Source organism: Mesoplodon mirus (genome assembly GCF_964341445.2).
Source record: "Mesoplodon mirus genome assembly, chromosome: 2".
In the NCBI taxonomy this organism is placed as follows: Eukaryota; Metazoa; Chordata; class Mammalia; order Artiodactyla; family Ziphiidae; genus Mesoplodon; species Mesoplodon mirus.
The window spans coordinates 158,108,699-158,180,787 of record NC_138977.1 but is presented as its reverse complement, the minus strand read 5'-3'; positions in this window follow the sequence as shown (position 1 = coordinate 158,180,787).

The following is a 72,089-nucleotide window of genomic DNA, read 5'->3' as shown; positions in this document are numbered from 1 at the left end:
GAAACCTGAATTAAGTGTGAAGTTTAGTTAATAGTAATGTACCAGTGTTGGTTTCTTGGTTGTGACAACTGTACTGTAGAAATGTAAGATTTAACAATGAGGTAAACTGGGTGTGGAAATTTCCATACTATCTTTGCAATTTTCTGTAAATCTAAAAGTATTTAAAGATTTTAAAATGTTTAAATTAACCTATAATATCCCAGTTACATGAAGGAATACATTAGGAATACTTACAACTAAAATATTTCTATCCCTTGGGGACCAAGAGTAATATTAATGATAGGAATGATAATAACTATCATTTATTGAGCACTTACAGAATTCCAGCACCATGCTAAGGAAAACACATATTATTAACTCATTTTAATCCATGCATCAAGCCCATGAGCTAGATACTCATACCACTACCCCTCTTTTACATATGAGGAAACAGGCAAAGGGAGGTATACCAGGGATGGATGGCTAAGGTGCTGAGTGTTGCTAAGCAGGAAGAGGGCTGCTCAAACAATAAAAGTGGCACATATGACATATCTCAGATTAGACATCCATACTGAAATATTAAAGGGATTATTTCACACAGAGGGTGCTGATTAGAAAATTAGAATAGGATGAATTATTCCTGACAGGGAAAAATGAATATAATCAGAGTTCTTACCCTAAGCTTTGGGTAGACTGCAACTGTAGAACAGAAGAATAGTATACAATTCTGGAATGGGCATATGGTGATATACTCAATCCTAGGGATCTAAGGAGTCAGTACTTACAGATGAACCAGGATTCATATAAGCCAGCTTTTACTTATGAATGTCGATTATATGCCAAAGATATGGAAATAGATGCAACAAGAGGGCTAGCCAGCCAAGAGCTGTACTCCTTTCTGGAATAGTGGTTCGAAAACCCAGATTTCTCTAAAACCTTATGAAAAAGACTGAAAATTAGGAGAATTACCAGTCACTTTAGATCATGTTTTTTCAAGGACTTTCCTGTTGGGGAAGAAAAGGGAATCTAACAGAGCTAAGAGCCAGAAGAAACAGGGAAGAGAGAAGAGGACACCCAGCCCTGCAAGCGATCCATGGTCAGTAAGCTGAACGGGGAAGTTCAGATGAAACCAACCACAAGGTCAACAGCACTCATTCTGGGGACAAACAACGTGGGACCTGGCAGGGAACAGTGGACTTGGGTTGTTCCCTTATTCACTCTGGTGAAAGGTTGTCCCTGAAGGTGTAGTGAGAAGGAAACAAAGCAGTACCAGGCTTCTGTTGTTTACTTAACTATAGATTAAAATAACCGTGCCTGGTTCCGATTGTGGAGAATGCCACATTGTTAATTCCAGCACCTAAAAGGTGGTCCCACACATACTACTCCCTCCATAAATATTTGTTTACTGAATAATTCCCAACAAATTCGTTTTTGTTCATTAAATTCCAAGTTCATTAACACCATCTAATTATATACTGAGTGCATTCTATCCAAGAAATAAGCTCAAGATCCTAATTCACAGAGCAGGGAAAAAGAAAATGAAAAGAGGTAAACTGCAAATTTTCAAATCTATTCACAAGTCATTTCTAGATTAGTGTCTATCCATTAATTAGGTCCTGACATTCTGAGAATAACTAATACATATTCATTGTTCAAAAAAATATTATTGATCACTTGTGTCAAATTTGTATCTGGCTCTGGGGATACAGAGTTGAATGGCCAACAGTACTTTCCTATAAAAAGCTCAGCATCTAGAAGAAGAATAGTAATAATAATAACTAACATTTATCAGACATTTATCAGTGTATTCAGCAATGTTTGAAGCAGGTTACACATATTAATTTAATCTTCCCAGTAAATTTATAAAATGAGAATATTAATATGTTTGACATGGTCAAAAATAACAACAATAACAAAATTATCAAAAAAAAGAAAAAAAGAAACAGGGTACAGAAACTGGAGGTACACACACTAGCTAGGAATCTACTGAAATAGTGAAGCCTTCCAAGAAAAATGAGTGTTAATTTTTCGTGTGACAAAACACAAGTGACAGTGAGTATGAATAAAACAGAATGGATATGTGAAACATGTTATCAAGGTCAAATTCACAGTCTTCAGTGACAAATTAGATTTTTATTCATTCATTTATCCAAGGAATATCTATTGAGCACCTACTATGTTTTTGGCATGGCTCTAGACACGACAATGGACAAGACAAAGTCTTTGCCTTATAATGCTTTATGATGCATTCCAGTGGAGGAAACAGAAAGTAAACAAGTAAATTTACAACATGTTAGGTAATTATAAATATAATGAAGAAACAGAGAGCAGGATAAGGTATGCTTATGGGGTGAGTAGGTGAGTTAATGAGAGAGAAGGGGAGGGTGGTAAACAGAATAATGGTCCCCCATAATGTCCTAGTTTTAAACCCCAGAACCTGTGAATGTGTCATGTCATAAAACAAAGGAGAATTAAGTTTGTACATGGAATTAAGGGGCCAATGAATGAACAGTAAAATAAGGAGATTACCCTAGATTATCTGGGCAAATCCCCTAGATTATCTGGGCAAGTCTGATGTAATCACAAGGGTCCTTAAAAGTGCAACAGGAAATCAGAAAGAAAAAAAAAGAGAGAGAGAGACAGAGAGGTGGCAGTCTAAGAGGGACTTGGCTTGATGTGGCTGACTCTGAAAGTGGAGGAAAGGCCACGAACTAAGGAATGCGGGTGTCCTCCAGCTCTAGGTGGCAAGGACACTGATTCTTCCCTAGAGCCTTCAGAAAGGAACACAGCCCTGCCGACACCTTAGTTTTAGCCAAGTAAGATCTGCAGCAGACTTCTGACCTCCAGAACTGTAGGATAATAAAATGGTATTGTTTAAGCCACTAAGTTTATGGTGATGTGTTACAGTATCAACAGGAAACATACATGGAAAGGGAGCTCCATCACTGGATGATCACTTGAGTGACAAGTGGTAGCGCCAGTGACAGGTGAAAGAAACAAAAAAAAGCAGAGTTTTCTTTTTTGTCATTCAGAGTAGGTATTTGAGAAAAAACGATGAATTCAATATTGAAATTCTTAAAAGTGAAGACACCAGTAAGGACAACCAGATGGAAATGTTAAGAATATAGTTGAATAGAAACGTCAAGAAAAAACTTATGAAAGTAGATTAGGGAGTTTTGCTTTGTTTTTAGTCAATTTGCAAGTGGTAGTAGAATTCATAAACAGGGATGAGATTGTCCAGGGAGTGTTTGTAGCAGCATGAGAAGTAAGGATTTCCTAGCACAGAGACCTTGAGAATGCTCACTTAGAAAGAAGTTGGGGAAAGAGTGATTGCAGAGGAGACTCTATCTCTAGATGTATCTAACTCCACCTCTGATCTCATTCTTGAGTCCAGACCCACATTTACAACAGCTTATGGGACACCTCCAGTTGAATGTTGCATAAGTCCATCAAATTTGTTGTGTCCGAAATGAATCTTCCTCGCATACCTGACCTTCCTGCTGTGTCCTTACTTTCAGCAAAGGATACCTTCAGGAACTTAGTTATCCAAGGTAGAAATCCAAAGATTGAACAGTGACTATCTCTTTCTTTCACTAGTCTCTTCATAAAATCCTTTATCAAGTTCTATTGATTCAACCTCCTCATGCCTCTCAAATTCCTCTATTTCTCCCCATCCCCACTGCTATTTTCTAGGTCACTAACATCTGTCAGCAAGACTACAACATTAGCCTTTCACAGGCTTTCCTGCCCCTCCCCACTCCATTCCCGCACTACTTCCAGCATGCCATTCAAAATGCAATAGTGGGGCTTCCCTGGTTGCACAGTGGTTGAGAGTCCGCCTGCCAATGCAGGTGACACGGGTTCGTGGTCCAGGAAGATCCCACATGCCGTGGAGCGGCTGGGCCCGTGAGCCATGGCCACTGGACCTGCGCGTCTGGAGCCTATGCTCCGCAACGGAAGAGGCCACAACAGTGAGAGGCCTGCGTACCGCAAAAAAAAAAAAAAAAGCAATAGTGCTCATGTATTGCCCTGCCCAAAACCCTTCAACGGTTTTCTGTATTCTCAAGATAAAATATAACGCCCTTAGCATGGCAAAAATTCCCTGAATGACCTCACTCTTGACCATGCTCCCAATCTCAATATCTCTCCTAAGTCACGTGAAAAATTTGCCTTTTCCTAAATATGCCATCTGTTTTCTCATGTGTCACATTCTTTGCACATACTGCTCCCACTACCTTTAAAATAAACCCACCCTTCTCCACGTGAATAACTTATCCTGGCCCTTTAGGACTTGGCTCATATAGCACCTCTTTCAGAAATCTTTCCCAGACATCTCCAAAGTTTACTGAGGAGCTCCTTCAATGTGAACCCTTTTGCAGAAAGGAGATTTATTAAGTTTATGGGGTAGGTCACAGAAATGATTAAAGACTGAGAAAGCGAGCTTATGAAAAAAAGACAGAAGACAGGGGCGCTCTAGGGTGTAGTAGCAGAAACTCCCAACACTACTGTCAGGATGCCACCACTGGACCACATTTACACAAAGCTTGCGTTTCATGCTTGTGTCATTCACTCATGAATCAAAGTCCCAAGAGGCTGTCTGATAGGCCTGACTTGAGTCTCATGATGAGCCCTTAGCTGGGAAGGCATACTGATATACATTTTTACCATCACACATGGGGAAAAAGTAATTCGCCACATTGACATCAAGGTGCTGCTACCAAAGAAGGAGAATCCAAAACAACAATAAACGTCCACTACAGCATTAAACCAAGTATGAGAGTCACTGGATTTGTAGAGTCAGAAATATACTTTTTCTCTAAAATGTGGTGACACATTGGAGAAAATCAGGATGGACTTTGAGCTGTCTTGTTTTCAAAGAAAGTTGGTATTTCATTGTAAGAATGTCCTAATAAGTCAGCTATTCATTAAAATGTGCTGCAGGCTAAAATCAGGGCCAATTCTTTTGTTATCTAAAAGAGACAGGAAACTCAAAAAAGACATCTTGTACTAAAGAAATGTGGTATTCCTTTTGAGTTATATCATGGGTAAGGAAATTTCTAGGATAGACTAATATCTTATGTGTAGTCCTAGGTCTCATGAGAGTAAGCAAATGGCTACCCTGCTTTTCCTGAGAAGTAATAAGCATCTTTCTGTTACTTCTTGTTATTCTTAGGAGCCTCATGAAGTCACATGGCATAGACCACTGTAGCACAGATACACTCTCGATTGCAGCAGACATTTGCCAGGCATGCCTAAGAATTCCCCTTCAGTTCCTGTCCCTGGCATCCCCTATATGTCACAGGCATTTAGTTATATTTCTTTTTCAATCAGGACATGATCTTCACATTTGCAAAAAGGATGGAGCATGCAAAAACACACCTTGATGCAGAAGCAGACCTTGGGGTAGGCCCATCCTACAGTAGACAGGCCTCCTCTCTGGAATCTCTTGGAAAGATCACTTGAAAGAAGCTTCAGTGAGAGGCACACTCAGTGCAGCTCCAAAGTCTTAAACCTAAACCTTGGGATGCAGAACATCTATGTTTTCTCTAAGTAGGATACTGGGTGTCTAGACAGCACATGTGACTTCTTCAAAGTTTCCATTTTTCTGCCACCAAGTTCACTGGCATTCATTTTTTACTCTCATCTACTGGTGGATATTAACAAAAGCAGAATGGCATACAGTTGGATATTCCATTAACAGAAAGAAGTGCTTTAAAAAAAAAAGAAAAAATTGGCATCAACTTCCAGAGGAAAAAACTATTAGAGAAAGACAGTGTTCTTATCCCAATTTCTCTGCTAACTGGCAATGTTACCTAGTGCAAACTAACTTTTCTGTGTTTCTAGTTTATCTTTTGTTCACAGTAATATTTGATGTGAGAGCTCAGTAATATAATTTATGTAAAAGTAGTTTAGAAAAGAAAAAAGCAAACTATTATAACCAAAATCAGAACAGACCAGTGCTGTGACAAATTCACTATTTTACTCCAAAATTCTAATTCCCATATGATAATAATGCTACTTTCAGATTCAGAAACTAAAGAACTCCATTTCTTCCCACTATTATATGATGCAGTTACTTCCCAGTTGTTCCAAACAAGTTATTCTCTCTAATTTTGCAGATTACCTATTTGCTGGTAACTAATAAACGGCTTTTTGGCCAATGAATGTTTTGGTGATTGTTTTCCCCCAAAAGAGGAAAAGTAAAATTGGAAAAATTCACTGAATTACATTACAATTTCTGGCAGATTTTATTTCTTTTATTGTTTAGCTATCAAAACACCAACTCTTTAAAGAAAATTGGACATGATATGAACCAAGTTAATATAAATGTTGACCGTTCATGGGTACATACATGTTGAATCTACAAATTATTTTTAATTGATTCTGGAAGCACTTTTTGAAGTTCAATAAATGCCTCAGAAATCAGTTGGAAGGCCACAAATGGTAATAGAATTTAGCTCATTTCAATGCAAGTAGTTTCATTAATATGTCAGCTGCTAAAAATGTATGAGCCCAGCCATGTCCTCTGCCTGCCTCAAGGTAAGAAACCTTACTTGCACAGTTTTGCTTTAAAAAATCACCCTTGTTTAAATTGTTAATGGTTGCTCTAGTGGTAGCCCATGGCAAGAAATTCAACCCTCTCTCCCTCCTTCCTATATGAACATTTCCAAACCCTTCAGCTAACTTTTATATTGCCAAAGCAAAACAACTTTTCTGATTGCCTTTGAAACTGCTTTAACCAGCTTGAGAGATAGACAGCCTCCTCAGTGCAGAAAATGCAAAACTTAAATCTAAATTTAAGAATGCAGAATATACATGACTTCTGCAAAATGATCTCAAAAGTCCCACAAGTAATGAGCAATATTTGTAATAACATCAGAACAAATATTCAGTAAAACAATCACATGGCATTAACTAAGCAACTCTTTTAGATTATCTGCTGTATAAGAATTACATTAACTAAATAGAAACTTTTCAAATAATTCTTGTTCTCACAGTATGAGGATTGCTTTAAAAAAAGTGGCTTCAAGGAGGGGGTTCATTTCCATATTAGTCACTTAAAACACTAGGATGTTTAGGAAAACATCATATAAAGTCTGCCTTGAATTAAAGCAATTTCAGTAAATAGAGCTCATACCAGAATTAAAATTCACAGGAAGTATTTTCAAAAATTGTGACCAAATGGAACCCAGAAACATGTGCTGTTATCACGTTAACTTTAAGTCTTTAGAACAGTTCATTCAGCACGACATTGATTGTTTATTTTGAGCCACTAGCTAAGCTCACATTCCAGAAATACTCAATCCAAATTAGGGAGAACAGCACAAATTGAAAGAAATAATATCTTAATTATATTGAATATTTTAAGATTAAAATGCCAAGAAGGGTCTTCCCATTTCCCAGTTTTACTAGATAATAAATGCCACTGGTTAACATTTCAAAATACTATAAAAAACTGCTTTTGCTTTTTCTTGGAAACACCAACTGAGTACCTCTGAAACCTTCTTGATAAGTTCTTTAAAAGCAATTAGTGAATTTTTTCTTTGTTGGAATGCAAGGTTTCACAGAAAGTTTTCAAGGCTCCTGCGCCCACCGACTTTCTAATGTTTCAAATCCAAATGGCAAGTAGCCAGATGGCACAGAGCTGCTCAGTGCAAAAAACAGGAATCTCTTAACATCTAGAAACCAGCTCTACCACTTCTGCTCCTGGCACCAAAGAATGAAAAGGAAGAGAAAGAGGAAACACACAGGAGAAAATCTCTGTGACCTTGAGTTAGGCAAAGATTTCTTAGGTATTACACCAAAAGCAAGATCCATAAAATAACAAATTGATAAATTGGACGTCATTGAAATTTAAAACACACTCTTTTAAAAACAATACTAAGAGAGTAAGAAAGTATTTGCAAAATATATGCAAAAATATATGTTTGATGAAGAAGTTGTTTAAAGAATACATAAAGATCTTTAAAAACTCAAGGAAAAAATTTTAATGGCAAAAAATTTGGACACCTTCCCAGAGAAGTCATGCAGATTGCAATAAACAGATGAAAAGATATTCAACATCATTTATCAATAAAGGAATGCAAGTTAAAGCCAAAATGAGATACCACTGCACATCCACTGGAATGAATAAAATTTTAAAACTTATCATATCAAATATCTATAACAATGTGGAAGAACTGGAACCCTCATGCACTGCTGATGGAAATGTAAAATGGTACAACCACTTCGGAAAACAATGTGGCAGTTTCTTAAATTAATATACACCTATGATATGATTCAGCCATTCCACTTCTAGACTTTTACCTAAGAGAAATGAAAGCTTCTGTCTACATAGAGACTTATATGTGAATGTTCATACAACTCTATTTGTAATAGCCAAAAAACTAGAAACAATCCAAACGCTATCAACACGTGAATGGATAAACAAGTGGTTCTTTAACCATTATGATAGAATACCACTCTGCAATACAAAAGAATGAGCTACTGACATATGGCAATGTAGATGAATCTCAAAATAAGTATAATGAGTGAAAGAAATTAACAAAAACAAAAAAGTACATATTGTATGATTCTATTTATATGAAATTCTAGAATATTTAAAGTAATCTGTGGGTAACAAAAAGCAGATCAGTGGTTGCCCTGGCAAGAGGGAAAGCAATGGGGAGGAACAAGAGGGAAGGAATTACAAAGGAACACAAAGAAATCTCTTGGAGGTTATGAATACATTAATTATCTTAACTGTAGTGATAATTTTATGGATATAAACATATATACAAACATCAATTGTATGCTTTAAGTATGTGCAGTTTAATGTGTGTAACTTATACCTCAATAAAGCTGTATTTACAGGAAGGAAGGGAGGGAGGGAGGAAGGGAGAGAGGGAATGAAGGAGGAAGAGAGGGAGGGAGGGAGGGAAGAAGGGAAGGAAGGAAGGAAAGGAGGAAGGAAGGGAAGGAGGGAAGTGAGGGAGAAGAGAGGAAGGAAGGGAGGAAGAAAGGAAGGGAGGGAGGGAGGGAAGAAGGGAAGAAGGGAAGGAAGGAAGGGAGGGAGGGAGGAAGGGAGGAAAGAAGGGAGGGAGGAAGGGAGAGAGGGAATGAAGGAGGAGGAGAGGGAGGGAGGGAGGGAGGGAATGAAGGAGGAAGAGAGGGAGAGCGAGGGAGGGAGGGAGGGAATGAATGAGGAAGGGAGGAAGGGAGGGAGGAAGGGAGGGGAGGGAGGGAGGAAGGGAGGAAGAAAGGAAAGGAAGGAGGGAGTGAAGAAGGGAAGGAAGGAAGGGAGGGAGGAAGGGAAGGAGGGACGGAGGAAGGGAGGAAGAAAAGCACCCTCCAGAGACAACGTTAGGATACCATACAGTTGGAAATAAACCAAGCTGTCTGCTCTTGGCACACACTGAACTTCCTCTCCCCCCTTGTAGTATCTGTAAATTTATGAACTATCAATAAAATATGTATATGTATAACTGATTCACTTTGTTATAAAGCAAAAACTGACACACCATTGTAAGGCAATTATACTCCAATAAAGATGTTTAAAAAAAAAAACTTCACCAATAAAGTATGCAATCTTCATGGATAATATACACACAAAAGGCATCCAAACAATTAGCCACTTTCTCCACTTGCCCAGGAGAATAATAATCAATGTCTGATGAGCAGCAAAGCGTAGTGATTTGATTTACAATGTTTCCCTCCTCTGTGATGGTGGGTGGGTAAAGCATGCTTAAACATTGGGAAATGCTTATTTACCAGGCTTCACTAACTGGCTGGATGCAAGTCTTTTCTTTCTACCCCAGACTTTCACCAGTAGTGATCTGCTGTCTTACAGCCGGGATGGCTCTGTCCACGGAGCAGATGGCACCGTTCTTTCCTATTTCTAGTCAGATTTGATACTCACTGATAAACACTTCCTCCTTGCTGAGTATTCTTGTTCACATGTGTTCATTTGGCATTGTACCTGCTCATAAGATGTTCTAGCAACACGGGTGCCAAGTCATAATGGTTCTGCTCTGGGAGCCTAGGAGTCTTTTGGGCACTATTTAATTTTGTCCTCTGTACCTCCCTGATGATGATGATAAAGGTTTAGACTTTTTTTGTTTTGTTTTGCAATACATTGTTGATATTCTTAGATACTTTCAGCTTAAGAAATTTTTATAAAGATATCAGTCTGACATCCTCAGTGCACAGTGAAGACTAGCTCTTTCCCATTTCTGTTTCTTCCCTAAGGAAGATGCCAATTGATTTATTAAAAGGAAGTGCTGTTTGCCAATTGGAACTGCCTCATGTGCCCTGTGAAACTGCCCAACACAGCTGGTGGCCAAAGAACTCAGTCTCCATCCTGGGGTTTGGCTCCTACCAGAGTTCACACAACCCAAGAGGCTGCAGAAAAAAGCCAACATGTCTATAGTGTGTGAAGCTATTTTCTTGGCACAAGTGCAGTTCAGTTTATACCAGCCAGTGCTGTCCATGTAGAGTATTTACCACATATACAAACAGGTAGCTCACATGACGCTTGATAGACGTAGTAATAGTTGTACTGACAAATGACCCAGAGCTGAATTCTGCCAGTGATATTGTGATTAACTCACTGCACTGGCAGAGAAAAAGCAGCTGTGGCTGAACCCTTAGGTTCAGGTTGAGAACCAGCCTACCAAGAGCTCTACTATTACAGTCCAGTCAATGGGCAGTGAACCCAGAGGTTTTGAATACCTTTAAACCATTTCCAACATACATGAAGTGGGAAGACAGCATCGGAACGAGCACTGGCTCCTCCTGAAATGTCATCCTCTGTGGAGTTGGGTTTGTTCTTTTGTGGTCTAAAGCCACTTGAGGTTTAAAATACATAACCAACCCAGCCTTCCAGCATCCTTTGGGTTTTCAGTGGAGAAACATAATCCAAGGAACACAAGGCTACAATAAGCAAACTCCCCATGATTCCTACCAGCCAAGGGATTTGGACAGAACTGACTTGTCTTCAGACATGCCGTGAGTATACTTCTACTCAGTAAATGGGCTTTGCCTTCCTGTATTTCTTCCCATTCCAGTGCTGACAGTATGAGTTTGTTAAAAATCTCTCTTCAGCCTGAGGGTGAAAGGACTCTTAGAAACTTCCCACATCAACTTAACGTGTCTCCAACTTAAACTTTAAACACAACTCTACATCTTAATATTTTATAAAGCTGTCCAGTTCACATTTACTTAAATTACTGCTGAACTTGAAACTAAATTGAAATGTTGGATATTTCGTTACTCTTTGTCTCCTGTAATTTTTTAAATTAAATATTTGCCAAAGTAAACGTTGTCAAGTATCTTTAAAAATATTTGCTGCATATGCTTAAAAAGCTCCAATTACTATGTGAACACTCTTGGAGGTGCTAGATTAAAATTTCACTTATTCTGTTTGTTAAGGGTTTGGGCATTTTTTCATGTTGACAGGGAAAGGAAAGCAATATTTGAAAGTAAAAACCAAGAAAAGCAACTAAGCCCATGTACCACAACTACTGAGCCTGCTCTCTAGGGCCTGTGAGCCACAACTACTGAGCCCACATACCACAACTACTGAAACACGTGTGCCTAGAACCCATGCTCTGCAATAAGAGAAGCCACCGCAATGAGAAGCCCGCACACTGCAACAGAGTAGCCCCCACTCGCCTCAATGAGAGAAAACAGTGTGAAGCAAAGACCCAGCACAGCCAAAACGAAATAAAATAAATTAAAAAAAAAACCCAAGGCAGCCAATAAATAAATAAATAAATTTAAAAAAAAACAAGCAAAATTGTATCCATTTCAGAGTATACTTCTCCAAGCAGCTCACATTGAGTAGTGAAGTCACACAGAGTCACTTTCCTTCTTATTCATGCATTTCCTGTTATATAAAAACATCTGTTTAGTTAGAAAGTACACATTGACACAGTCTAAGTCAATTGTGACTGTTCATGACAGGAAGTGGGGCTCATATGGGCTATCAGTTGGAGTGTGGGACACAGGTGTGCCCGCTACTTGGTTATTAAATATTTTTAACATCACCCCAAATTATAAGCTGCAATTGGAAGTTAGTAGTAATTTTTTTAACATAGTGCTGTATTATAAATAGCCAATTTAGTGAATGCATTGGCTTGGCCTAGAAAGCATGCAAGGAGAAAGGGGCAGGAATCTTCCCTTGAAAACGGGGAACCAGAACTTGATGAGGACATAATTTGATTCTCTATTGTCTTAGTGCCTGTGGGCTGCTATAACCAAATACCATAGACTGGGTAACTTGTAAACAACAGAAATTTATTTCTCACAGTTCTGGAGGCTGAAACATCCAAGATCAAGGTACCAGCTGAGCTGATGTCTGGTAAGATGTCTGTCCTACTTCCTGGTTCATAAATGACCATCTTTTCACTGTGTCCTCACATGGTGGAAGGGACAAGGGAGCTATGTGGTGTCTGTTTTATAAGAGCACGAATCATGACCACGAATCAAGAGCTCCACCCTCGTGACCTAAGCACCTCTCAAAGGCCCTACCAACACATTGGGCATTAGGTTTTCAACATATGAACTTTGAGGGGACACAAACATTCAGACCATAGCACCTGTGGTAATAACTTTTCCCTGTTTCATAATTTTTTGTTTCTGTCATCTTTTGAGACCTGTAGGCCCTCACTGTGTGTCTTCATCACAACATGAGAGAGTCACAATCTAGGCTGGTAATAATAACAACCATAAATTGAACACCTATTATGGGCCAAACACTGTATTATTATTTTCCCGTAAGTCCATACAACCCATAATCCTCACAATAACCCTCCAAGATAAGTGTTATCATCCCCATTTCACATGCAAGGAATCTAAGATTCAGAGAGGGCAAATTATTGACTGGCAGACATACAGTATTAAGTAGCAGAGCTTCAAACACAAGGCTGTCTCCTTCCAAAGTCATTGTTTATTCTACTATGTTTAATATCATTCCTCCTAGCAAACTTATAACAACTTGTCAAAACTTCCCTGAGAGTGTGTTTCCTTCATCGCTGCTACTTCTTGCTTTCATAAAACAAGCAGCCCTTCCCTATCATTGACTCTGAATCCTAGTTATTTTCATATGATTATGTTTGATAATAATAAGGACAACAACAACACCCATATATGACCAATCAAGCTGTGTTTTTGTTTCTTACTAGAGAAATGGTTCTGGAATTGAGGACAACATAGACTGTAAGAGCCCACATACAGTTGGAAAAGGACATTTAGATGAAGATAAAGGGGATAATTTCAAAAGTTATTAGTTCTAGGAAGGAAACATTTCTCAGGTCTTCCAAGAGTTAGTTTGCCTAAAGTGATAATACAGATTTCTTAGAAAATGAGACAAAAGAAACCATGGTTTTGGAGCAGGAAGTGATGTACAGAGTTTTAAATACCTACAAAAGTCAGTAAAGACTCTTGTAGCTGGGTTCTGCATCTATTCTCTCCACCTATTACTATAGCTAATATAGTAATATAATTGCTGCTATACTCAAAAGTGTTACTTTTCAAATCGGAGTAATTTATTCTTCCCTTTTAAAGGAAAACAAAAATTATGGAGCCTCTTTTTTCATACTATTTAAATATCACCTTCTTATGCTTGAAAAAAATAAATAACAAAATTAACCTATGCATGAGATACAGTCAAAACTATGAATATAATCAAATTAAGTTATCAAGTTAATTTAATATGATAGATGATGCCATTTTACTGAAACAAAAGTGCTGGTGTCATAAATGGTATATGATATACCCTCAGGTCTGGTTCTATATTTTAACTATTTATGTATGTTGAATTTAGTAATATTAATGCAGATAAATGCCTTTTTAACTGAAGCATGCAGCATATAATGAAATTAATCACTTCAAGACTTTTTTTCTACTTCGGGATAATCAGATCTTACATTTAATCAAAGCCACAACAATCTATTTTCACATGCGACTGTAAATAACTCTATAAAAATGACTGCAGAGATTGGTTCAAGATGGCGGTGTAGAAGGACATGCTCTCACTCCCTCTTGCGAGAACACCAGAATCACAAATAGCTGCTGGACAACCATCAAGAGGAAGACAATGTAACTCATCAAAAAAGATATCCCACATCCAAAGACAAAGGAGAAGCCACAATGAGACAGTAGAAGGGGCGTAATCACAATAAAATTCAATCCTGTAACTGCTAGGTGGATGACCCAAATTGGAGAGCACTTATACCACAGAAGTCCACCAAATGGAGTGAAGGTTCTGAGCCGCATGTCAGGCTTCCCCACCTGGGGGTCTGGCAACAGGAGGAGGAATTCCTACAGAATCAGACTTTGAAGGCTAGCAGGATTTGATTGCAGGACTTGGACAGAACTGGGGGAAACAGAGACTCCACTCCTGGAGGGCACACACAAGGTAGTGTGCACATCGGGACCCAGGGGAAGGAGCAGTGACCCCAGGGGAGACTGAACCAGACCTACCTGCTAGTGTTGGAGGGTCTCCTGCAGAGGTGGTCAGTACGTGTGGCTCACCGTGGGGACAAGGACACTGGCAACAGAAGTTCTGGGAAGTTCTCCTTGACGTGAGCCCTCACAGAGTCCACTACTAACCCCAACAAAGAGCCCAGGTAGGCTCCAGTGTTGGGTTGCCTCAGGCCAAATAACAAACAGGGAGAGAAGCCAACCCCACCCATCAGCAGTCAAGTGAATTAAAGTTTTACTGAGCTCTGCCCACCAGAGCAACAGCCAGGTCTACTCACCACCAGTCCCTCCCAACAGGAAACTTGCACAAGCCTCTTAGGTAGCCTCATCCACCAGAGGGCAGACAGCAGAAGCAAGAAAAACTACAATCCTGCAGCCTGTGGAACAAAAAACTCATTCACAGACTGACAGATAAGATAAAAAGGCAGAGGGCTATGAACCAGATGAAGGAACAAGATAAAACCCCAGAAAATCAACTAAATGAAGTGGAGATAGGCAACATTTCAGGAAAAGAATTCAGAATAATGTTAGTAAAGATGATCCAGGACCCTGGAAAAAGAATGGAGGCAAAGATCGAGAAGATGCAAGAAATGTTTAACAAAGACATAGAAGAATTAAAGAACAAACAAACAGAGATGAACAATATAATAACTGAAATGAAAACTACACTAGAAGGAATCAATAGCAGAATAACTGAGGCAGAAGAATGGATAAGTGACCTGAGATAGAATGGTGGAATTCACTGCTGCGGAACAGAATCAAGAAAAAAGAATGAAAAGAAATGAAGACACCCTAAGAGATCTCTGGGACAACATTAAATGCAACAACATTCACATTATAGGGGTCTCAGAAGGAGAAGAGAGGGAGAAAGTATCCAAGAAAATATTTGAAGAGATTATAGTCGAAATTTCCCTAACATGGGAAAGGAAATAGCCACCCAAGTCGAAGACGCACAGAAGTCCCATACAAGATAAATCCAAGGAGAAACACGCTGAGACACATAGTAATCAAATTGGCAAAATTTAAGACAAAGAAAATTACTGAAACCAACAAGGGAAAAAAGACAAATGACATACAAGAGAACTCCCACAAGGTTAACAGCTGATTTCTCAGCAGAAACTTCATAGGCCAGAAGGGAGTGGCAGGATATATTTAAGCTGATGAAAGGGAAGAACCTATGACCAAGATTACTTAACCCGGAAACGATCTCACTCAGATTCGATGGAGAAAACAAAAGCTTTACAGACAAGCAAAAGCTAAGATAATTCAGCACCAAAAACCAGCTCTACAACAAATGCTAAAGGAACTCCCTAAGTGGGAAGCAAAAGAGAACAGAAGGACATACAAAAGCAAACCCAAAACAATTAAGAAAATGGTCATAGGAACATACATATTGATAATTACCTAAAACATGAATGGATTAAATGCTCCAACCAAAAGATACAGGTTCACAGAATGGATAAAAAAACAAGACCCATATATATGCTGTTTACAAGAGACACACATCATACCTATGGACACATACATACTGAAAGTGAGGGGATGGAAAAAGATATTCCATGTAAATGGAAATCAAAAGAAAGCTGGAGTAAAAATAGTCATATCAGATAAAATAGACTTTAAAATAAAGAATGTTACAAGAGACAAGGAAGGACACTGCATAATGATCAAGGGATCAATCCAAGAAGAAGACATAACAATTATAAATATATATAATAGTGGGGGACATTAACACCTCACTTAAACCAATGGACAGATCATCCAAACAGAAAACTAATAAGGAAACACAAGCTTAAAATGACAAAGTAGATGAGATAGACTTATTTGATATTTACAGGACATTCCATCCAAAACATCAGATTACACTTTCTTCTCAAGTACACATGGAGCATTCTCCAGGATAGATCACATCTTGAGTCACAAATCAAACCTCAGTAAATTTAAGAATATTGAAATCATATCAAGCATCTTTTCTGACCACAATGCTATGAGATTAGAAATCACTTTCAGGGAAAAAAACATAAAAAACACAAACACATGGAGGCTAAACAATATGTTACTAAATAACCAAGAGATCACTGAAGAAATCAAAGAGGAAAACAAAAAATACCTAGAGACAAATGACAATGAAAACACAATGATACAAAACCTATGGGATGCAGCAAAAGCAGTTCTTAGAGGGAAGTTTATACCAAGACAAGCCTACCTCAAGAAACAACAAACATCTCAAATAAACAATCTAGTATTACACCTAAAGGAACTAGAGAAAGAAAAACAAACAAAACCCAAAGTTAGCAGAAGGAAAGAAATCATAAAGATCAGAGGAGAAATAAATGAAATAGAAACAAAGAAAACAACAGCAAAGATCAATAAAACTAAAAGGTGGTTCTTTGAGAAGATAAACAAAATTGATAAAGCATTAGCCAGACTCATCAAGAAAAAGAGGGAGAGGACTCAAGTCAATAAAATTAGAAATGAAAAAGGAGATGTTACAACAGACAACGCAGAAGTACAGAGCATCCTAAGAGACTACTACAAGCAACTCTATGCCAATAAAATGGACAACCTGGAAGAAATGGAAAAATTCTTAGAAAGGTATAACCTTCCATGACTGAACCAGGAAGAAATAGGAAATATAAACAGACAAATCACAAGTAATAAAATTGAAACTGTGATTAAAAATCTTCCAACAAACAAAAGTATAACCTTCCAAGACGGAACCAGGAAGAAATAGGAAATATAAACAGACAAATCACAAGTAATAATATTGAAACTGTGATTAAAAATCTTCCAACAAACAGAAGTCCAGACCCAGATGGCTTCACAGGCGAATTCTATCAAACATTTAGAGAAGAGCTAACACCCATCCTTCTGAAACTCTTCCCAAAAATTGCAGAGGAAGGAACACTCCCAAACTCATTCTATGAGGGCACCATCACCCTGACACCAAAACCAGAAATAGATACTACAAAAAAAGAAAATTACAGACCAATGTCACTGATGAATATAGATGCAAAAATCCTTAAAAAAATACTAGCAAACAGAGTCCAACAGCACATTAAAAGGATCATACACCATGATCAAGTGGGATTTATCCCAGGGAGGCAAGGATTCTTCAGTATACATAAATCAATCAATGTGATAAACTATATTAACAAATTGAAGAATAAAACCATATGATCATCTCAATAGATGCAGAAAATGCTTCTGACAAAATTCAACACCCATTTATGATAAAAACTCTCCAGAAAGTGGGCATAGAGGGAAAATACCTCAATATAATAAAGGGCATATACGACAAACCCACAGCAAACATCATTCTCAATGGTGAAAAACTGAAAGCATTTCCTCTAAGATCAGGAACAAGACAAGGATGTCCACTCTCACCACTATTATTCAACATAGTTTTTGCAAGTCCTAGACATGGAAATCAGAGAAGAAAAAGAAATAAAAGGAATCCAAATTGGAAATGAGGAAGTAAAACTGTCACTGTTTGCAGATGACATGATACTATACATAGAGAATCCTAAAGATGCCACCAGAAATCTATTAGAGCCAATCAATGAATTTCGTAAAGTTGCAGAATATAAAATTAATGCACAGAAATCTCTTGCATTTCTATACACTGATGATGAAAAATCTGAAAGGAAACACTCCCATTACCACTGCAACAAAAAGATTAAAATACCTAGGAATAAACCTACCTAGGGAGACAAAAGACCTATATGCAGGAAACTATAAGACAGTGATGAAAGAAATTAAATATGATACAAACATATGGAGAGATATACCATGTTCTTGGATTGGAAGAATCAATATTGTGAAAATGACTAAACTACCTACAGCAATCTAGAGAGTCAATGCAATCCCTATCAAATTACCAATGGCATTTTTTTACAGAACTAGAACAAAAAAATTCACAATTTGTATGGAGACACAAAGACCCCGAATAGCCAAAGCAGTCTTGAGGGAAAAAATGGAGCTGGAGGAATCATACTTTCTGACTTCAGACTATACTACAAAGCTACAGTAATCAAGACAATATGGTCCTTGCACAAAAACAGAAATATAGATCAATGGAACAAGATAGAAAGCCCAGAGATAAACCCACACACCTATGGTCAACTAATCTATGACAAAGGAGGCAGGGATATACGATGGAGAAAAGACAGTCTCTTGAATAAGTGGTGCTGGGAAAATTGGACAGCTACATGTAAAAGAATGAAATTAGAACACTCCCTAACACCATACACAAAAATAAACTCAAAATGGATTAGAGACCTAAATGTAAGACTGGACACTATAAAACACTTTGAGGAAAACATAGGAAGCACCTTCTTTGACATAAATCATAGCAAGATCTTTTTTGATCCACCTCCCAGAGTAATGGAAATAAAAACAAAAATAAACAAATGGGACCTAATGAAACTTAAAAGCTTTTACAAAGCAAAGGAAACTACAAATAAGACTCCAAGACAACCCACAGAATGGGAGAAAATATTTGCAAATGAATCAATAGACAAAGGATTAATCTCCAATATATATAAATAGCTCATGCGGCTCAATATTAAAAAAAAAAAAAAACCCATCCAAAAATGGGCAGAAGACCTAAATAGGCATTTCTCCAAAGAAGACATACAGATGGCCAAGAAGCACATGAAAAGCTGCTCAACATCACTAATTATTAGAGAAATGCAAATCAAAACTACAATGAGGTATCACCTCACACTAGTTAGAATTGGCATCATCAGAAAATCTACAAACAACAAATGCTGGAGAGAGTGTGGAGAAAAGGGAACCCTCTTGCACTTGGTGGGAATATAAATTGATACAGCCACTATGGAGAACAGTATGGAGGTTCCTTAAAAAACTAAAAATAGAATTACCATATGAACCAGCAATCCCACTACTGGGCATATACCCGGAGAAAACCATAATTCAAAAAGACACATGCACCCCAATGTTCACTGCAGCACTATTTACAATAGTGAGGTCACGGAAGCAACCTAAATGCCCATCGACAGACGAATGAATAAAGAAGATGTGGTACATATATACAATGGAATATTACTCAGCCATAACAGGAACAAAATTGGGTCATTTGTAGAGATGTGGATGAATCTAGAGACTGTCACACAGAGTGAAGTAAGTCAGAAACAGAAAAACAAATATCGTATATTAACGCATATATGTGGAACCTAGAAAAATGGTACAGATGAACTGGTTTGCAGGGCATAAATTGAGACACAGATGTAGAGAACAAATGTATGGACACCAAGGGGGAAAAGTGGTGTTGGTGGGGGTGGTGTGATGAATTGGGAGGTTGGGATTGATATATACACACTAATATGTATAAAATGGATAACTAATAAGAACCTGCTGTGTAAAAAAATAAAAATAAAATTCAAAAACAAATGACTGTAGAGCTTCCTCAACTTACAATGCAAGTTGAAAATATCATAAATCAAAAATGCATTAAGTACACCTGATGTACACAACATCATAGCTTAGCCTAACCTAACTTAAACGTGCAGAAAACTTATTTTAGCTTACAGTTAGGCAAAATCATCTAACACAAAGCCTATTTTATAATAAAGTGTTGAATATCCCATGTAATTTATTGAATACTGTACTGAAAATGAACAATAAAATGGTTGTGTGTGTACAGAATGGTTTTAAGTGTATCGGTTGTTTACTCTCCTAATCTCATAGCTGACTCAGAGGTTCGGCTCACTGCCCTGCCCAGCACCAAGAGAGAGAATATTAGCAAACATCACCAGCCAAAGGAGGGGGTCATGGGAACCCCAATTTAGAGTTGTTTGGTCAGAAATACCAAGGACAACCTGGGACTTGTGATTGGTGTCTGAAGTGGGCACAGTCTTGTGAGACTGAGCCCTTCATGCGTGGGATCTGATGCCAGCTCCAGGTGGAGAGTTAAGGGGCTGAATCTAACTGTATGTCACCCAGTTGGCATCACAGAATTACTTGGTGTGGGGAAAAAAATCACACATCTGGTGTCAGAAGTGGTGTGTGGGTGAATAGAGGAGTTACATGGAAGTGTTTTTCCTACACATTGTATGTCTACTCACAATATGAAAGTGGCAGCACCACAAGGGTGCAGGTGCTTTGTGTTCTGTATGCTGAAACTCTTACGTGCCAAGTAGCACCTTAGTTCCACCAGCATTTTTCTCTTCTAAAGCTCTAGCAAAATCTCTGTTCATACAACACAATGACAGTTTTCAATTTCTAAATATAGCCTCCAGCAAACTAAGGGATTCAAATTTTCTTTCTTTTATAGAGGATGCATCTGAGGTTTAGAGAGATTAGACAGCATGCTTGAGGTCACAGGACTAAAGCCAGGGCTGGCCCCCACTGCGGGTGCTGTGCCTCCTCATGTCCCCTCCTGACGATCCAGACATCTGTGCCAAGCTCCCTTGGTAAAGAGTCCCTTCTTCAGACCTAGGCATCTATTTCACACCCTGCATGGCCATGCAATCTTACTGACTTAAAAGAATGAACATTTTTCTTGGCACTTCAGTTTCAAGGCATCTCATGGCACCAGATAGAGCAAGTGTTGCTCTACCAAGTACAGTGATGGAAGTGTATTGTTTTACACTGTTGATGGTAAATACACAACAAGTTTTAGCAATTATTATAGAAAAATGACATTATTATTGTAGTTAAGAACATCATTACTAGATCCACATCACTTGGCTTTGAATCCTATTTCCAAACTTACTGGCTATGTGATGGCCATCAGGTGAACCGACCTGTGCGTCAGTTTCCTCATCTGTAAAGTGTTCTACAAGATTGTTAGAAAATAAATGGTTAGTATGTAGCACTTGAAATAATTCCTAACACATAGCAAAACTATAGTGTTTGCTATCATTGTTATTAGTAGTTGTCTTACTAGTATCAATATTATTATTATAGTCATTCTATAGAGGCAGAAGGAAACAAAATTCCATAAATGGGAATAATCTAATGTGAGGGTCATAAACAATGTAAGTAATTTAGAGAATCATAGAAAATGGAAATGTGCTTAAGAATCACGTAGACCTGAAATCAAATAAGATCTCAGATCCATCAGTTATTTTGGATAGAGATTTGTCCTTAGCTGGCCACTGAGAAAAGGAAATCGTTTTTTTGTGTTTTTTTTTTTAATTCAAAAATGGTACAGCTTAGCAAAATAATTGATTTTTTTTTAAGTCAAACTGCCAGGCTCACATTAGAAATAATGACACTGGTTGCAAGAGGAAAAGAGGGAATAAACCTTCATTTTGGGTGGGGGAGGGGAGAAGCACCCACACATTTGGGAAAGGCAGAAACTATTAACGTAGAGCAACACTGGTAAGAAAGATAAACAGGGATTGAACTATGCATCAGAGACAGGCCTGACCTTAGCTGACCTTAGATTGGATTTTCCTGAGCATTTTCCTACTTGTGATTGACCTGTTATCCTCCTGCAGTTGAATTTCCCATACCTCCGGATTCACTTGAAATCTCTTTTTTTCAATTTGATATGTACCATGGTCCTATGTACCATGTTTATAATATTCCATAAAGAAATAATAAATTAAACAAATGAGTTTAGAGTACATCCCCCTTCTCTGCCTGACAGACACTAAAGGATGGCTCCAGCCTTCACTGTATAAAACAAAGTACAATATTCATGCAAAAATAATTTCTAAAAGAAAACATATATTTCTTAGTGGTATTATAAAACATGTCTTCTTTCCTCTATTTTCACAGATGAACTCAGGCATAAGGCCTCTGGGGAGGGGCCCTCAGAATTCACTTCCTCCACCTTCCCAAAGAAAAAAGCGAAATAAAGAGTATCTTTGGAACTAAAAGCAAGAAATTATAGAGAAAATAAAAGCAGTTATGCATGAGCAACCTTAGCATAGTTTGATTCATTTGATAAAATTTTAAGATTGGCATATAGAGATGACTGACACCTGCCAAAGTTGCTTTAACACTCCTTCTTTATGTAGTTAAACTGATATTTCCCACTAAGTTCATAAGGAAGCTGCAACTTTTTTCCCTCCTCAAACCCAGCACATCAATCATGAAAACAGGTGGATGTGACTCTTTGTGCAACGTAATTGATACGGGTAAACAAAGGAGTCTGCTTTTCCTGTAAAGTGTATGAATTACTAAAAGGAGTCATGAGCTATCAGGCAGGATAACACCAGATGGTAAAGCTTGGAAAGAGAAAGAAATGTAGGACAAGGCAACATAAATGCTGTAGGTCCCAGACCCTTGCTCTGTCTAAGCCTGCACAAGAGACTTTGCGCCCCTCCCTCCCTGAGAAACCCTGACAGCCTCTGGACCCTGGCACATGCGTGGACACCAGAGACCACGTTTGGTGTGACTAATGCAATTATCCAAACTGTTCATCTCCCGGTCCCTTTCTTGTTTCTGTCTGACTATTTCGTAGCACAATACCACCCCCACTAGAGGGCAGGAAAGGGCACAAAGGACCAATAGAACTCTATTAACTGAGTTCATAACGTTCTGATAGTGAAGAATTAAATTCTTTGATCCCCAGAGTCAGTGGTCCTAATTAACATACATAATGGAGAATGGGCCCCACTTGAGTTTCAGAGTTATTTAAAAGAATTCAAAATGCCAATTTTGTGACTAGGTCAAGCTTTTCTCAGCAGTTCTTTTATTTGGTAAAATCATTCTTTCTCCTGGATTTGTAATACCTTTGAGCAGGCTCTCCTATGCAGGTACGCAAGACCATTCATACTGTGTGACAAAATGCTGATTGGATTTACTATAACTCCCACATACTCAAAGAAAAGGCAGACAGTAAAGCAATCGTTATCGTGAAGTAAGTCAGAAAGAGAAAGACAAATACCGTATGCTAACACATATATATGGAATCTAAGAAAAAAAAATGTCATGAAGAACCTAGGGGTAAGATGGGAATAAAGACACAGACCTACTAGAGAATGGACTTGAGGATATGGGGAGGGGGAAGGGTAAGCTGTGACAAAGTGAGAGAGTGGCATGGACATATATACACTACCAAATGTAAAATAGATAGCTAGTGGGAAGCAGCCGCATAGCACAGGGAGATCAGCTTGGTGCTTTGTGACCACCTGGATGGGTGGGATAGAGAAGGTGGGAGGGAGGGAGACGCAAGAGGGAAGAGATATGGGAACATATGTATATGTATAACTGATTCACTTTGTTATAAAGCAGAAACTAACACACCATTGTAAAGCAATTATACTCCAATAAAGATGTTTAAAAAAAAGGAAATTGGGATCTGCAATTTTATAATACTTTTTCATAAATAAGTCCTAAGATTTAAAAGAGTGCATAAGGTTATGCTGCAAATAATATGCTCACCTAAGCTCAGCATAGTATGGAACCTACTAGGATCCAGGTATGACTGGAATAAAATTTAAAAAGCTAAAGTTGCATATTTTAGAATTGACTTGAAGTTAACCTAAGTATGAAATATTTGTGCAGCTTTGCTAGGTTGAAAACAAATGATGTCCTTAATTCAGGGGTTGCATTTTTTTTTTAATCTACAGTATGAGCTCTTAGATAATATAGATTATCTGCCCTTTCTTTATAATATGCAACTTCTATTTCTATTCTGGGGATTTCTCATGAGTTAACAGCCATACTGTCACATATGGTTGCCTTTCCACCTAGTACTGCTGAGGGTTAAGTTCCTATTGATTTCTGTGACTGGGGCTTGGGGTTTTGTGTTGTCTCTCTCTCTCTCTCTCTCTCTCTCTCTTTTTAAGGTCAAATGTGTTTCATCTGAGAGGTCCAAGTGTGGCAGTAGTGCAGCTGTGGTCTGGACATTCCCAGCAGGAGGAAGGTAACAACACACACTGTCTACAGAGCCGTGCATGAAGAACAACTACAATTAGCTTTTGCTGCTTTTCTGCAGAATCTGTATTTGCATTTTAAATTACATTTTGGCGTACTCATTTTCATCTTTCTTTTGGCTTTTAAATCTGGAACAGGGTCTCCTGACAAAAACACTGCCTGCGATTGGCATTTATTAGGGGGGAAAACACATCCACATGATACTTTTTTTTTCTAAAATATTCCTTTGAGATTAGTTATTTCAGAAAGTCGTGCTGACAGGCAGATGGAGAGAAAGATGCAAGATGGTTTCAGAGATTCTAGGAATCTCAAAGCCTGGATTTCCATTTCAACATTTCAATTCCTTGCTAGTCAGTGAGTTTCTTTACCTTGCTATATTAAAATGTGTACTAGGGTAATACGTATTAAACTTGCTCTCCTGATACATGCTGACAATTACATAACTTATCACGCCAATAAGTTTATTGAAATCAAATCAAATCACACTTGTCTCTTAAATCCCTATAGAGATGCTCTTTCCACAGATTTGTGAAGCTATGTTCTCTCTCCCCTTGGTTAGCGTAAATACTATCAATTAGCAACAACCTTCTCCCTAAGTAATCACTGGGTGTTAAATGTAAAACAAAACAAATTCCCATGAATTGGATTGTGAGCTGATTCTCACTTTCTTGAAGGGTGTCAGTGCCTCCGCATTAAATGATCAACACACCTGACATTCTCATAGACTATTTGGTCAATGACTTTATGGACAGTTAAGCCAAAAAGAATACCTTCTTTTTCATTTTATTACTGAAGGATAGATGCTGAAAAACTGAAGATTGAGCCAGGTGCCAAGGTGGGGATAGAAAAATAATACAACTGAACTGTCAGTTTCCTAAAGAAGATATTAACATGGAAATGTGCAACTATGATTGACTCAAGTGGACTTAAAGGTATTGATATTGGGGGATGTTTCTAATTCTCTACAATTCTAGTAAATTCTAATTTTCTATATCTTATCGCTTTATGTCCGAGTACATCCTAGTCTGTACTTTTGTAGCACTCAGTAGTTTCTTGCAATAGTTTCTTGTGGTGCAATAATAATGAAACCCTTTAGGTTTGAAGCACTTTTACATGCATTCATGAAGAAAAAAAAATTTTGAATATATTGTAAAAGGCACTAGGGACACATTTGTGAAAAACACAGATAAAACCCCTGGTCTCAAAAGTTTACATTCTAGTTAGCAAAAGAATCAGTAAGTAGGAAATAAATAAGTGAACAAAACCATTTCAGGTAGTTACAAGTGTTATGACAAATAAAGAACAGTGATAAAACAGAATGACGTAGGGGAGGTAAGGCGGATGTAAACCGAGTGATCTGGAGGACGTAACAGAAACTGTGTCACTTGAGCTCCATGACAAGAAGGAGATAAAGATGAAAAGATCTGGGGTAAGAGTTCGAGCAGAGGATACAGCAAGTGCACAGGTGCTGGCACAGGAACAAGCTTAACATTCAGAGAAGCTAATGTGGCTGCTAGACGGTTAAACAAGAGGAAGAATGGAAAGGGATGAACTCAGAGACAGAGGTTGGAGCCATATTTTTAGGTCATTAGAAGCTACTGGGCTACCTATTTCTGTGAAATCACCCCGAAAACACAGTGGGTTAAAACAAAGGTTATGTTTGGCTCACCATTTGGAGACTAGGAATATGGGAAGTTTCTTCCAGGCAGTTTCTCTCTGATCCATGTGGTACTAGGTGGGGCAGCTGACACTGTAGAACCCACTTCCAAGGGGATTTCTTCATTCAATGTCTGGTGCCTCAGTGCTCCCTGGCCTCTCTCTACATGGCAACTCACATTAGAGGCCTCACCAAATGGCTTTCTATTCTCCCAAGTGGCATTATGGCTGTCTCATGGTGGGTAAACGTCTTACATGAAGACTGGTTTCTCCCAGAGCAAGCCTTGACCCAAGCTTCAAGACTCCTGATGACCTCTCTTGAAGTCACAGAACATTACTTCTACCAATTTATGTGAATCAGACAAAGCTCTGAGACTAGCCCGGATACAAAGAGAGGAGAATCAGACACCTCTCTAAGGGAGGAGTGGCAAAGAATCTGTGCCATCTTGAATCTGCCACAGAGGCCATGGTAAGTATTCTGCATTTTATTCTGAATGTAATGGGAAGCCATTGGAGGCTTTAAATAAGGAAATAGCAGGATTTTATTTTTGTTTCTAAAAGATCATTTTGGCTGCTAGATAAAGAATACATTGAATGAGGACAAGAGAGAAAGCAGGGAGACCAGTTAGAAGCTATTACAGTTGTCTGGATGGCCTATAACAGGATGGCAGACAACCATCTGTGAAGGACCTGCAGTTGGATAGGTCTGGGGGAGAAGAAAAAAGACAGGAATACTGAAGATTTTACTGAGAAACTGACTTGATGGTGGTCCTATCTAGTAAGACAGGAGGAAAGGGGTAAAACTACTTATATGTCTCATATAATTGTCCCCAATAGCTCTTTGAGGTAGCTACGTAGTAGGCCTTGTTATCTAGAATCTTTTGTCAGATGAGAACAGTGGGATTCATAGAGGAAAGAAAGGAAGGAGAGGGAGGAGGAGGGAAGAAAGGAGGGAGAGGATGAAAGGAAACAAAGGAAGAGAGAGACTTTCCTAAAACAATTAACTACATAATGAGAGAATGTGTCTAGAATTAGTTCTGATATCTAGTCAACACATCTTCCCATTATACAGCATTGTTAACTGTCAATCATTAGTATAATAAGTTGAGTTTTAAATTATTTATTGATTGATTCTCATTTTTTTAACATCTTTATTGGAATATAATTGGTTTACAATGGTGTGTTAGTTTCTGCTTTATAACAAAGTGAATCAGCTATACATATACATATATCCCCATATCTCCTCCCTCTTGTGCCTCCCTCCCACCCTCTCTATCCCACCCCTCTAGATGGTCACAAAGCACCAAGCTGATCTCCCTGTGCTATGCAACTTCTTCTCACTAGCTATCTATTTTACGCTTGGTAGTGTATATATGTCCATGCCACTCTCACTTTGTCCCAGCTTACCCTTCCCCCTCCCCATGTCCTCAAGTACATTCTCTATGTCTGTGTCTTTATTTCTGCCCTACCCCTAAGTTCTTCAGGGCTTTTTTTTTTTTCAGATTCCATATATACATGTTAGCATATGGTATTTGTTTTTCTCTTCCTGACTTACTTCACTCTGTATGACAGTCTCTAGGTCCATCCACCTCACTACAGATAACTCAATTTCATTTCTTTTTACGGCTGAGTAATAGTCCATTGTATACATGTGCCACATCTTCTTTATCCATTCATCTGTTGATGGACACTTAGGTTGCTTCCATGTCCTGGCTATTGTAAACAGAGCTGCAATGAACATTGTGGTACATGACTCTTTGAATTACGGTTTCTCAGGGGATGATACAAACAAATGGAGAGATATACCATGTTCTTGGATTGGAAGAATCAACATTGTGAAAATGACTATACTACCCAAGGCAATCTACAGATTCAGTGAAATCCCTATCAAACTACCAATGGCATTTTTCACAGAACTAGAACAAAAATTTCACAATTTGTATGGAAACACAAAAGACCCCAAATAGACAAAGTAATATTGAGAAAGAAAAACAGAGCTGGAGGAATCAGACTCCCTGACTTCAAACTATACTACAAAGCTACAATAATCAAGACAGTATGGTACTGGCACAAAAACAGAAATATAGATCAATGGAACAGGATAGAAAGCCCAGAGATAAACCCACGCACATATGGTCACCTTATTTTTGATAAAGGAGGCAAGAATATACAATGGAGAAAAGACAGCCTCTTCAATAAGTGGTGCTGCGAAAACTGGACAGCTTCATGTAAAAGAATGAAATTAGAACACTCTGTAACACCATACACAAAAATAAACTCAAAATGGATTAAAGACCTAAATGTAAGGCCAGACACTATCAAACTCTTAGAGGAAAACATAGGCAGAACACTCTATGACATAAATCACAGCAAGATCCTTTTTGACCCATCTCCTAGAGAAATGGAAATAAGAACAAAAATAAAGAAATGGGACCTAATTAAACTTAAAATCTTTTGCACAGCAAAGGAAACCATAAACAAAACCAAAAGACAACCCTCAGAATGGGAGAAAATATTTGCAAACAGAGCAACTGACAAAGGATTAATCTCCAAAATATACAAGCAGCTCATGCAGCTCAATATCAAAAAGACAAACAACCCAATCCAAAAATGGGCAGAAGACCTAAACAGACATTTCTCCCAATAAGACATACAGATGGCCAACAAACACATGAAAGTCTGCTCACCATCACTAATCATTAGAGAAATGCAAACCAAAACTACAATGAGGTATCACCTCACACCAGTCAGAATGGCCATCATCAAAAAATCTACAAACAATAAATGCTGGAGAGGGTATGGAGAAAAGGGAACCCTCTTGCACTGATGGTGGGAATGTAAATTGATACAGCCACTATGGAGAACACTATGGAGGTTCCTTAAAAAACTAAAAATGGAACTACCATACAACCCAGCAATCCCACTACTGGACATACCCTGAGAAAACCAAACCTAATCAAAAAATGTTTCTCTCTGGATAAAAGAGAAACAGTGAGGATAAACACAAGCAAGTTTTTTTCTTAGTAATTACAGAATTTAAAGAGTGAAACTATATTCAATATCATATGATAAACCATAATGGAAAAGAATATTTTAAAAAAGAATGTACATATGTATAACTGAATCACTTTGCTGTACAGCAGTAATTAAGACAACATTGTAAATCAGCTATACTTCAGTAAAAAAATAAACAGTGGGATGACAGTCTTTTTGAGGGTCCCTACATTTAGGTTAATTGATTCTGATTTTATATCTGTTATATCTGTATATCACCTACTACATAAATATTTTTGTAAATTGAGTTGAGAATCAAAGTGAATAGAGAAAAAGTGTGATCTAATAGAAAGGTCCTGGAGATTCTACTCTTTATTTCTGCCTTCGAGACTAAACAACTATATGAAAACTTCTTAAATTATGTGCTTCAATTTCCTCTTTACCAAAGCATTATACCTTTTAATAGCAATGTCATGGACATGCAATGAGGAAAATTTTGGGAAGAAAAGGTTTTAGGTACTTAAAAATTATTATTATTGTGAGTTCTTCCCAAAACAACATTAATTTCTAATTTTAATACTCCACTCTATTACTAAATTTTAAAATATCTCATATATTATGACTCTTTGTAAGTAGAGTCCTTTTACTGCTACTTCTCTAAGCCACATTAATCAGCGTGCAGTACTTAGAATTTTGCTGAATCAGTCATCAGGTATGAAAACCCACAACATGGTTAAGAAAACAAGCACTCTGTGAGAATTTTAGTCGCTGAGACTGTCTGGGACCTTTGTTCCAACAGCATAACTATTACTCAAATTTTGATAACCACTGATAATTATTTTTATCTCCCATATGCCCTTGCTTTGTATTGGATTGTGTGCCACAGTGAGCACCTGCCATTTGGTTAGAGCCTGGGGCACTGTGCTCACACAGACACAAAGCCCAAGATGTGTTTCTTTCATTCTTTGCAATGTTCCTTTACTCACATGTGAATACTGATTGAATAATCACTTGGTGATGTGGTCTGAATTTTATATTCAGAATTTTATATTCCTCAGCAAAAACTAGTCAGAAACATCAAAACTGCCTGTTTTTTGTTTTGTTTTGTTTTTTTAACCAATAGTCTCCAGTCAGATCTCAAAATTGTGCTCTATATAGATGAGGATGAAAGTATCTCTAAATACAGAAAATCCAGACCATTTCTCTCCTACTTGTTCTGGGAAACTGATCTAACTGATTTGGAAATGCGTAGGTAACGGCAGGTTTAGAGAACTCTGCTGAATGTCTAAATATGCTTTCTGATTATTCAAAGATTTAATGAATGTTTCTGAGAAATTGCAGCCAAAAGACCTTTGGATTTCAGTGCAAGCAAAATCAGTTAGATATTCCACTAGTGTCATCCTTCTTAAAATTCAAATTAAATAACCAATGTTCCAAAGCATAAAATTCCAAATGCATTTTCTTTCCCCTCAAAAAACATCTTTCTTCTTCAGATGTCACTAATTCTGTTAAAGACATTCTCATTTCCCTCTTATGTTTGAAACCTCAGTCCCTCCACTTGCACTGTCAGTCAGTCCTCATATGGACAACTGCATTGGTCTCCCAGCCTTCCTGGGCCTATGTTGTTCCTTTCACACCCACTAAGTCATCTTACAAGGTCTCTTTGCATATTACAATTCCAAAATAAAATTTGGTTGTTACATTTTTCTAAATATCTTTTTAGTGTTTACCTACTGACTACCAAATAAATACAGTTCAGAGTCAGTCTGGGTCTCCACGTCAGGGCAATCTCTCAGGTATGTGGGGTGCTGGACAATTTTTTTTTTTTCTAGAGCCCCTGTCTATATAAACAGTTTGATTAAAAATGTACTAGGAATCCATAGGTTCATGTGAGGTATAGTGATTCATGGACGAAAATTTAAAATTGTAGGTAGAGAAGATGGGCTTACGTATTTGTTTATTATCCACTCGGGGCAGGGAAATGTTCTTCATAGAGTCCAGGCTCCATCTCTTCTTGTTCAGACTCTGGTAACCATCTTACCGTTATCTTTTGGTGGTGACAACTCTTCATTCGTGCTCACAGGATTAATTCTCCATTTCTTATTTTTACTCATGACATTCCAGAAATTGTTTCCAGTTCCAGACCTAATTTGAGTTTAAGAATAATTATGTTTTTCATATTTTTCCCACTGAGAGAAAAAAGCAGATAAGACTCACAATGCCAAGGCTCTCAGAGATCTGTTTGTATTGATACAACATAGATCATCTCACCTCTGCAGTTTCCTAAAATCATTTATACAATGCCAGTTACATCAGTAAAAATGCTTCCTCAGCCACTGAGCTGCCCATGAAGACTGGTTTCCAATGACTGTCTCAAAGGCGGTTGCTGGGCTTCATGATGATGGCTACAGTGCAAGTCTTACCCAGAGTTTGCAGGAAAATATGAATGACAATTCATTTTCTGGTCACATGAAATTTACTGTTTGGAATTTTATCACATCAATGTAGAATGACAAATCTTTCATCCATTTATTAGATTCTTGAGGTTATATCAGTTCATTCCTGGAGTGTGCTCTTTTCAGTGCTGACCACACCTCTGCCTCATGTATACCACTACCATGAAGGAAAACAGGAGAGGGGCTTGTGAGCAAAGTGAAAAAGCTGTCCCTTTTGTGTAAGGAATGTCCATCCCTGGCCTAGCATGGCTTGTGACCAGCTTCAGAGAGCGTGATATCACCTCAGCAACTGGAGGCAAGTGAGGATGTGATTCAGAAATGCTTAACAGCCTTTACTGACATACACATTCTGATAAACATAATGTTAGATCTCCTTCCTGCAATTAGGATGAACTAATCCCCAAAGAGAATACCTTTCGGACTACCTGTGAATTATTTAAGTAAACAAAATATAAAGGATAAGATGGAATTTGGTCTTTCATTCTTCATTTCATAATTCATCAAAAAACTATCTAGTCTGCTGTTATTTTTCTGAAGAGATGCATCTACTAATACAGTAGTGACGAATTATAGTGAAACTCTTTCTATTCATCTATCTGGAGTACGTACAATCTGACTTCTTTAGTCTTGTTTTTCCCATGACTACGCAGGCTTCCCCTTAAATGAAAACCAAACAGTGATCTGGTTTCACCTTCCAGATTGACTCGTTAATGATTGGGAAGGCAGCTGCTGATGTTCTGGATCAAGCTGACCTGTTTAACTATCTGGAAATCTATTACGATAATCTTATCTTCCAAGATTGCGTGTGGTATGGTTATGGAAGGTGTCTGGAAAGACATCAGATGGAGCCTGCATTTCAAGGAAGCTGGTTGTTTTCCCTAGGTCCTTAACACCCATCCTGAACTATGTGAGGAGGAATACTATATATTTAAATGCATCTGTTGTACAACTGCTGAGTTCAGAGCACTCTCTCAAGGGGTGGGTAATCACACAGATGGTGTGCTTCATGACCAGAACCACTTGCTGTTAGCTGCCACATTCACAGAGAACATGTAAATACTTGGCAAAGTTCTGGGAGTTTTCGGAGGTGTTATATTCATTTTGAGAGTTATAGCTTTGGTGGTGACAGCATCTCATTTGGGGCTATAGCACAATTAATTCTTCCCTTGTTTTTATTTGACATTCCAAAAATTGCCATGATTTCCTGATCTAACTTGACTTGAAAAAGAGTTGTGTTTTCTTATTTTCCTTACTTTTCCCCTTATTTAAAGAGGATTAGTATACCAACAAGAATATGATGCAGGGGGACCTGGTGATCAGGAGAATACTGGCCTTGTGTGTCACAGTGCATTCTTCAGGCCTATATTTGTGTTCCTTCCCACCTTTCAATAAATACCACTAGCAGCCAATAGTACTGTTTATTTTCTCTTACTCCAAACTTACTATAAAGAGCATCAAATTTTTCAATGCCTATTTTCTATGAACATTCACTTGCCCGTCCACCTATTTATTAAACATATTATTGATTGAGGGCTGGCTGAGTGTAAAATATGATTATTCTCTAGGTTCCTCTTCAAGATCTGGGCCTCCTTTTCAAAGTAAGAAAGCTGAGGAGACACAGATGAGAAGGTCTAGAAAAGACAAGGGGTGAGACATACCCGAGGAGTGGCGAGATTAAAAGAACAACAGTCAGCACATTGGTGTCTGGGAGACTTGACTGTCAGTCAGGATAAGGTGTGACAAGATATAGGTCACGTTCAGGACATTCTTCCCAGGAAACATGCAGCTGAACATGCAATTTATGTGGCCATGACCCTTACTGCAGGTCTAAAGGTAGCTGTTTAAAGGAGTAACACGGGACTGGACACTAGGGGAAAGGTACAATGACAGAGTAGCTCCCCTAAAGGAGTCCACAGTCCAAACAAGAATATATACCAATACACATAATATACCGTCAGCATGAAAATAACCAAAGAGTGGCAGAAACAATAGTGTAATGGAAATGTGAAAGAGTAAGGTAATAGTTCAATAAGTGGGTCATGTCAGTTTTTGTGGAGGTAATAGCATTTGCATTAGGTCTTACAGAACGAGTACAGGTGTGACAACCAAAAGGAAAGAGGGCAAGAGAGAAGAGCACAGAGTTTCAATTATCAATTTGTCCTAATTCTGTAGCATATAGAATAGTGGCTGCTACATAACAGCCATGCAACATTTATTAAATGAATGAGCAACTATAGAAGAAGTTTGGGTGAAAGTCAATAACATAAGACTCAGACTTCAAGGACATACTTCATACTTGCAACATCATACTTCCATTAAAATGGAAGATATCTAGAAAGACAGTTTATAAAACAAACAGATGAAATTAAAAAACCAATAATATGGGAAAGAAAAGTGAGCTTAGAAAGCCAAAGGGAAAACAAGGAGAGAAACATGGAGAAAGCCTGAAAAGAAGCTTGCATTAAAAATAAAATTAATTTGGTTTTTGTCAATGCCATTTAATTTTTTTTCTGTTCACATATTTTCTATAGAAAAATTAGAAGAATAAAGCAAAACAAAACACACTCCTAATTCTGAGACCTAGAGAGAATCAGGTACCCAAGCACAAGCACTAGGATCCCACTGTCGTACATATCTTAAGACATTTATGCTTTTAAATAAAAATGGGTGAATAGCTTTTGTAATATATTATTTTCCTAATTAGTATATTGTGGAGAAGGACATCACCAAGAAAATCAAACATATTGAAAAGTATTAGAAGTAATTCTTATCTGATTTCATACAATTTTCTGAAATATCTAAGGAAATGGGAAACTTCTAGAACTAATTTCTAGTTACTTCTAGAAAATTTTAAGAAACACATTTGTTATTCCACTAAAGCTGACTTAAAGCAATAAAAACATCTAGTTAACCTTTAATGAGGAGGCTGGAGGCAGTCAGCCCAGCACCTGTGCAGTAGCTCAGTGGCGTCATCAGAGGCTCCAGCTCCTTTTCTCTGCCTCCATATCCCATCCTCAACATGTTGGCCTGCTCCTTCAAGGCCCCCAGACGGCTGTCACAACTCATCTTGGCGTTCCCATTGTGAAAGGGAAACATAAGGGGTGCACGGCACTAGCTTTGTCTGTCCCTTTGATGAGAAAAGCAAAAGGTTTTCCAAAAGTCCCTCCCCACTTCACCCAGCAGGCATCCCCTATTTCTAGTTGATCAGAACTGGGCTGTATGGCTGGGAAATTAAAGACTATTATTAAGGTTGACTTTAATCAGTGATGAGTTATTGCTTAGAGCAGAACCCATGGTGATGTCAAACAAATTTGGGGTTCTGTTAGCAAAGAAGGAAGGGACAAGGGAAATCAGTCAACCAACTTACCAGCTATCCATAGTAATAAGAACTCCTGACTGGTTCATAAAACCCACCTAACCACGTTACAGGCGTCCATCAAATACTTCCCATCCTATAGGAAGGTTCATGCTCCACCTCTCACCCAGTCTTTGGAAAGCACACTGGTCTCTCTGCTTCCTGGTAATTTACTTCGTTTGTGCCCCTCACAGGCAGGAACGGGCAGTACGCCACACCCCTGCTTCCAGCCACACTATCACTATTTACTGTTCTATACCATTCTCTTGGGGCTTCTTTTATCCTCTACAGCAGGCAGCCCATGAGCCACATATGGACTGCTGTGGATTTTTGTCAAGTTTCATTAGAATACAGATATGCTTGTTTGTTTACATATTATCTATAGCTGCTTTTGCACTTGTGGAACAGAGAGCATGTGTCCTTCATTGCCAAAAATAATTTTACTCTCTGGCCCTTTAAAGAGAAAAGTTTGTCAACCCCTGGTCCACATGTCTGTAAATGTCTCAATGGCAAAATTATACCCTGCATTTCTCTCATAGCTGCATGAGCACAACCTGGAGATACAGAAGTTCCTCAACAAATACCTTCTGATTGATGGAAATGAAAATCAAAGGATTGATAGCTAAGAAATTCTGGGGTAGTAACACATAGTTGGTGCTTCATTAATTTTTAATGAACATATCCAGGAACTAAGTGACTGACTAATTAAAGCAAAATGCCCTAATACCTAGAGTGTGGGCTCTGGATCCTGACCATCTATATTCAAATGCTGTGTGTCCTACGCAATAAACTTAACCTCTCTGTGCCTCAGTTTCCCTTTGCATAAAATAGAAATAACAAGATCTAAGGAACTGTAAAGTGCTCAGAACAATACCTGGTAGATGGTAAACACTCAAAAACTATTAGCTATTAGTAATGCTCTGAGTGTCCTTTTAAACACAGGGTATTATTTTTCCTTTCTTGGCTGCGTATTTGAACCCATTCTGTAAAAAGACACGACCGCATCAGGAGCAATTTCCACATTTTCCCGATGATACTGACCCAAGTCTGAACCAAAAGGAGATTGGAGGCAAATGTTGCAGAGACAGCCCAGGAAGTAATTGCTAGTAGCAGGGTCAGAGAAAAAACTAGCACGCACTGAGGTGGGGAACCAAAAAGTCACAAGCACGTCAACACAACACGCTTGAACTCTGTCTCCGCTGATGTGAAGCGTCAGTGCCAGGGACGTGAGGTGAATGGCAGGAGAGCGCTTGCATTGAACTGTCAGCTAATGAAGTGGTGAGAAATTAGCAAGCCCTGTGATTTACACGCTAATTCTCTCTAATGCCACCTGGGGGCCTCCTGCAGGCAGCGGAGCAGGGGAGTGGAAAATGGTGCCCTGCTGCCGGCAGCCCGCCTGCACTGCTCTTCTCTCTTTGCCAAGCAACACAGCAGCCTGGCTTGCTCCCATTCACTGTGCAGCAAGCACTTGGCAGACTTCCCTCAGAGCCTGGGCAAGCCTCAGCTATAGGAGCAAAATGAAGACAACGAAAGGAATTTTAAAAGGCTTCCCACCTTTTTGCACTTTCTGTATGCTCCCTCCCTAACAATTGACTCAGCGGGCAGCCCTTCTACCTTTTCTGCAACGCTGCCATCTCCCTCTCACCACAAGAACTAGCCTGCGGAAATAGGCACCGTAATCAGTGCCCTCTGTGAAGCGAAACTCAGAAATAAGATTGGAGAGACAGGGCACCCAAGAGCTGTTATCACTGCATTTATCATCATTATTTAAAAGAGCTTTTTGGGTAAATCTTCAGCTTGTATTCCTCTAACAGAAATGCAGCTCTGCCCACCAGCCTGCTCCCTGAGCTCTTCTGTTGTGAAAGTAGCAGTTCTCACCCCAAAAACCTGCCAGGGGGAAGCAGGAAAGGACCGTCTTAGTCTGCTGGCATCTTTCAGGCAAGAGGCCAAGTCAGCACTGAGGAAACAGTGTATGATTGTGTATAGAGCTGCTCCCCATATTATCATCATGTATTTCCTTGGACAGCCTTTGGACTGTCAAATGAAGAATGCTGTGTTTCAGCTCCCCTGGTAAGCAAGGGCTGGCTTTAAGACCATTAGGAAGGCGGAGAGTGTTACGGTCTTCTCCGTTTCTCTAGGGTAACAGTGTAATTGTGCAGTGGGAGGAACGGGGCCCTAGAGATGGCATGACAGTCATTTCTCATTACCTCCCACTTGGTTCATTACATCTGTAGACAGCGATTGACCATGTGTGGATACTTCCATTACACGGAAGGGTGTAATGTGCTGTAGACCTGGAATGGCTTTCAAAGGGGGAGAAAGCTGTTTATTCCAGGCACAAACCTATCTTGTTTCCAGGGGCCAGGCCAAAGGAATGGAAAGCGACATAAGGAATAGATTAGTAGTGATCAATACAGGAAAATCAGACCCCACATAATGCTTATACACAATGAGATATTTATATGTGTGCATCCCACTAGTTTATAAAGCATCACACAAAGGACAGCACCCTCACTTACTAATCTACCAAATTTGACCTTAAAAAGCAGACCCACTCATTCAGGTGCACTGTATATAGGCTATTCTGTGTGCCCTCTCTAAACTGTCATTCATCATTTCTCTCTCTCTCTCTCACAAACACACACACACACACACACACACACACACACGCACGAAGACAAAAGACTTACATTTGCAAGGGTGAGTCCTGTGAACCATGAAATCCAGATATACTACTACATACTTTTTTCTCAAGGGATCAAAAAACCCCAGTTACATTACAAACTAAGGGCACTTAACAAGAGAGAAAAAAGAATTATAGAGAATTATAGACTGTTAGAACCAAAAATGAATCTTAGATATTATCCCTAGCAGAAATGCCCAGACCTTTTATTTAAAGAAAAACCTCTCCCCTGAGAGTTAATAAGAGGTACTTAAAAAGAGATGCCCATGATGAAGTAAAGCGAAGCTACACACCATATCCTACTACTGGCAATTTGCAATGATGTCAGCTTATTAAAGATTCTGAGAATTTCCTGTTACCAAAAATAATCCATTTAACTTAGTGTTACCTTAATTTATTAATTCAAGGAATACTTTTTTTTTTAACTGAAATCTTTTCAACATCCTGTAGAACAATTATACTACAGTACGGAAATCCTGTTTTACTATAGTTCCATCGTTTACTATAAATTTCTATATACTAGTAATTCTCAAATTTTAGCACGCATTCGAGTCACCTGGGAATCTAATCCTTAGCGATTATTCAGTAACCAGATAAAGCTTGGGAACCTCAATACATACCAAGCAATCCTAATACAGAGGGCTTCATACCACACTTTGAGAGATACCAATCCATACACGTGCTTTCTGTCTGAATTTCCCAGGGGTTGAACTACACATTGTTAACAAAAAAAAGCTTGACAGTTAATTGGTTGGATGTCTGCAGCTTTGACTCTGAAAGTTGCAAGAGCTTTCTGAATATGAAAATGAGTGTTTGCCTCTCAAAAGTTACCACAACTGGTAGTCCATTCACCTCTACACTTGGCTTTAATGCTGTGTCATTTTCACTCTTCACCTCACCCACTCATTTTCTTCACTATCCAGTTTTATTAATTTATTCATTCAACAATTATTTACAAGCCGTCCTCTGTGTGTCAGGTGCTGGATGCAACACTAGGGATAGCAGTGAACAAAAGAGACCAAAATCCTCACCCTTGTTGGCTAACATCCTAGCAAGAGGCAGACAGACAATAAAACATCAATGTTACAGATAGTAAATGACATAGTAAATCAAGGTTAACAGGTGATAAGCGTTATGAAAGAAACAGAGCAGGCCAAGAGAGGATCAGGGGTATGTGTGGGCAGGGGGCTGGGAAAAGGGCTGCCATTTTTAAAAAGGGCAGCGAGAATGACTTAATGAAAAGTGACATTTGGGCAAAGTCTTGATGTAAAGGAGGGGGCCTTTTGCATACAGACAATGAGAGTCCAGGCCTGAAGAGCAGCCAACGCAAAGCGAGCTGTCTCCTGTGGAGAAGGGGAGAAAGGAGGGCGTGTCTGGGGAAGGGAGAGTGGGCAATGCAGTCAGAGAGGCAGCCAACACCAGATCCCCCAGGTCAGGGCTTTGACTTTCACTCTGAGGAAAATGAGAAGCCGTTGCACAATGCATTTTCAGCACAGAAAATGAGATTTTCTGACTTAGGTTTGTAAAGGCTCTCAATTTATTTGACAGAATGTATTCACCACTGATTGGGTATCGGCTGATACGCCAGGCACTGGAGCTGGGCGCCCAGCATGTAGACATGAACAGAAAGTCCTAGTCCTCAGAAGCCTCATAGTCACTGGGCTTCTGGAACAACTTGTTGTAGGTCATTCTGTGTCTACTTAAAATCCATTGTCCTTGCCCCTTGCTTAACCAAGCCCCTGCCCAGCATCTACTTCATGACCTCAGCACCCAAATGCCCCCCTGTGCTGATCGGTCAGATCGGTCAGGAGGTTCAGGTGTCCAGTCCTGTCCTGAACATACTGTGTGACCTTTGGCAAGACATGAATCCCTCTTTTCTTGGCTTTTCCATCTGTTTATACAATTTTCTGCAGAAGTATATTTGTGAGGCCTGATGGGCTAACCAGCTCTGAGAGCTTTCTGGTGTAATGAAAAACTGACAATTTTAATTTTCCCTCACATTATCATACTCTAAAATAAATAGAGAGTCGAGAAGATTCTCCAGCTATGCATTCTGGCAGCATTGCCTCAGCTGAAGACAGTCTACAAGTTGGCAGGCCAGAGCGAAGAGAAACTTATCTTAGTTCCTGGAGATAAAAACCTGCTAGTTTCAACAACTGAAATTCTGAGGGAGGGTTTTCTGGGGAAGAGCCATTTGCAGCAACAATCTCTTTTAGAATATTTACTAGCTTCCTCCTGCTAACTTCTTTCTGTTGAGGAAAGATGCAAAAAGTCACATTTAACTTCAGCCTCAAACTTAATTCTAGGGGCTTCCCTGGTGGCGCAGTGGTTGAGAGTCCGCCCGCCGATGCAGGGGACACGGGTTCGTGCCCCGGTCCGGGAGGATCCCACAGGCCGCGGAGCAACTAAACCCGTGCGCCATGGCCGCTGAGCCTGCGCGTCCGGAGCCTGTGCTCTGCAACGGGAGAGGCCACAACAGTGAGAGGCCCGCGTACCGCAAATAAAAATAAAAATAAAAAGACGTAATTCTAGATGATCAGACTTGGCTTGCTCACATCACTTGTCAGTCATCAGTAGATACTTAAGAGATGACAAACCCTCCATTCTCAGAAAATGGAAAGTAAAATGACAGGTTTCAAGGAAAGTCGTGCAGTAAACTAGAATAATGATTATCCCGGCTTCGGGATGCATATGCAGCCTTTAAGAACAGCAATGCCATTTTTATCAAATGCTTATGATGTAACCTCACCAAAATCAGGGAAATTCAGGGATTTGGCAGGCGACTGGGAGAAGAGAAATGCAACACAATGCCATTTCAGACTGCAGCATGCATTGGAGCTAAGCTACTCTAGATGTTTCCCTTTTATCTTCATTTAACGGTTCCTCTAAATACAAAGTCTTAGTATCAGCCAAGCAGCAAAATTTAAAACCTACTAATTAATAGCAGGATGCTTAGGTAAGCAATTCTGTCTCTGGGTATATAATTATATTTTTGGAGCTTTAATTTTTTTCTCTTACCTTCCTCTGTCAGATTTTACTACTGGAGCAAGGGAGTATTGGGAACACCTAAAATCTTAGGTGGCTGGAGCATGATTAATTTTACTTAAACAGTAAGGGATAAGCTATGCTATTTACCTTCCACCATGTGATTATACTGTTCTATCAGTTGTGAGCTCAAAAAAAATTGTACAGGGACCAAGGATTACAACTCACACAGAATAACGTTGGCTGTAAAGCTGCCTCTCACCATTATCGACTGACTTATTTTTTAAAAAGTAAAAGCGAAATTTAGTCCATTTTCCCTATTCAGAGATTCTTGAACTTCAGATTATCAGCAAAACATGTTGCTGCAACTGCTCTGCCAATCCCCAGCCCTGGATCAGTCCTACCATTAACTTTCTCCACTCCTGCTTCCAGGCAGCTGGGCATGGAAAAAAAAAATCCCATAGTTCTGTTTACTGGCACTGCAACAAATCTATGTTCTCCAGCAGCCGCTGGGCCCCCAGTGCTACTGGCAGTCCTTTTATCTGTCCCAAGCCAGCTCTGTTTCAGATTTCCCTTACAGCTGTTCTAACCTTTCAACATGCTTAACGATCCCCTCATTCTAAGTAGATGCCCTTGTCCATGTATCAGATAAAATAGAGGTACTCTCTTTCCCCTCCACCTGCAGCCTGCCTGACATCCACGGGGGCACCCATCTTTTCCCTCCCTTCCTCCTAAATCAGAAAACAGTCATCTTTTCTAATCCTCGAATTTAACACTTCTATAGGATATTGGACACCATCTCCTCAGGCATCTTCTAGAACCTCATTTCATCAGGCATTTCCCATCACATTTTGGTGTCTTTAATCCATCACTCCCTGTTCTCTGGCTTCTACCCTTTGGTCTGCAAATTTGCTCAACTTTTTCCTTATCCATGCACATGCCTGTGTGTGCACGCACACACACACACACACAATTATTTAATCATTTCAGCCTCTCACTCATGCTGCAGATTGTCTTGTATATCAATTATCTGTTTACATGACAGTTTTCAACTGGTCCAGTGGTTTTTAATTGTTGTTGTGTCAGATCCCTTCGAGAATCTGATTTAAGCAATGGACCTTTTCCCTGGTGACGTGCACATACCTACCTACCTACACACACACACACACTAACTCACTAACTCACTCACAACTCTACGTACAATTCCAGCTTGTTCACTGACCACCCCCCACCCCCACCCCAGAGAAGACAGTACTGTGCTCATCAATATTTCCAGTTCTCCTCCTCTTCCGGGCACACTGGAGAATGACACTGCCTTGCTGATTTGAGATTAGTGTCTTTGGCCAATGAAATGAGAGCGGAAACGATGTGTGTGGAAGCCTTAAGAGCCTGTACTCGATGTGCGATGCTTTCTCTTTTGACTCTGCCACTGTAAGTGTTGCGTTCCAGATAGTGACTGCTCCGTCAGCTTGGGTCCTGGAGTGAGAAGGTTGCAGACCAGAGCACCTGGCCAGCCTGCAACTGGCAGATAGAGTGAGTGAGAAATCTATCTGGTTGTTTAGAGCGGCTGACCTGGGGGATGGTTGGTTTCTGTAGCATAAGCTAAGCTCTCCTGCTTGATAGCAGGGAACTCTCCATTAGATACAAGATCATCTAAGTCAGAAAGATCCTTTCTAGGGGACTTTAAGCTACCCTCCTTCCTGTTCCTAACCAACAAGCTCTTTTCACCTCGTGGTTCTAGGCTTTCAGTTCTCTCTCCCTAGAAGGCTCTTTTCCTGGTTCTTCCTATGACTTCTCATCCTTCAGACCTCAGTGTATATGTTACCTCCTCAGAGAGGTTCTTCTTGGCCTTTCCTCTCCCCCTCCGTCCCCTGTTACTACCATTCATATCGCCTATTTCTGTCTTTCATAGAGTGTGTCACAGTCCACAATGATTTGATTTATTTTCTGTCTCTCAAGTTCTGAATTCACAATATCTGTATTCTTGCTATCAACAGCAATTCATAACTAACATCACACTACTTTCACCCCATGTGAACTTAAGAAAAGGGAATGCATTCAAAAAATGGACTGCTTTTATTTGTTTAATATGATAAAAATAGAACTATGAATGTTCTATGGAAGTTACACATTACACTTTTCTAAACAATGTTAACAGAAGAAAAAGCTCTAACTAAAAATGTTGGCTAGATGTCCAAATGTTTGAATGTGCATCCAGGACAAACCACTGAACCTTGGTATTCACCCAGTCACCAGTAAGAGGTCAGCCTGACATTTGGGGGGTTTTTTCAGATAGTTACAGGCCAAGAATATGAACAACATTGGGTCCCAACCCAGTTAAATAGTTTTTGTGATTCATTGACATATTTTTTGTTTTGTTTGTTTTTCTTTTGCTCTGTATATGCAACAAATGGTCTTACTTCACAGGGATGGGAAGAATTAGTCCTTAAGTTCCAGAAAGCATTAAGTACCTAACCCTTTGTTACACATCCAGGGATATAAGTGTAACACCTTGTCACAGAGTAAATAATTCATACTTGTTCAATGAGTGAATGTATAAAATTAGTGTCATAAAATCACCAAATATTTATTTCATTTGCCTTTACTGTATATTACCAATACTGCAAAAGACAGCTATTCTGATTTTATAAACCAAAGTTTTAGCCTTATTTTTTCATCTGCATGCAAAATGTGTTTATTGTTTAAATATTTCAGAAGTGCATAACTTAAAATATGTAATTTCATTGTTTTTATAAGATGTGTTAAACAGTCCTGACACTTGGCAAGAGATTCAGAAGCTGTGATGCTATCTTTCCAGCATATAATAGATTCTGAAAATATTCTCTAAAAATTTAGACCTCTTCAGATACTCATTTTCATAAGCACAAAGTTTTGGGAACTTCTGAATTGTTAGAATAGGATACATTTTAGTCTTGATGAGAAAAACCAAACAAAATGTATTAATATTGCTAAAGAAATAAGCTTGGTTTGGAAACAAAAATAAGCTTAGTTTAGTTTTTTCATAAACTGTTTCAGGTTTATGTTTTTGTTTTTGTTTTTTTGGCAGGGGTGGGGTGTTCTTTAGATTTCCTTTGGGGTAGTGTGCATTGCAAAATACTATCTCTTAAAATGTGGAGCATATCCTGTATCCTAACTCTTATGTAATATGTGTAATAGTTATGTAATAGCTACATTTTTCTACTTATATTTTACCAAGATCCACATGTGAGATTTAAAAATAATATGGGGTTTTCAGGATGGGACTTCTTTCTTTTTAAATTGCTTCCTCTCAGTTAGCAAATTTTTAAATGGAGATTATCATCTACCACCCTGTTTTAAGAACATATGGGTAATCAGATGGGACTTAATGTCTTTAAAATGGGATATGCATCAAACATGTATGTGAACACATTTGCAACACATATAAAGAGATATATTTTTAATTGTTTTGCATAGAAGGCAGGTCATTTCTCAATTCCTCATCATTTCAAAATAGCCTTCAAAAAAAATTACAGATGATTCTTTTCTGTTCTACTGAGGCATTTCAACCAAACACCTCAGTTTCACAGAAATAGTTACTATAGAAATGCAAAGGAGATAAATATTACTGAATTATGCTATCAAAAATTGCAACTGAAGTAGGGCAGTATCAAGGTTTATGTTTAAGAATGCTGACTGTATTTATTCTTGACTTTATGTATACTCCAAATTGAATGTGTTGACTCTCAAACTGGAAGGTTCTTTACTGCTAAAAATAACACATCTTAATGAAAATATTTTACCAAGCATTCCAGATTAGGAAATCAGTACATGCCAAGAAAGGTTCCTTTGTACAAAAATAGTAAAATTTAATGAATAATGGATTCAAGTGATGCCAATTATTTTCCTTCATTTCACACAAAATTTCTTTATTTGAAATGAAAGAAAAGTGAGATTTCCTATACAAGATTTGCAGACACCTTGGCTCTCAAGAACAAATGCTTCTTCAGGTTTTGACATGTATTTTGTTTATTTTGCTAAGGAGCTTATTTGGAATAGTGCTCTATGACAGCATTTAGGGGTTTCCATTAAGTTTGTTAAAGAAAAAAACTTATATTAACTATCTCCTAAAAAATAGTTGGCTCTGTTTTTGGCTTGTTTAGGGATTATACTTTAAATACCAAATTACTAACAAGGCATCTGGTAAATATGAAGGTGGCTATTAAACTCATAAACTTTGATCTTGTTAATTAAGTATTATAAGACTTTAGAGAGAAAACAGTCTGTCAGTAAACTTACTTAGATATTATAGTTTTAGCAAGAAGTTATTTTTGCAGATTGGTACACCCTGTGTTCTTAAACCAAAAAAAAAAAAAAGACCCTATTTTTAAAAATATGACAGTGATAAACCCATTCATATTATAAATTGTAACTCCTGGTTGACAATATAATCAACTTAAGAGAAATAAGAGGGAGGGGAGGGGTGGGGAAAAATCCTCTCTCAGAAAATATTATAATAATTTAGAGTAACCTCTCTACATTCTCTCTGAAAATACATATTGATCCTTATGATTTCTATAAACCTATTTTATCCTGCTTTAAAAATTATATCTGAATCAGCATCTTAGCAAAGTGCCCTTTTCTGGTTCAGTTTGGAAGAGTGGAGGAGCTTGGGCTGTGGTATTGGATAGGCAAGATTACAAAACCAAGCTCCAACATTTACTGTGGACCTTGGTCAAGATCTAACACCTTCAGTCTGTATTTTCATCCATAAAATCATAAGATACTTATCCTAAAACGCTCTGAATTTTACATCAATGCTCCACTGAAATTATCTTCATGAAGGTCACCAATACTTTTAATTTTAAAATTTAATAAATATTTAGTTCATCATATTTGACATCTTTGCAATATTTGACTCTTAACCATTTCATGACTCTTCACAGAAACCAAATGAGAAAACAGTTTGATTTACCATTTTCTGCCATTTTCTCCCTTCCTGATTGTTCATGATCACTCTTGTTTTGTAGACTATTCTATTGTTAATTAAATGACCTCTGTGTTCTTCTCCCACTGAATTATCTTCCCAACAAATTCTCCCCACCACTACTCTTTCCCATGTGCCTCATTTCCAGACCTCTGTCCCAAGCTCTTAGCCCCCATATTGCTATGGCTTATGGGACTTCACTGGACTGTTCTATGAGTTCCATCCAAATTTCCACCCACTTCAACCCAAGATAAGAAGCTAGAATTCATCCCAAACCTCTTTCTCTCCCTTATTCTGCTCTCACATTTTCCTAGTCTACAAAAGCTTATTGATTCTACCTTTAATCTATGTTATTTCTTATTTTTCTCTCTGCCACTACTTTACTTCAATGTCTCATTGAATGCCTGTTTAGATCAATGGAATAGCCTCTGCATTATTCAGAGTAGTTTAAATATTGCAATAAAGAACATTTGTAGCAAAGATTGTAACAAAATCTCAGTGGTTTAGCACAATAAAGATTTTTTCTTTCTTGCTCATGTCACAATCCAGTGCAAATTGTTGGGCAGGATCTGCTCCATTCAAGTAACAAAGCTTCTTCCATCTAGTGACCATACAACCTCCTAGTGGAGTCCCACACCAGACACTTGTAGGTGGCAAACAGTTGAGAGAAGAGAAGGTAGAATTCAGTTATGGGCTTGAGCTATATACAATGGTGGAGCAGGGATGGAATAAATGCAGTTAAAACTCGTTTCAAATTAGGTAATACTGGGAGATGCACAGTGTTCATTAGTCCACTGCAATTCTGAAATCCTGCTTGGCAGGGCTTATGAAGTCCCCTACCCTGGAGAGAGGGTGAGTTACATGATTAAACTTTATTTCTGCACTCAGAGAATAATTTCCTCATTGACCTTTAGCTTTTAGGGGTTCTTATTGTGTATTTCTTCCCTTTGGACACAACTGAAATGAGTGTTCCCAAAAGTTGGAAAGCCAAAAGGTGATTTTACAGCTCCAAGAGTTTTTAGTCTGATATTTTGCAATTCTTGACATTAAAAGTTCTTCAAAAACTTGGTAGGCTTCTATTGTATTTGCTTCCATCTATAATCCTCAGGTATAATTCTCTCCTCCTCTCCCTCCTTAACTGCAGCTACTTTGATTATTGTTTCTTATTGGAAGGTCTCCCCCTTAGTCTGACCTTTGCCATAGAACTAAATCATGCTGTCCAGCTAAGAAGTTCTACTGGCCCTTTTTGACTCCATTTGGGATCTGGAAGCAATTGGCTTTCCAACCATTTTTCACCCCAAGTCTTTGGACTCCCTCTACAATTTTATATTCAGCTTGAAAACTGGCCAGTTTTTTTGTTTGTTCGTTTGTTTTTGCAGTACACGAGACTCTCACCGTTGTGGTCTCTCTCGTTGCGGAGCACAGGCTCCGGATGCGCAGGCTCAGCGGCCATGGCTCACGGGCTTATTTGCTCCACGGCATGTGGGATCTTCCTGGACCGGGGCACGAACCCGTGTCCCCTGCATCGGCAGGCAGACTCTCAACCACTGTACCACCAGGGAAGCCCCTGGCCAGTTCTTTCTGAGCTTGTATCTTTCCTGAAACACCTTACACCAAAGGAAACTAATAATACCTATTCCACACTAACACACTCTGTTTCTTTACAGCACGTCCCCTAAAGCAGAGGTTTTCAAAGTGTGGTCTGCACACCCCTGGGAATCCCAAAGACCTTTTTAGTGGATCCACAGGGTCAAAAATACTTTCATAATAATACTAAGAGGTTATTTTCCTTTTTCACTGTGTTGAAACTCACACTGATACTACCAAAACAACAGCATGTAAAGCTGTTGATACTTTAGCACAAATCAAGACAATGTCATCCAACTGTATCTTTGTATTGTTATCATTGACCTAACATTGTATCATATCTTTTCCTATGTACTCACAGTTAATTTTTTTAAAAGCTCGTTTCACTTAAATATGCCCTTCATGAAACAGTAAAAATTATTCACGTTATTAAATCTTGACCTTGGAAAAGAAGTCTTAAATATTCTGTGAGACCAAAAGGAAAGAACACACACAGCACTTCTGCTGCATACCTAAACACAAAGGTTGTTTTGAGGAAAAGCAGCGTGCAATTGTTTGAGTTGCAAACTGAACTCTTTTTCGTGGAATGCCATTTACACTTGAGAGAACAAGTGATAAACAAAGTATGGTTATTCAGACTTGGGTATTTGGCAGTCATTTTCTTGAAAATAAATGAAGTGAGCCTGTCACTTGAAGGCGAACAAACTGACAGTACTTGTTGCCAATGATAAAACTTGAGCTTTCAAGTGAAAATTAGAATTTTGGAAAACGTACCCACCACCATGAGCTTGACAGCTTCTGAATTCTTAAAGACTTTTCTGAAGAGATCAGGAGTGATATTAACAAATGTGACTTTTTAAAATACTATATAATGATATCCCAATGGTAAAACTCAAGGAAACAGTATTTTCTAAGTAACCAGGGTAAGATATCATAAAATCACGCATAGGCAAATGATTCCTTTAAAGCACAACCAGACCAATGAATTTTAATGTTATAGTATGTGAAAAGTTTGTTGATATGGTTTCAGATTCCACCTTGCAATCAACTTTTAAGAAATTATCACCTGTTGAATTACTAGGTGGTATCCAAGAATATCCACAATTATCTGAAAAGGCTATTAAAATATTCCTTTAAGAGAAGGAGATTGGTCTTCTAACAAGAAATATCTATACATCTGTGTGAGGTCAGATTTTCTTCATATACTTCAATTAAAATGACTTATCACAACAGAGTGAATGAAGAAACAAATGAGAATCTAGCTGTCTTCTATTAAGCTAGACAGTACTGAGTTTTGCAAAAATAGAAAACACCATTCTTTACATTAAATTTTTTGAAAGTACAGTAATCATTAAAATATGTTGCTTATGTTAACATAATGGATTTATGATTATTTTCTATTCATTTCTGTTTTTTTGACTTCAGTTTAAATTTAATATGGTAATTCTTGCTAGATATAACCCATACGTTTTTGTGATCCTCAATAGTTTTTTAAAAGGTAAAGAAACCCTGAGAAGAAAACATTTGAGAATCACTGTCCTAGAGAAGGGATCAGCAAACTTATGGCCAATGGCAGGTCAAATCCAGCTGCTTGCCTGCTCTGTAAATAAAGTTTTATTGGCACACAGCCACACCCATGTACTTCCATATGGTCATGGTTGCTTCCATGCTATAATGACAGAGTTGAATACTTATAACAGAGACACTCTTGCTTCCCAAAGCCCCAAACATTTACTATTTAGCCCTTTACAGAAAACATTTGCTGACCTCTGTTCCAGAGTTTTAGTTCTCAAGCCTGGCTGCACATTGGAATCACTTGGAAAACTGTTAAAATGATACCAATGCCCCTTTCCCTTCCCCAACATATACACACTGATCAATCAAATCAGAACCTCTGGAAGCAGGGTCCAAGCATGGATAGTTTTTTAAATCCTCCAAGTGACTCTAATATGTAAGCAAGGTTAAGAATCCCTGTCCTAAAGCTATAAGATTTTATATCTTGCCTTCCAAGTTAGTCCAGACATCAGCTTATCCATGGTTTTTCCCCCTTCAGAACATGAGTTACCGTATTTCAAGCCCCTAATATTAGGGTCCTCACTGCCCAAGCACGAGTCAGTGCCACGTTTATTGCTGCTGTTTCAGCAGCACCCCACTGCGAGGTACAAATTTCAGTATTAGTCAGGATAGGCTGCTGTAGCAACACTTCTCAGTTTCAGAGGCTAACACAACAAAGCTTTCTTTATCATGCAAATCATGGTGCACTGTGTTTGGTGGGGGTTCTTCAAAGGAACCCAGCTGCTTCTATCTAGAGACTCTATCATCCCTCAGGGTCTCAGAGTGCATGGCTGGATCCCTCTTCATCCAGCCAACAGATGAGAGAAAAGAAAGAGCATGGAGGATTAGGTAGGAGGTGTTTTATGAGTCAGGCCTGGAGGAGGTATACATAACTCCCACTGGCCAGAACTTAGTCAAATTGGTCACAACTAAGTGCAAAGAAGGTGCAAAATGTAGCCTACCTTTCTGCAAAGAGGAAAAGTAAAATGGTTCAGTGAATCAGCTTTATCTCTCTCACGACCTCTTTCTCTTTTTTTTCTTTTTTTTTTTACATCTTTATTGGAGTATAATTGCTTTACAATGGTGTGTCAGTTTCTGCTTTATAACAAAGTGAATCAGTTATACATATACATAGGTTCCCCTATCTCTTCCCTCTTGCGTCTCCCTCCCTCCCACCCTCCCTATCCCACCCCTCTAGGTGGTCACAAAGCACCGAGCTGATCTCCCTGTGCTATGCGGCTGCTTCCCACTAACTATCTACCTTACGTTTGGTAGTGTATATCACAACCTCTTTCTTAACAGAGATGTCCACAGCCTGTTCTCTAGAACCTGCGAATCTGTTATCTCACACGGCAAAAGGGACTTTTGCCAATGTGATTAAGGCAAAAGACCTTGACGTGGGGAGATTATCTTGGATTATCCAAGTGGGCTCAATATGATCCCATGAGCCCTTGAAAATGGAGAACCTTTCTGGACAACAATCAGAGAGATGGGAAGATGGGTGAAGGGTCCAAGAATAGCAGTGTGCTTAAAGGAAGATGAAGGAAGGGAGCCATGAGGCAAGAACGCAGGCAGCCTGTAGAAGGTGTGAAAAGCAAGGAAGTGGCTTCTCCTCCAGAGCCTCCAGAAAGGAACACAGCCCTGCCGACACCTTGATTTTAGCCCAGTGAGACAGGTGTCAGACTTCTGACACAAAGAACTATAAAACAATAAGTTTGTGTAGTTTGAAATCACTAAGTTTGTGGTAACTTAACAGTAGTAATAGAAAATAAATGCACCCTTCACTTCCATGTTCTTACTGCTATCAGTGATGGTCCCAAAATTTAAGTGTTCATTGGTTGCTCCTTTTCTCAAAATTTTCTCAAAATTCTTTAATGGCTCCTCACTCATTCACTTAATACACATTAAACAACTGCAATATGTCAGGCACTCTCCCGGTCACCAGGACTGCTGCATTCAGTGAAGCAGACACGGTTCCTGCTTCAGTGAAGCTTAGTGTTATAGGGACCACAGAACACAATCTAAACTCTTGCATGTCATTCAATGCATGCATAATCTAACCCTGAACAACGTGCTTATCATCTCTTGACATTTCTCTCTGCCAGAAAAAGGAAAAAAAAAAAGCCTTAGGAGTCCTAATATAATGTAATCAAACTTCTAAGATGCCATAATATTCTGTGGCCTGTTTTAGAAACATCACGGGCCACAGTATGAAACTGTTCTGCCCTCCCTACTCTTTGTCCATCTGGAAAACTCCTACTTCCCCCTTAAAAGTGATCTCAAGTATCACTCCAGAAAATAAAGTCACTCCTTCTAGACTCCCTCCTTTATTTTTACTGCAGTTTATACAACCAATCTAGTAGTTATGTCACTGAATTGCAACTGCCCCTTCCCTGCCTTCATTATGGCTTTTAACAAATTCAAAGAGAAGTTCCTAGTAAGTTTACTTTTAAATAAACTCTTTGAGTTCTTGTTCATGCATTCATTCATTCATTCTCTCAAAATAATTTCATCAAAACACATGCTTCACCAGAACTTAATTCTGCAGGAAAATTGACAGCACCATAAAAATCTCAAAATCGGAAAAACAGACCAGTTTCTAAACTCCTTTTGCAATATCTTTTCCAGCATAGATCTCCTATTCAAAGAGCATACTTCCTGGAGAAACACAAAATGGAGAAACTCTGAGAATGCTGCATAATGACAATCATACTGAATATGGTTACCACAAAACTAGGATTCTTCAAGTTCCTCTGTTAGTAAATTTCTGCACTTTACTAAGCATGTGTGAAGGTGTACAGTACTCATAACTTCAACACATACTACAACACATAACATGCAGTGGATTAAATTATATGAATCATTTCATTTGGATGGATTTATTTCATCTGCCTACAAGAACTGGAGGGAAAAGGTCAGTCTTTTCATAAACATTTCAAATGTTTATAAAATACATAATGTTAAACTTACACTGTAAAACTATTTTGTTGTAATTTACTGTTAAGTTTTTCTTGAAAAAGAGAGCCACTGGTCTGCTTCATGGACTGACACATTTTCCTGGTACAGTCAAGCACTCCATGCAAGATTCACTTTCTATTTATTAAGTAGACAAAAATCTTCCTCATCAATTATTACATTTCCCTGCATCTGGATATTTTATGTTCACAACAGTGAACATTAATATATTTTACTCAGTAATATATCAGCAGTATATAAATGGTGATCTGCTAAATAATTTACTGTTTATAGAGAATATTTTGATAAATTATTACTGTCACTATTGTGGAGCCATCTTCAGAAGCAAATTTTAATACATTTTCAACCATTTCTTGGACAAATATTTTGTACCTACTATGTGTAAGGTGCACAGAGAGATCAGAAACACCTGTAGAATAACCACCAGTTGTTGACCAGAGTAAAATGTATTCTGACCAAAGGCACATAATTTTTAATAGACAAATCCTAGCTGTCAGTATGTGAAGTTTTCCTGAACATTTCCACTTATCTTTTATTAAGAACTCTCATCTAGCATCCGGCACACATTGGATTCCTACTGTCCCTGTGGTTTAGTTTTCCTGCACACTGAATGTTAATAGTAATTAGCTATTGTCCTTATCCCCACCTCCCAATACATTAGCAGTTTTCCAGTGAGCATTGATTCTGTGCTATGGAGTCTAACGTGCTAACCACAGTGGTCCAGAGTAACCAGGGAATTATCCCCCCAGGAGGACAGGAGCTTTTCCTATCTCTAAGTCAATGATCATTAAAACCAACCAATACATTGTTAAGCTTAACAAATCACAAAGGCTATAGGGACCTGCAAATTGCAATGGTGAAGTCACAATTATCCAGCAATTAGGTTTACAGCTGTATTCACCCTTTCAATAATCACATCTACAAATGCACCCACACTTCTTCCTGCTAAACCTGACCTGGAAGGTTTCTAAAGCTTTCATTTTTATGCAGGTGTCTGAAACCAAGAAAGAAATTGCATCTGAATGAAGTAATAATGACAAACCTTGCGAAGCAGAAAGAACAATAATTTATTCACCTAACATAAGCCTAATTAAAAAAAAATGGACATTGCCAAACTCCATTTCCAAATGGTAAATGCTCTGAGCCATCATAAAAATTTGGCTGCCAAAAGAGTGTCTAATAAATAATGAGCATGAATACCTAATGTTTCAGGAATGCTTTCAGCTACAGGTAACAAACAGTATAACTAGAGTGGCTTTTTTTTTTTTTTTAAACTGGGGAGTATTTTTATTTCCCATAGTGAGAAATCCAGAGTTACCAGGGCTGGACTGGTTCAGCAGATCAATGGTGCTAAATACCCTGAGATTTCCTTGACCATTTCTTCATAATTACAAAAAGACTGCTGCAGCTTCAACAATTATATCCCCTTCTACCAGGAAGAAGGAAGATGGGACAGTGAGAAGGAGTGGTGCCAGTATCTGAAAGTAAACATTGTATGAGGAAGCTCCAAGAGCATGTTTGTTTCTCTTTGGCCAGAATTTTGTCCCAGAGTCACTGGTGGCCTACAGGTGGCAAGAGAGAAGGGAGATGCAGAGAGAACAAGAAAAGCATCTTCTGACATCCAGAAACTGTTCTAACACCCACAGCGGGGCCTTAATATTGTTAAGAGCTAGTGTAGCACTCACAATAGGCCTTGGTATTCTCCTGTTGACCATAAATAAGCTTCCAAATCACCATCAGCTACCATGATGAAGTGAGAAAATCAAGACATGTCCATAATCTTCTAAGCACAGAAACAAGGTCATTGTGCAAACCACAAAAATTCCAAACATCTCCATACCCTGACTAATTTGGGGACCTACCACTCCTTTCCCAACTAGAGCTTTGGCCTCACTTTATTTTGTCCACCTCATAAGATTTTTAAAATATCCAATCATAGACTCATCCTCAATTCCCAATAGCATGCAATCCAGAACAAAGCCACGTTTTAAACTCTCCCCAACACTCACCTAACATGGGTCCCCATCCCATGAGAATCCTTTCAAACACCTTCTACTGAAATGCCTCACATTTCCCATGGTGTGCAGGCTTCCTCCTTGCAACCAGTAATAAATCCAATATGTTGAACTGCAAGTGCATTCCTGGTGGTCTCTGGTTGGAAGGCATTGAACACTCAGTCAACCAAACAAGTATTTGCCACAACTCTGTTCCATTCCAGTCTAATTAAAATGATGCACCTTAATAGATCATGCTTCAAAAGCCTTAACTAGAAAAGGAGCCAGGATATAGTGAACAGAGCATATGATGAAGAACCAAGGGACAAAACTCTAGTCTGCTCTGTCTAATTTACTAGTTAAGTCACCCCAGGTAAGACACTAAAGGACAAGGAAAGGAACTGACCTCACAATAGTCTGAGTTAACCAGTTAACATTAACTGTGTTTGAGATGGCAAAACTAAAGCTCCAAGATTTTGAGTATACTTTCCTTCTCGTTACATTTGATAAGTGGCCAAACCAGGATTTGAATCCAGGCACCTAACTCCAAAGCCTAATGGTTTTCCATTATACCAAGTTTTAATTTCTTCCTCTGTGAACTAAATTGTTGGACTAGAACTTTAAAGGCCCTTTCTGTTCACCATTCCAGGATTCTGAATGATGAATCACATTATTTACATTTACTCTTTGCAGGAACAATGTGAGGTGATGGACATTTTTGGAGTTTTGAATTTGATCAAGCCTTTTCTTCAATAAGATAAATCATGAATTTGAACTTCCATTTAAACTTCCAAGTCAAATTAATTTTCAGTTCCTTGTAATTTAAAATATGATTTGCATTTCTCCAATAGTTAATGACGTTGAGCATCTTTTTTTTTTTTTTTTTTTTTTTGCAGTACGCGGGCCTCTCACCATGGCGGCCCCTCCTGCCACGGAGCACAGGCTCTGGATGCTCAGGCCCAGCAGCCATGGCTCACGGGCCCAGCTGCTCCACGGCACATAGGATCCTCCCCGACCGGGGCACGAACCTACGCCCCCTACATCGGCAGGCAGACTCCCAACCACTCTGCCACCAGGGAAGCCCCGTTGAGCATCTTTTCATGTGCCTACTGGTCATACATACGTCTTCTTTGGAGAAATGTCTATTAAGGTCTTCTGCCCATCTTTTGACTGGGTTGTTTGTTTTTTGTTCTTGAGTTGTATGAGCCATTTGTGTACTTTGGAGAGTAAGCCCTTGTCTGTCACATCATTTGCAAATATTTTCTCCCATTCCATAGGTTGTCTCTTCAGTTTTTTGTTTGTTTGTTTTTTATGGTTTCCTTTGCTGTGTAAAAGCTTGAAAGTTTGATTAGGTTCTATTTGTTTATTTTTGCTTTTATTTCTATTGCCTTGCGAGGCTGACCTAAGAAAACACTGGTACAATTTATGTCAGAGAATGTTTTGCCTATGCTCTCTTCCAGGAGTTTTATGGTGTCATGTCTTATGTTTAAGTCATTAAGGCATTTTGAGTTTATTTTTGTGCATGGTGTGAGAGTGTGTCCTAACTTCATTTATTTACATGCAGCTGTCCAACTTTCCCAGCACCACTTGCTGAAGAGACATTTTCCCATTTTATATTCTTGCCTCCTTGGTTGAAGATTAATTGACCATAGGTGTGTTGGTTTATTTCTGGGTTCTCTAATCCATTCCATTGAACTGTATGTCTGTTTCTGTACCAATACCACACTGTTTTGATTACTGTAGCTTTGTAGTATTGTCCGAAGTCTGGGAGAGCTTTGCCTCCTGCTTTGTTTTTTTTCCTCAGGATTGCTTTGGTAATTCTGGGTCTTTTATGGTTCCATATAAATTTTTGGATTATTTTGTCTAGTTCTGTGGAAAATGTCATGGGTAATGTGATAGGGATCACATTAAATCTGTAGATTACTTTGGGTAGTATTGCCATTTTAACAATATTAATTCTTCTTATCCAAGAGCATGGGATATCTTTCTATTTCTTTGAATCCTCTTTAATCTCCCTTATTAATGTTTTATAGTTCTCAGCAGATAAGTCTTTCACCTCCTCCCTACCATATGATATCACTCATATGTGAAATCTAAATATAGCACAGGAACTTCTCTGGTGGCGCAGTGGTTAAGAATCCACCTGCCAATGCAGGGGACATGAGTTTGATCCCTGGACCAAGAAGATCCCACATGCCATGGAGCAACTAAGCCCACACACCACAACTACTAAAGCCTGCATGCCTAGAGCCCGTGCTCTGTAACAAGAGAAGCCACTTCAATGAGAAGCCCACACACCACAACAAAGAGTAGCTCCTGCTCGCCACAACTAGAGAAAGCCCGCATGCAGCAACAAAGACCCAACACAGTCAAAAATAAATAAATAAATAAAAATAAATATTGCACAAATGAACCTATCTACAAAACAAAAACAGACTCACAGACATAGAGAACAGACTTGTGGTTGCCAAGTGGACGTAGAGGGAGAGGGATGGATTGGGAGTTTGGGCTTAGTAGATGCAAGCTATTACATTTAGAATGGGTAAACAACAAGGTCCTACTGTATAGTGCAGGGAACTATATCCAATCTCCTGGGATAAAACATAATGGAAAATAATTTTTAAAAAAGAACATATATTTGTGTAAAACTGAGTCACTTTGCTGTACAGTAGAAATTAGCACAACATTGTAAATCAACTATACTTCAATAAATAAATAAATAAAATATGGCTACTTCACTTAAAGAATTGTGTGAAATCCTGTACAAAAAGGGTTGAGAAAAGTTAAAACTTGACAATAAATGTAGGAAAGCAAGCAAGCATATTTCTTTTTTATATTCAGCATTCAACATTAACACTTTAACATTTGCATATTCAAGTGGGAAACCTTTACAAGTTAGTAATAGACAAATAAGAAAATATAATCACACAGATAATTAAATAAAGACAAATGTGAAATTATATGCATTTTAGTCTTATCAATTTAGGAAATTTTTTTAAGAGCAATAATCAGCAGTGTTGAGGACTTAGGGAAATACACACTGAAGGACTAGAGGAAGGAATGTTGTTTTGTAACTTTCTTCTGGAGGGCAATATGCAATATATATCAAACATTTCTAATATTTTTGCCTATTGCCTTTGACCCATAATTTCCTTCTAAACAAAATCACAGATGTGTGCAAAGAGTTAGCCACAAAAATGTTTGTAGAGATACTATTTATAACTGATGAAACTTAGTAAAAAGCTAAAAGGTTTATGATAGAAGATTGGTTAAATAAAATGTGGTTTAGGGGCTTCCCTGGTGGCGCGGTGGTTGACAGTCCACCTGCCGATGCAGGGAACACGGGTTTGTGCCCTGGTCCGGGAGGATCCCACATGCCACGGAGCGACTGGGCCCGTGAGCCATGGCCGCTGAGCCTGCGCGTCCCAAACCTGTGCTCTGCAATGGGAGAGGCCACAACAGTGAGAGGCCCGCGTACCAAAAAAAAAAAAATGTGGTTTATTCATACAATGGAAATCTGTGGATGTTTAAAAAGGAAATGAAAAAACATTAAGTAATATGGGCAAATGTTTAAAATACATTGGTAGGTTGAAAATGTATAATTTTCAATGTGTGATTGTGTTTTTGCTTTAAACATGTATATATAGGTGTTGTTATGGACTGAGTGTGTGTGTGTATGTCATAAAAATCTAACCCCCAATGTGATGGTATTTGGGAGGTAATCAGGTCATGAGGATGGAGTCCTCATATGGGATTAATGCCCTTGTAAGAGGCCAGAGAGTTAGTTCCCTCTCTTTCCATGTAACAAGTCAGCAGTCCGCAACCTGGAAGAGGGCCTTCACCACAACCTGACCACGCTGGCACTCTGGTCTCGAATTTCCAGCCTCCAGAACTGTGAGATATACACCTCTGTTGTTTATAAGCCACCTGGTGAATGGTGATTTGTCAGAGCAACCCAAACTAAAACAGGTATAAATGCATTTTTAAAGACTCAAATATCCAGCGTTATCTCTGACTGATGGAACTGTAGGTGGTTTTATTTTCTCATTTTTGTTTATATTTTCCAGATTTTCTACCAGGAATATCCATGTTTTTAATAATTGAAAATGTATTCAGTGAAGTTTTGAAACAAATACTAATATATCTAAATCAATAAAAATATCCCATTCAGTATTTCAAATGTTAAGTTCAACTGTCCTTTAAAAAGAAAAGAAAACCCTAGATAAAGATAAGTCCTCTCCATGTCATGAGATAGCTCACAGATGCCAAGCCAAGGGCCATCTGTTCTGAGAACCACAAACACCTTTTTCACAAGAGATTTTTAACAATAATTGTTTTAGTCTCTGCTTTCAAATTTGTAAATCTAGCTTAAAATATTTTATGTATAAACAAACTTAAAAGTTTAAAAAGCAAAATTATTTAACTAAGTGTTATTTGCCTTTTAAAACTTTCCATTGTAGTATTATCTATATGGACTTCTGAGAATCAGAAGCAATTTGTTTACTTAGAATATTTGCTTTAACATGTCACATTTCTATTTTATTTTTTTAAGCCAATGCAATGTTGCAAACCAACAATTGTGCAATGATATTTAGAGAGAGATGGTATCACAGGAAGAGTTATTTTCAGTTCTTCTTTTTCCTTTCAGCATTTTTTAAACCGGAAGGACTTATAAATATCATCAAAAAGTGTGTGACTTATTTAACTACTACATTAATGGTATAAATTTAAATCCTGCTAAAATGAGAAGTTGAAGAATTAATTTACCCATTACAATAGCTACCTTGTACTGTTTGCCTATTGTTATTTAGGTTCTTTAATAAACACTATCTTATTTCATCCTCACAGCCACCCTGCAAAGCAGGTATTATTATCCTCATTTTACAGATGAAGAAATTGAACAATTTAGTCATTCAAACTCATGATTCTGAAAAACCTTTAGTGACTTGGGAAATACCCACAATATAAAATTTTGCATATGACCAATGAGTTTGAATACGTAATTGATATCATCTTCTTCCTCAGTGTGGGACACTAACAATGTGACTCTGCATTAAAATTTCCAAGTATAACTCCAAGTCTCCCAGTCTATTTTTTAATTATTCTCCCCAGTGTGTCCAATTATTCCCATGGTGCTTATTCTGCCCAAAGGATCAAACGTGTCTGCTCTAGTCTTGCCCCAAGATCCAAAATGTTTTTTCCTGAGGCTGGAGGTCTCCTTAATGACTGCTGTCTTGATGCTGCTTGTTCCAGAACCTTCTTCTGTACTGCTCTTCTGTCTTCAATGCTGGAGGCTTGGTAGCCATGCCTGATGCCTCCTGAGTGTACCGCACAGTGGGTGTCCCTGCTCACTACTGTGGTGAGTGGTGGAGCCAAGGTCATCCACAGAGATGGGCTTGCACTGAGACACCTGCTCTTATCTGTGCCAGAACTTCCAGCTCAGAGGAAGGATACCCTAGGTCAAATCCAGCTCGAACTCCCCAAGTTATAACTCTCTGGGTTTCCGCACACACCCACTTCCATTTCAAAGTGATAAGATTCCAAAAGGCTCTGAGTCAAGCTCCCTTGTAGACACAAAACCTTCAACCTTCCCTTGATACATTTTCCTATCCACTAGTTTAACCTACTCACACCCTTTCGATATATTCTTATTGCATATCAACATTTCTTTGCACATTATTGACATCTGAATTTGGTCAGCATCACCTCAGTCCATCCTACAGGTTTTCATAACTTTTAAACTAAAAAGAGAAATATCTTGAGCCTGAAGTTTCCTCCTAGGAAGGCCCTCTGTCCCTCTGTAACTTCTATGTAAAAAGGCTGCCCAACATTTTCTGGCACAAGCTATGCTCTGTGTACCAAGAGATATGCCAAGAGGGTCATTTGAATGCCACTGTCTTGGATGCCTGAACCCAGGGCACTTGTATAAAAATGGCCTGTTACAAAGTGATGTGATATATATACATATATATATATATATATATATCACATCACTTTGTATATGTATGTGTATGAATGTGTATGTATATGACTATATATATTCACAAATGTGCATAGAAAATGGACAAAATGTAAATAGTTACATTTAAGTAGTGGTCAGAGCCATGATGGCTATACATAGCACAACTCCAAGAGGAGCCAGTTACATGAATTCCACTGAGAAATGCACCCCTGTTGTTGCCTCACCCAGTAACTGATGGTTGCTATCCCTGAGTAGAATGAATGATATTAAGTAATTTTCATTTGCTTAGATAGATGGGGTGATACACTAATGATTCCACGTTTTGCATTTCTATTCAAATACCAGGATGTTTTCATCCTGCTAACTCTTGGGAACAAATACCAGAGAATCACCTATGGAGGATGAGTCACCTGAGGAGAGGCTAATAAGGAAAGACCTCTTGATGACTAAATGGATTTTCCAGGGTTAGAAACGGGGACATGGCTGTAGGCCATACTGGGCCGACAACAGACCAATCTTATCTCAGGATTTTTGGGGGCTAGAGTCCTCTCAAAGAAGATTGACAGGGGGAGTTAAGTCACTGGGCACTAAGAATTGTAAAATTTGGACTTCAAGAAGAGGCAACCTGGATTGAAACTAACACTCAGATACATCACAGACCCAAACCAGGAGCACGGGCAGCAAAGGCAAGACTTTCCTGCAATGGTAAAGCATGGTGGCTGTCCTAAGAGAAGTAATCAGTTTTCAGAGTCACAAGGAACAGCCGAAAATAACGGCAGCAAGAATAACCACAGAGGGAGGAGAAACCTTCAAGATGGCAGAAGAGTAAGGCATGCAGATCACCTTCCTCCCCACAGATACATCAAGAATACATCTACATGTGGAACAACTCCTACAGAACACCTACTGAACACTGACAGAAGACCTCAGACTTGCCAAAAGGCAAGAAACTCCCCATGTACCTAGCTCTGTGGCTGACAGGGTCTTGGTGCTCTGCTGGGGTGTCAGGCCTGAGTCTCAAATGTGGGAGAGCTGAGTTCAGGACATTGGACCACCAGAGACCTCCTGGCCCCACATAAAAATCATAGGCAAAAGCTCTCCCAAAGAGCTCCATCTCAATGCCAAGACCCAGCTCCACTCAATGACCAGCAAGCTCCAGTGCTGGACACCCCAGGCCAAACAACTAGCAAGACAGGAACACAACCCACCCATTAACAGAGAGGTTGCATAAAATCATACTAAGGTCACAGACACCCCAAAACACACCACTGGATGCAGTCCTGCACACCAGAAAGACAAGATCCAGCCTCACCCACCAGAACACAGGCACGAGTCCCCTCCACCAGGAAGCCTACACAACCCACTGAGCCAAATTTACCAACTGGGGCAGACATGAAAAACAAAGGGAAGTACAAATGTGCAGGCTGCTAAAAGGAAACCCCAAACACAGTAAGTTAAGCAACAGGATAAGACAGAGAAATATGCAGGAAATGAAGGTGCAAGGTAAAAACCCACCAGACCAAACAAATAAAGAGGAAATAGTCAGTCTACCTAAAAAAGAATTCAGAGTAATGAGAGTAAAGACAATCCAAAATCTTGGAAATAGAATGGAGAAAATACAAGAAATATTTAACAAGGACCTAGAAGAACTAAACAGCAAACAATGATGAACAACAAAATAAATGAAATTAAAAATTCTCTACAAGGAATCAATAGCAGAATAACTGAGGCAGAAAAACAGATAAGTGACCTGGAAGATAAAATAGTGGAAATAACTACCACAGAGCAGAATAAAGAAAAAAGAATGAAAAGAAATGAGGACAGTCCCAAAGACCTCTGGGACAACATGAAATGCACCAACATTTGAATGATAGGGGTCTCAGAAGAAGAAGAGAAAAAGAAAGGGTCTGAGAAAATACTTGAAGAGATTATAGTTGAAAACTTCCCTAACATGGGAAAGGAAATAGTCAATCAAGTCCAAGAAGTGCAGAGAGTTCCATACAAGATAAATCCAAGGAGAAACACACCAAGACCCATATTGATCAAACTATCAAGAATTAAATACAAAGAAAAATATTAAAAGTAGTAATGAAAAAGCAACAAATAACATACAAGGGAATCCCCATAAGGTTAACAGCTGATATTTCAGCAGAAACTGCAAGACAGAAGGGAGTGGCAGGACAGTATTTTTTGTTTTTGTTTTTGTTTTTCTTGCGGTACACGGGCCTCTCACTGTTGTGGCCTCTCCCATTGTGGAGCACAGGCTCCAGACGCGCAGGCTCAGCGGCCATGGCTCACAGGCCTAGCCACTCTGCGGCATGTGGGATCTTCCCAGACTGGGGCATGAACCCATGTCCCCTGCATTGGTAGGCGGACTCTCAACCACTGCACCACCAGGGAAGCCCGGCAGGACATTTTTAAAATGATGAAAGGGAAAAACCTACAACCAAGATTACTCTATCCAGCAAGGATCTCATTCACATTCAATGGAGAAATTAGCTATCAATTAAAGGAAAAAATTGTAAAAAAATACAAACATATGGAAGCCAAATAATACGCTACAAAATAACCAAGAGTTCACTGAAGAAATCAAAGAGGAAATCAAAAAGTACCTAGAAAAAAATTACAATGAAAACATGGCAGCCCAAAACCTATGGGATGCAGCAAAAGCAGTTCTAAGAGAGAAGTTTATAACAATACAATTCTACCTCAAGAAACAAGAAAAATCTCAAATAAGCACCCTAACCTTACAGCTAAGGCGATTAGAGAAAGAAGAACAAAAAACCCCCAAAGTTAACAAAAGGATAGAAATCATAAAGATCAGATCAGAAATAAATAAAAAAGAAATGAAGGAAACGATAGCAAAGATCAGTAAAACTAAAAGCTGGTTCTGTGAGAAGATAAACAAAATTGATAAACCATTAGCCAGACTCATCAAGAAAAAAAGGAAGAAGGCTCAAATCACAGAATTAGAAATGAAAAAGGAGAAGTAACAACTGACACTGCAGAAATACAAAGGATCATGAGAAATTACTACCAGCAACTATATGCCTATAAAATGGACAACCTGGAAGAAATGGACAAATTCTTAGAAAAGCACCACTTTCTGAGACTGAACCAGGAAGAAACAGAAAATATAAACAACTAATCACAAGCACTGAAATGGAAACTGTGATTAAAAATCTTCCAACAAACAAAAGCCAGGACCAGAAGTCTTCACAGACAAATTATATCAAACATTTAGAGAAGAGCTAACATTTATCCTTCTCAAACTCTTCTAAAATACAGAAGAATGAGGAACACGCCCAAACTCATTCTAAAAGGCCACCTGATATCAAAACCAGACAAAGATGTTACAAAAAAAAGAAAACTACAGGCCAATATCACTGATGAAGACAGATGCAAAAATCCTCAATAAAACACTAGCAAACAGAATCCAGCAGCACAATAAAAGGATCATACTCCATGATCAAGTGGGGTTTATCCCAGGGATGCAAGGATTCTTCAATATAGGCAAATCAATCAATGTGATAAACCATATTAACAAATTGAAGGATAAAAACCATATGCTCATCTCAATAGATGCAGAAAAAGCTTTTGGCAAAATTCAACACCGATTTATGATAAAAGCCCTCCAGAAAGTAGGTATAGAGGGAACTTACCTCAACATTATAAAGGCCATATATAACAAACTGACAGCCAACTTCGTTCTCATGGTGAAAAATTGAAACCATTTCCACTAAGATCGGGAACAAGACAAGGCTGCCCACTCTCATCACTGTTATTCAACATAGTTTTGGAAGTTTTAGCCACAGCAATCAGAGACAAAAAAGAAATAAAAGGAATCCAAATCGGAAAAGAAGAAGTAAAACTGTCTCTGTTTGCAGATGACACGAGACTATACATATAGAATCCTAAAGATGCTACCAGAAAACTACTAGAGCTAAGCATTGAATTTGGTAAACTTGCAGGAAAGAAAATTAATGCACAGAAATCTCTTGCATTCCTATACACTAATGATGAAAAATCTGAAAGAGAAATTAAGGAAACACTCCCATTTACCATTGCAACAAAAAGAATAAAATACCTAGGAATAAACCTACATAAGTGGACAAAAGACCTGTATGCAGAAAACTATAAGACACTGGTGAAAGAAAATAAAGATGATACAAACAGATGGAGAGAAATACCATGTTCTGGGATTGGAAGAATCAATATTGTGAAAATGACTAAACTACCCACAGCAATCTAGAGATTCAATGCAATCCCTACCAAACTACCAATGGCATTTATCACAGCACTAGAACAAAAAAAAAAAATCACAATTTGTATGGAAACACCAAAGACCCCAAATAGCCAAAGCAATCTTGAGAAAGAAAAATGGAGCTGGAGGAATCAGACTCCCTGACTTCAGACTATACTACAGAGCTACAGTAATCAAGACAGTATGGTACTGGCACAAAAACAGAAATATAGATCAACGAAGCTGGATAGAAAGCCTAGAGATAAACCCACACACATACAGTCACCTTATCTTTGATAAAGGAGGCAAGAATATACAATGGAGGAAAGACAGCTTCTTCAATAAGTGGTTGGGAAAACTGGACAGATACATGTAAAAGAATGAAATTAGAACACTCCCTAACACCATACCCAAAAATAAACTCAAAATGGATTAAAGACCTAAATGTAAGGCCAGACACTATCAAACTCTTAGAGGAAAACACAGGCAGAACAGTCTATGACATAAATCACAGGAAGATTCTTTATGACCCACCTCTTAGAGAAACGGAAATAAAAACAAAAATAAACAAGTGGAACCTAATGAAACTTAAAAGCTTTTGCACAGCAAAGGAAACCATAAACAAGATGAAAAGACAGTCCTCAGAATGGGAGAAAATACTTGCAAACAAAGCAATTGACAAAGGATTAACCTCCAAAATATACAAGCAGCTCATACAGCTCAATATCAAAAAAACAAACAACCTAATTCAAAACTGGGCAGAAGACCTAAATCAACATTTCTTCAAAGAAGATATACAGATTGCCAACAAACACATGAAAGGATTCTCAACATCATTAATCATTAGAGAAATGCAAATCAAAACTACAATGAGGTATTACCTCACACCAGTCAGGATGGCCATCATCAAAAAATCTACAAACAAGAAATGCTGGAGAGGGTGTGGAGAAAAGGGAGCCCTCTTGCACTGTTGGTGGGAATGTAAACTGATAATAGCCATAATGGGAACACTATGGCAGTCCCTTAAAAACCTAAAAATAGAACTACCATATGACCCAGCAATCCCACTACCGGGCATATACACTGTGAAAACCATAATTCAAAAAGAGTCATGTACCACAATGTTCATTTCAGCTCTATTTACAATAGCCAGTACATGGAAGCAACCTAAGTGTCCATCGACAGATGAATGGATAAAGAAGATGTTGTACATATATATAATGGAATATTACTCAGCCATATAAAGAAACAAAATTGAGTTATTTGTAGTGAGGTGGATGGACCTAGAGTCTGTCGTACGGAGTGAAGTAAGTCAGAAAGAAAAAAACAAATACTGTATGCTAACACATATATATGGAATCTAAAAGATAAAAATGGTTCTGAAGAACCTAGGACCAGGACAGGAATAAAGACGCAGACATAGAGAATGGACTTGAGGACACGGGGAGGGGGAAGGGTAAGCTGGGATGAAGTGAGAGAGTAGGATAGACATATATACACTACCAAATGCAAAAATAGATAGCTAGTGGGAAGCAGCCGTATAGCACAGTGAGATCAGCTCTGTGCTTTGTGACCGCCTAGAAGGGTGGGATAGGGAGGGTGGGAGGGAGATGCAAGGGGGAGTGGATATGGGCATATATGTATACATATAGCTGATTCACTTTGTTATACAGCAACAAGGTACACAACAGTGTAAATCAATTATACTGCAATAAATATGTTTTTTTTTAAAAAGTGGGTAAAAAGGAGCCAACCTTGGACCTCTTTTTTTTTCCCCACTTCCCCCAGAACGGAAGCCTGCATTGTGTTTTTCTAGCTGACTCTATTGCTTTCCAACTAGACTGCTGTTATAGGAAAGAACAAACAATAATAATAACCTTTTCCTTGTGAAATTTTGGACCTCTCCAAAAAACTGTGTGCTTTCTCTGTGGAGAAAAGCTCAGCTCCTTTTGAACTAGTTTCCCTGCTTCCCCTCCCCTTGACTTCTTCAAGTTCAGTCATTTTTATGATGACGTTTCTCCTGTTTCCCTCTCAGAATTCCCTTTGGTTTGCTGTCCTCTTTGAAGCTGCAGGATTGGATTGATCTTTTCTCTGTGGTCACTGTTTCCTTCATCTCCAAGAGTTTCTTCTATGAATTCTCTCTCTTTTTCAGACCGCAGTCCTCAATATGTTTCTCTTGGTCTCCAAGGACTTGGCAGTCAGATACTACCTTTTCTTTAGAAAACCTTTGTTTTTCTTTTTTTAACCTGGTCTTATTCTTCAGGTAAATCAAATTCCTGCAAGCCACTAAAGATTGCTAAGGGTCCTCATTTTGGCAGTACTAATTCAAGTATTGTGTTGTCAGAGATTTCCAAGAGAATTCTTCCCCATTAGACTGGTAAGTAGTGATGTTGCAAAGCTTTCTCTTGTGGTCTGTGTCATAGTACCTACTAATATGACAGCAAGATCAGTACAGCAAGGATTGTTGACCTCTGTGCTCGATTTTGCTTAAGATTCTAGTGTTTGGATTTAGAACTTAGTCAACCTGGAAGCCCCAGGAACCTGAGCAAGTGGCCCTCTAGTTTTATCCCACATATCAATGTTTTTCAACCAATACAAAGAAAAGGTATTGGGAAGAGAGTCTTTAGGGCAACCAGAAAAGTAACTTTAAAGAATTGCTGGTCCTCAGGGTGGCAGCCAGAGATGCAGTTGTGGGAGTGGAGGATCCTGCATGGCAAAGCTGGTCCATGCCCCAGTGTGGCCCTCTGGCATTAGAAACCACAGGAGAGTTGTGCAGCTGCCTGGCCTCCAATGAGCCTTGGCAGCTGGTCATTCCAGAAAACTGGCAGCAATGGTGTCATTCCTAGGAACATGGTCCAGCAAGAAGAATGAAGATTTTATAGCCATGAGAAAGCTAACTATGGAGGATGGAGGGTTCATGCTATTCATCTTTTGAATCTGATGACAGTACTAGTGGGCTTTCCCAGGTCAGATAAATTTAGATTAACCCAAGGTTTTATCAGAATGGTACAAGACTCGATATACAGTAAAGGGAACAATTTAACAAGCCATGTTCTTTTTCTTGTTGGTAAGAGAGAAACAATAGAGTATGAAGCTATGTGAAAGAATACAAGAAGTAAGCGGTCAGAAGCTGAAATAATTTCATTTGATAAAATGATCTAGGAATGGGTATGTCTTTCTATAATATATGTATGCACTTAACACAGTGCTGGTACTTACTAGGTTCTCAATAACTGTTAACAAGATATAATAATAAATTATGCCTGAAAAAAAAAAAAGAATAACCACAGATGGATTCAATACCAGGGATCTCCTTCTTGGGTCTTGAAATCTAATGAACAACTATGTAAGAGAGAACCCCAAGGGAGAGATAACTAGATCAGCATATGGACACTTGGTCCTCCTTTAATTTAATCTGGAGAAATAAGAGGTATGTAACTATGCACAGCCATTGCTTCTTCATGTCTTTCTTTATCATATAAGTTATCTGCAATGGGCATACATTGATTTTTTTAAACTAACATTACTAGCTTAAAATGATTAATATGACAAATTATACTAAGTAGATATTAACTTATATGTCAGTTTAGTAATTAAAGAATCTACTACTGGTTTAAAGAAAATAAATACATTAATATATTCAGTCCACGAAGATGTCATATAGAAAATTTTACTTCAGTGTGCTACAAGAGATGAGATGCTACTAGAATGTACAGCGGAAAAGCAAGCAAAAACACCTCAAAATAAAGATTGCTTGAGGACATGCTGACCCTGATAATGTTACACATCCTTGCAATCCCTGAAGGAAAGGTTTAGACAAGGAGAATATAAATAGTTTCTGTTTATTAAATGACTGGTCCTGTTTAGAGTATTTCTGAAGATTTCTTCCTGAGAACATTTATAATAATAACAATTAACAACCAACACCACCTCCCTCCTCTTTCCTTGGGTCACTTTGGAGATACGGTGCATTTATATTTGTGTCAAAGAGAGAGTCTCTGTTTTTAATTAAGAAAAAAATGTTCAACTTTTATATCCTTTTTCTAAGTTGGTCATGTCAGAATCCAGGTGAAACCAAACGGGTTTTAAATTTCTCTTTATTTTTGTTCCCTGTAGAGAAGCGATATTTTACTCAAAAAATTTACTGCCAAAGACACTGATTACTCTTATGTGAAATAATCAATAGGAAATTTAAACATATACATATGCACAGAGTTTACACTTAGACTATGTTTCAAATAGTACATTCATTTTACTTTGACTTCCTTAAAGGCATCTAATGATTTATCTTAACCTCTTTTATGCAGAAGAGATTCTAGTAACAAAACATATAAATTACTCCAGAGAAGGAAAACATAATGTTACTATGATTAAACAAAAATCTTGTATCTGTAACGAAGCATGATTAAAATTTACCACTGTTTCTTTGTGTTTGGCTAAAACTTTCTGTTTATAAACTAACACACAGGGAGGAAACAGGAAAGAAACAGCCTAACCTTTATCCTTACAACGCATATTTGTTAAGGCCTGTGGTAAACTGCTAGTCAGTAGCTGAATCCCAGTGGCTAAATAAATATATAAATACGACAAAAAACGAAACACTTCTAGAAAGCTAGACTAAAACCAGAATTGCCTGAAGGATTCTCATTTCTTTTTCACTTTTAAACTCTTCTACCTCATCTACCATCCACTCCCATCATGGTGGTGGAAAACAATAGAGCTGCAATTTGAAGTCAAAAATTAATGTATTACAACAGATTTGAGAGCCAAGCATTGAAGCGAGTCAGACAACTTTCTGTGATGGAAACCCACAGCTAAGAAAAATTAAACTTCCTATAATTGTATAAATTACACCAGAAATACTTGTAATTACCCAGGTAAATGATGACAAAAAAATTTGCCCTTCAGGAGTTGGATTACATTTGAAGGGAAGCTGCCCTTGTTTTCTATGCTCAAGAAGGAATGCATGTTGACGCACAGGAGAATAATAGCTAATGCATTTTGGATAGCACTGTGGAAAAGGATTTTAAAGAAACCTGATAAACAGGACATGGCTGTTTTCTGTAAGGAGATTCAACAAGCCCAACAAAACAAGAAGCCACATGTGATAGCCAAAACTATCCTCCACCCCCAACACACACACACACACACACACACACACACACACACACACACGCTCACCACCCTTTTCAACTAGCTCCTCAAACACAACATTAGCAGGCAGATAGTAATCTAGAATGAACCAGATCTGGTGTTTTTCTTTTTGGATCTGGATGCAGCTGTAAATCAAGCCTGACTCTTGTGAGATAGGAGAGAGTTCTATGGGCTCTGGAAGCCACAGAAGGCCTGCCTTTAGATACCTGGCAGAGCCTCCAAATGTTAATCCCATGTCTCTCTCTCTCTCACACACACACACACACACACACACAAAGACCATCAATTCAGTCCTGCTAAATTAGACATAGAAGATGATGGATATGGCCTGCATTATTCCTGTAACCAATCATCTAAAATAAACAGGCTCATTTATTCATTTAGTGTTGCTATTAAACGATATTTGAAGGCAGACAAGCTTAAAGTATAAGGTAGAACATGTCATGTCAAGCCACCTAGGGAATCCTATAACTGATGTTATTTTCACCCTGAATGTACAGTTCACATTCATTGTTCCAGATGGGAGGTTCATCAGAGTCCCCCTAGAACATTTTGAAATCCTAACATGAGCCTCTTCAATCCGTAATTGTAAGCAAGGTCTTTCTCCTTCTTTGCCTTTCACCATGCATGCACTCCAGAGAGCAGTTTCTCTGTAACACATCATTCATAAGAAGACTTTCCCACCACCCTGCCCATAAAGTCAGGATTGAATCTTTTGCAGTGTTTTGACACTTACCTAACTGAATACAAAGTGATTTGAAATTTCTCGCTCTGTTTGTTATATAGTTCTAATGGGCCAACACCCTTCATAAACAACCCAGTGCTCTTCAGAACAGAAGTGGCTTATTTAGCCTCGCTCAAAGTACCATGGTATCTTTTTAGTGGGAAGTCTCATCAAATGGAGCTATTCTCTGGGTAGACCCATTAAAACCAGACATAAGATAAAGAACACACGTAAATGTACTTTCATAGACCAAGTATTCTTAATTGCCTAGATTCCATTCTGCAAGTCAGTTGAATACTTTCTGAAACTACATATGCCAGGAAAACAAGCTGTATCTAAACAAATGCAGTATTATGGCTTCCCTGGTGGCTCAGTGGTTAAGAATCCGCCTGCCAATGCAGGAGACACGGGTTCAAGCCCTGGTCCGGTTAGATCTCACATGCTGTGGAGCAACTAAGCCTGTGAGCCACAACTACTGAGCCCACGAGCCACAACTGCTGAAACCCGTGCACCTAGAGCCCCTGCTCCACAACAAGAGAAGCCACCGCAATGAGAAGGCTGCGCACCACAACGAAGAGTAACCCCCGCTTGCCGCAACTAGAGAAAGCCCACACGCAGCAACGAAGACCCAACACAGCCATAAATAAATAAATTAAATAGATAGATAGATAGATAGATAGATAGATAAGAAAGTACACTGAGTCAATAGAGGGAAGACCCAACCACTATTTCTAACTCTGCAGCTATGAGAAACTCGATATTCAGTTTTCTTTTTTGTCAAACATTTTAACTCTAGGGGTTGAAACAGTTCCTTAAAATGTCTACCCAGGGCTTCCCTGGTGGCTCAGTGGTTGAGAGTCCGCCTGCCGGTGCGGGGGACACGGGTTCGTGCCCCGGTCCGGGAGGATCCCACATGCCGCGGAGTGGCTGGGCACGTGAGCCATGGCCGCTGAGCCTGTGCGTCTGGAGCCTGTGCTCCGCGGTGGGAGAGGCCGCAGCAGTGAGAGGCCTGTGTACCACAAAAAAAGAAAAAAAAAAAATGTCTACCCAAAGAAGAAATGCAGGGTATCTAGGAAGAGAGGAAGGACAAAGGGAGGAAGGAACAATACTCTTGCATCCTGCTCCATGACAACAAAGGAACACCCTGAGATCTTATCCTCCGTGTGGACCTCTAACAACCCAACTACAGCCATCATTACAGTTGACTCTTGAACAATGAGGATTTGAATTATGCAGGTCCACTTATACGCAGACATTTTTCAAAAATACTGCATTGCTACACAGTCCATGGTTGGTTGAATCCGAGGATACAGACCATGGATATGGAGGGTCAACTGTACATTATATGTGGATAAACCACCGCATTGTTCAAGGGTCACCTGTATTTACAGACATATCTGTGTTGAAAATTTAAAATAGTCCACTGAAAATTGAAGTAATCTGCACACCACAGACACAAAAGGTTAAAAAAAAATAACAGTAAAGAAAAATCCTAATATAAGGAATAAAGTCATCATACATAAAACTTAGATATGCAGAGTGCAGAGGTTTTGATGTAACCTACAGAATTCATCTAGAGCTACAACCCTTATAGGTAGACCCTTGTATGGTTGCTCCACAAATGTATATTCAGGATCCATTCTGCATCAGCTAGCCCCCAACTACTAAAGTCCTTAATTTCTAGTGGATATAGCAGAACAACATTCCATGAAATGGTAGCATAACCTATGTGACAATGATGATACAAGAAGCCTGATAAAATGCTTTTAGATAGCCTTTTAGATCAGTTAAAAACCACCAGATTTTTATTTACAATGTCACCAGTACTTATATATCTGTTTATCTGTCATTGCCTCAAGGCTTGGTTCTTGTTGATTAAATCTGTCTTAGTAAGAGTTATATAATTTTTCTTCTAGATATGAGACGGCCATAGGGACTTTACTTCCTGGTTAACCAGTCTTAATGAATCACCACATTTTCATATTTTCCCACAGGAAAGGAACATGGTATGACAGAAACAAGTTAAGGCATAATGATCTCCTTCTCTTTCCTGAACAAGTCTGAATCTTCCCTTTGTATATCCTTTGTGTATCCTTTCATTTGTAATAAGGAAATCACTAAGAATTTTAGCTTTTAAAAAATCATGCCAATACTAATCTCATTTCTTACAAAGGTCTAGAATTTATTACAAACTCATTTAAATCAACAACAGAAAAGGAAACAAACCTCCAAAAGATCAACAATTTACCTAATTTACATAATCACTAAAAATTAGGACCAAGTGATACAGAAAAAGATAGACACCACCTCACCACCAAATCTGTAAGTCCCATACCATACAAATACCAAGCACATGCATATTCACTAGGTAGGAAAACAGCTAAACTCTCAATTTTCTCAAATTTCCTTTGTAAAACTTTCCTTAAAAGGAATTTTCTTCCAAAATATTATAAATCATGATATTTTAGACCTTCTAGTATCTGCCATATTAGGTCAAAAA